At 43.8% G+C, this 50,924-nt stretch overlaps 2 protein-coding genes across 6 annotated transcripts; both read right to left on the bottom strand.

The window, feature by feature from the left end:
• Window positions 1-1,075: 1,075 nt before the first annotated feature.
• LOC124278277 (sulfotransferase 1B1-like) lies at window positions 1,076-18,751 on the bottom strand. Of its 2 annotated transcripts, none has more exons than XM_046714004.1 (6): window positions 18,661-18,751; window positions 6,520-6,694; window positions 4,711-5,031; window positions 3,560-3,663; window positions 2,429-2,567; window positions 1,076-1,769 (listed from the first exon to the last, which is right to left on the bottom strand). In XM_046714004.1, exons 2-6 carry the CDS (start codon window positions 6,677-6,679, stop codon window positions 1,657-1,659), a joined length of 837 nt encoding a protein of 278 aa, XP_046569960.1. In that variant the 5' UTR covers window positions 6,680-6,694; window positions 18,661-18,751; the 3' UTR covers window positions 1,076-1,656. The 2 variants fall into 2 exon arrangements, with proteins under 2 accessions (XP_046569960.1, XP_046569959.1); XM_046714003.1 differs by lacking the exon at window positions 18,661-18,751 and adding an exon at window positions 14,233-14,320.
• A 2,709-nt stretch (window positions 18,752-21,460) lies between these two features.
• On the bottom strand, window positions 21,461-41,952 carry LOC124278276 (sulfotransferase 1C2A-like). 4 transcript variants are annotated; one of them, XM_046714001.1, is made up of 8 exons: window positions 41,860-41,952; window positions 39,478-39,563; window positions 37,116-37,195; window positions 35,022-35,217; window positions 32,645-32,968; window positions 32,083-32,186; window positions 31,317-31,479; window positions 21,461-21,921 (listed from the first exon to the last, which is right to left on the bottom strand). In XM_046714001.1, the coding sequence occupies exons 4-8, from the start codon at window positions 35,179-35,181 to the stop codon at window positions 21,803-21,805; spliced, it is 870 nt and encodes a 289-aa protein (XP_046569957.1). In that variant the 5' UTR covers window positions 35,182-35,217; window positions 37,116-37,195; window positions 39,478-39,563; window positions 41,860-41,952; the 3' UTR covers window positions 21,461-21,802. The 4 variants fall into 4 exon arrangements, with proteins under 4 accessions (XP_046569957.1, XP_046569955.1, XP_046569958.1 ...); XM_046713999.1 differs by lacking the exon at window positions 39,478-39,563; XM_046714002.1 differs by lacking the exons at window positions 39,478-39,563; window positions 41,860-41,952 and adding an exon at window positions 38,770-39,431.
• Window positions 41,953-50,924: the final 8,972 nt, after the last annotated feature.

Here is a 50,924-nt window from a genome sequence, read left to right as displayed (position 1 = left end):
GGATGTCAATCCACCACGCTATGATCTTTCACATAAAATATGATGTCAGTTGCATAAAAGATTTGGGCTCGTTTGCTAGCCTTGAATACAGAATCATTGCACAGTGGTTTGTACTCAAGTATCTGATTATGTTAATACCTCAGTCTTTATGCTGAACAAACGTTAAGGGTGGAACTCAATATACGGATCGGATAGTGAAAGAGTGAGTTCAGTTTTACGCCGCACTCAGCAATATACACCAGCTATGTGGCGGCGGTCTGTAAATAATCGAGTCTGGACCAGACGATCCAGTGATCAACAGCATGAGTATCGATCTACTCCATGGGGGGATACGGTGACATGTGTCAACCAAGTCAGCGAAAATGATCACCCGGTCCCGTTAGTCGCCTCTTACGACAAGCATGGGTTACTGAAGATCAATTCTAACCCGGACCTTCACGGGTGGCACATACAAGATAACATTGATACAGAGCACCACGCGCCAGCGTTTCAGATGTAGGCCAGGTTTCACGCTGGCAACAACTTGGTAACGTCTTAGAGATTGCGATATGCTCGCATCGGTTATGTGACATAGACCTCCATAGAACTGGCAAAAATAGTTCTCCCACCCCCAACAATATTATGATAATTGTTCATATCAGCTGATAAGCTTCAAATTGCCAATGTGCCAGTTTCATGTAAATCAAAAGTGATAGCGACTCAAATAGAAAGTGGGTTCGAAATAGCATTTTCGGTGACACATGCTGAAAATGGTTCCCTATCAGGTATGGTAAATGATCAGGCGTAAAAGAATTTTACTTCAGCAACCCATACTTGTCGAAAAAGCGACTAACAGGATTGGGCGGTCAGGCTCGCTTACTAACATACGCTGTCATCGTAACCCAAATGCGTAGATCGATGCTCATGATGTTAATCACTGGTTTGTCTGGTGCAAACTCGATGCATGTCGCGTGTCCCTATTGTCTAGGTCGGTGCTCATGATGTCATTCACTAGACTTGTCCAGACTCGATTATTCACAAACCGCCAGTATTAGGCTGAGCTCAGAGTTAAAACAAACAACATTAAATGTGAATGTCAAAGGAAACAGTGTTTATTAAGATGTGCCAAACTTAACTGTATTCGGCATGGTGCAGAAGTTCGGCTTGCTCCGCATGATTAGGATAATATGAAGCTATCACATCCATTGCATTCCGGTATATAGGGATCATATCATCAGAGTTTAACATTAGGATGTGTCGAACATAATATCCACTTGGGTAACTGAATTGTAATTTTGTAATAATATTGTACAACAATTCGGTTTGTTCTGCACGTTTCATAGTATTCGCATTTGAGGAGAAAAACTTCAATATCACGTTCGTATTCTATCTTTGAAAAAATAAGCTCATCTCAAACTTAATGTCATGATATTCTTAGCTGTCATTTGCATCAACAGATGGAAATGGTAATATTATACTTCCCCAACCCATGCTTGACGTAATGTTGAGAAGACTAACAGGATCGGGCGGTCAGGCTTGCTGACTTGGTGGATGCATGGCGCCGTATCCCGATTGCCTAGATGGATGCTCATGATCATTATAAGATGCATATGATTGCTGTACCACTAGAAGAGGTTTGGAGAAAGGAGACACGGCTACGGATGATTCTCTGTGAAGCTACAGTGTGTATCTGAACTGGAGCGGACAGTCGGACATCTTCTCCTGGTAGAGCTGATCAAACCACTCACTCTGGGCCACAGTGAAGCAGTTCTTCCAGTCACCCACTTCACCTGCAACAATAATTCGAACCTGCTGTCTTGATATATTCAGCGAAGTTTCAAATGAAGGCATTTTTAACGAACTGGCGGATATATGGATCTGTTTTGTTTTGTTTTGCTGTCAACACGTTGAAATGTTTATAAGGAACTTGGGTTTCAACGAACTGATATTAGTGGTCTCTCCCTATATCTCTCATTCCCTTTCCCTCTCTCTCCCTATCTCTCTCATTCCCTCTCCCTATCTCTCTCAATCCATCTCCCTCTCTCCCTATCACTCTCTCCCTCACTCACTCCTATCTATCACTCTCTCCCCCTCTCTTCCTATCTATCACTCTCTCCCTCTCTCTTCCTATCTATCTCTCTCGCCCTCTCACTTCCCCTATCTCTCTCCCTCTCTATACCCCCTTCGTGACTCCCCCTCTCCCTTCCTATCTCTCTCGCTCTCCTTATCTCTCCCTCTGACTATCCCTATCTTTCTCTCCCTATCTCTCTTTCTCTCTTCCTTATCTCTCTCCCTCTGCCCCTCTCTCTCTCTTTCTTTCTCTCTCTCTATCTCTCTCTCTCTCTCTCTCTCACGTAAATACAACGTTTATTCAGTGTTATCTGTTTTCTGTACTTTATAAACAAAATGATTAACAGTTACTTTCACCTATGATTAAAGATCAAACCACCTTTTCTGAACACCGCACTGTGAGACTTGATATCTTTCATCTTGCTAAAGCTGCAGATGTTGACTACCTCCTCCAGGAACTCATCACTCCTTTTGACATCTAGAAAGCTGCACAACCTCCTCAACTGTTCCACGGGATCCTTTCACAGAATAAAGTCAATGAAAAGAACATTTGCATTGCGTTCAACAAGCATGCGTTTGACTAACATACTTCCATGTTGAGGAAATAGAACTTTGCATCCCTTAATGCAAGAGGGGAACTGAGCCGAGTGTCTGTTACGAGAAAGTGACGCGTGTATTCAAAGCGCTGTGAGCATATATTGCTGGAATATTGCTAAAAGCGGCGGAAAACATAGTCACACACTCATTTTAGTCTATGCTCATTTTCACGCACATTGTACATGAGATCAGCTTGCGCTGGTCGTCGCGAGGGGCCGCGAGAAATGATCCCCTCACACTGTACGTGTTGGGGATTTTCTAACGCTTCAACAATTAACTCGGTAATTCAAGATCCAAATAATGCTGTGTGTCTCATAAGCATTTCCTCGATGGTCTACTATCACTAAATAACAACTATAATTCCTAATTTCGACAATATTTTGGCCTATATTATACATATTGGGCAATATGCACTCATTTTAGCCTTAGAGCGTCCGCCCGGAGAGCGGAAGGTCGCGGGTTCGATCCCCAACCGCGTCACACAAAAAGACGTTAAAGATGGTACTTGTTGGTCCCTGCCTGGCGCTCGGCATTACTGGGTACAACAAGAACTGGTCGGCTTGGAGTCAGTATAATGTGTCTGAGTGGGGTATCTCATCACGTGCAAGTTAGATTTGAAACATACTCAAAAAATGCTTCCGTCGCCAACACCATTGAAAAACGAAAGTGGACCAAATCTATGACATTGAAAAGCTAAAAGGATTATATTTACACAATAGAAATATACAGCACAGTGCTAAAGTTTGTCGCATGCTTGCCATGTAATGTATAAAAAGGCAAAGAGGAAGTAAGGTGTCATCCAATCCTTAATTAATATAACATTAGTGCTACAGCACATGGAAAGACATTAATCGGAATCTGGTAATGCGAAACTGCTTTTCATCCACCTCTAGATAAAAGTATGTGCACATACCTCTTTTAAATCTTCATAAAACACTGTCAAAATAGGCCATTCTGGATAGGTTTTCTTCACCTTCTCCCACGATAACACATGGTCAATCCAAGAGCCATGACAAACTGTAACATAGCGTATATTGATATACCGACGTGGTTAGCATACAGGTGGGAAGATGCTAAGCAACTGCGCCACACGTGTCTCCGAAGGTCAACTGCTTAGCATTGGATTGGACACATCGGGAGCACCCGAAGTAGTTTCTTCTTTTATAATCAATCACGAGGCATCATTCATTTTACTGCTGGTAGAATGATCTGAACGAATCTCATGGAAGCGGGAGACGTTTACAAACACTTTGATCAAACAAAATATTTACGCTCATCCGTTCGGTGGGTTAGTTTGGTGTATAAAGCGTTCGCTCGTCATACCAAACACCTGGGTTCGATTCCCCAAATATGTACAATTTGTAGGGCCTATTTCCACCGCCGTGATATTGCTGGAAAATATCTAACAGCGGGGTAAAACCACACTCGCTCACTCACTCTTAATGTTCATATATCAAACTTGCTTTGCAGTCTTTGGTAGAAATATATAGAGCTATCACAGACGTTATTTGCCAAGAATAGTTTCAGATAGATGGCGCTTTCAATGAGCATGCGCCAGACCAATTTCGCGACTTTCAATTATGTTTCTTGTAGAAAGTTACACATACGAACAAGTTCCTATACAGGGTCCCGATCAACAAAGCGGTCGTAGCAATATGACATTCTTAAGCCTACGGTAAACTGTAGAGTTGCGACAGGTCGTAACATTACGAGTGATTTTGGATCAAGTTCCTATACAGGGTCCTGGGCCCTGTTTCACAAAGCCATCGTAGCACTACGACTGTCGTATTGTAACACAGATATACGACAGTCGTAGGTCTACGATTGCTTGGTGAAACGGCGCGCCGTTTCTATATGACATTTGTAAAGCATTTTGGTAAACTAAAGTTACGACAGGTCGTAATGCTACGAAAGCTTTGTGGACCGGGACCCAGGGCCTAGATTTTCGAAACGTTCGTAGTACTACGAGCCCGTTCTTAACACATTATCCATGATCAAAGTTAAACAATTTAGGGCTACGAAAGTTTCGAAATTCTAGGCCCAGGAAAATAAAGTTACACCTACATTTCCCTAGAGCACACGGCTTCACGAAGTTCTCCCACTTCCCTGTGTACTTCATGAAAGGCAGCTTAGTCATGAACGGGTAATACGAGGCCATCACGTCTTTCGGGTTCCGGTATATGGTGATCATTTTCGGCTTCTTTTGGATAATAGCAGGAGACAGTTTGGACAGAGGGGCATTGGAAGCCAGGATCCTCGGGGAAGGTAAGTCCGCATACTTCTCCTCCGGCGCACACTCCATCATCATTTCATTCATTACGACATCATCTTCAACCACACGTCCACGTAACACCTGGCGGGTCAGCTCCCACAGCCAATGGTTCCCTGAGGGAAATACTTCTGTTTAATATACCATAATATGCGCATGACGGACAGCAAAGTGACGAACATCAAGTCATAACCATACGATCGCAGTCTTGGATTAATTCGTGGACTAGAACTGATGATTCATATTTTCACCAAAGGGCCTGTTTTCTGTGTTTATCCTCAGTAGAGCACTTCCCATACCTGATTTATAATCAACGGGCTATAAACCAAAGTTACTAAACTCACACGGCTCGTGGCTGAAATACTGTTAAACTTCATTACACGAAGGTCACTGACAGTTACACGTTGACAAATGGCCCACTGACTTGGTTGAGACATGCCATCGTATCCCAATGTGTAGATTTACACTTATGATGGAATTAACGTAGTTTGTCGTTATATACGTAGTGAGTGAGTGAGTGAGTGAGTGAGTGAGTGAGTGAGTGAGTGAGTTTAGTTTCACGCCTCTTTTAGCAAAATTCCAGCAATATTACGGTGGAGGACACTAGAAATGGTCTTCACACATTGTACCCATGTGGGGAATCGAACCCGTGTCTTCGGCGTGACGAACAAACGCTCTAACCACTAGGCTACCCCACCGCCCCCTATCATTGCAGCATGTATTATAGTTTAAAATTCTGGCCATAACAACATTTGTTAAACTCAAAATCACGAAACAACAATAATACCGTATTTCCTCTAATAAGCGCCGGGCCTGGTACTCCGTTGAAACAATAAGGAAAAACGGTACTTACACCTTTTTATAAATTCGCGCTGACTGTTGTAAAGCACAGTTTGTTTTTGATTTGTTTTTTTAATTATTGTTCCCAATGTGATGAGTACAAGCATATAGAGGAATATGTGTACATAGCAGCTAGTGGGCTCAGTAGCGATATAGTACACTAAGTACATTAACTATCAATATCAGTAACTTTTGGAATTGTTTTTTTTCAAAGAGCAAGTGTAAATATACCTCTTAGCAGATAAGATTATGAGGTTCAGTAATGGGTTCTTACCTAAAAAGCCAAACCAGATCAAAGTTTTTGTCAAATTAAATGTTTGGATACGTTTCGTAATCCACTGTTCAAGTTTCTTACAGAAAGTTTTGGTTTCATCACATTCCCAGTATACATGGCATAAGGTTTCAACAGAATCATTACACAAAAAACATATTGTATTGTCCACCAGATTCATTCTAAAAAGTCCTTTTTTGGTACAAACAATTCCGTGCAGAAATTTATATTGAAAATTTAACAGTTTCACATCTCTTAAATTCTGTCTATAAATATCAAAATTATAATGCCAATTAAAATCAAAGTGTAAAGCACAGTTTAAGGACTGCTTCCTTCGATGTATCAAGTCCCCACTCACTGATGTTTATTTGAGCACACATCATTGAATGTATCTTTTAAAGGTATGTCTTGTGTTCACCTTAACGCTCTTACGTATGATTGTACGAATTAATTTGACTAATCATAAAATAGATTACTTGAAATGTGTACTCACCTGATTTCGGGTATCCAAGTATCAGCACGTCATCTTCTCGTATTTTGACAGATGTCAGCCCGGTGATTGCCCTTGTGTTGAAAACAGGAAAAATGTGGTCATTGTGCAGAATGCATGTCATAGTGTCCCCGCCATCATCATCAACCTTGATCTCAGTCATCCTTTACAGCTGCAACTACAAACGGGTGGCATCAAGTGAGTGAGTGAGTTGGAAATGGGCGTCACACTCTGTACTCATGTGGTGAATCGAAACTGGGACTTCGGCGTGAAGACCGAACGCTTTAATTACTAGGTCAGTAGCATAAAGTGTTTTATGTTGTAAACACATATATATTCACGACCTTAATACGGATTGGTAAACTAACCGTTCTGGTTTATTTATATAAATCTCGGTTACAATATACAGATGTAAAGAGCCACGTATACACAGTCAACACATGACGAGAGCGTTGTTCCACAAAACACGTTGGGAGAGCAAAGAAACCTGAGAGCAATGGAAATAAATTAAGAATTTAGCAAAACCTTTTGAAGCAACAATAAAATCATGGACTGAATTCAATAGGTTTATATACTAAGCAGCAAATGAAACGTCAGTTTGGAATTTTCCTTCGCAGAAACGGATGACTGTAAACTCGTTTCATGTTTTGATTGTATATCTTTTACAACATATCCAACTTTTCCTGAGCAAAGACATTCTTTCCCAAACTCAGAATTGAACCCAGGAAATGGTCTCAAAAACGCAACCTGATCTCGGAGATGGTACGGTGTTCTCCATGTTTTTCATGCTGCACGTGCTGTTCACAAGGACCAGCCCTATGAAATGCACCCCCAAACCTGGTTGAAACATTCACATTACAACGTCAGCAGGATGCCGCGACTCACGACAGCTCAGAGGAACCAGGCACTAGGAAGACTTGAAGCTGGCCACACTGCACAAGCCGTTGCCAAACACTTCCAGGTCAACGTTCGGACCATCGACAGGCTGCAGCAACGTTTCAGGGCCACCAACACCACAAATGATCGCCCCCGTATTTTGAATTCGTACTGACGTTCTTTTGCTGCTGAGTTTATTTGTTGAAGAGTCATTTGGATTTTGTTTTTGAACAGAATTAAAATAATATCCTTTCACATAGAAATACTTGTGATTTTACTTTGATTATAACTGGAACACATGAAGAAAAGACGAAGCGATGCCCACAAGATGTGTTGATATGGCCGACTGAGATATGGCGTGCTGCAAGCGGGAAGATAAGTTATTGACGTCGCAAGAGCAATGGGATACAGCCGTCGTACTGTGTATGACTTGCGAGGTCGTCTACAACAAACTGGCACCACTTCTGATCGCCCAAGGTCGGGTCGTCCACGTGTGACGTCACGAGCAGAAGACCGTCAAATCATCCTACGTCACCTACGTGACAGATTTCTGCCCGCTACACGAACCAGGGCTGAGATGTTTAGAGGTCGACTGTCCTCACTGACCATTCGAAATCGGTTGCGGGCTGCCAATCTCTATTCTCGACGTCCATATCGTGGGCCAATATTGACGCCGTTTCATCAACGTCAACGTCTGCTGTGGGCCCAACGTCACCTCCGATGGACCCAGAGAGACTGGAATCGAGTCGTCTTTAGCGATGAATCCAGGTTTACCTTCAGATTCGCGGACGGCAGGCATAGAGTCTGGAGACGACGTCGTGAACGGTATGCCCAATGTTGTGTACAGGAAGTCGACAGATTCGGGGGCGGAAGTTGCATGGTGTGGGGTGCTTTCTGTGGGAACAACCGTTCCCAACTTCTGGTCATCCGTGGAAACCTCACACCTGCTGCTTACCGCGACCAGGTGCTCACCCCTGAACTCGTTCCGTTCATGGCGGCTCATGGCCCAGATCTACAGTTCCAGCATGATAATGCTCGGCCGCATACCGCGATGTTGACACGAAATTTCCTTCAAAACGCTGGAATCAACGTCAGAAACTGGCCATCGAGGTCCCCTGACCTTAATCCAATAGAGCACGTTTGGGATGCACTTGGGAGAAAGCTTCGTGGTCTTAGGAACCAACCTCAGAATTTGCAGGAACTTGGCGCTGCCTTGCAAGAGCAATGGCGCAGAATCCCCAACCACGTGTTCACAAGTATCAGGCAGTCGATGAGGAGACGGTGTTTGGCAGTGGTGAATGCGCGGGGCGGCCATACACGATATTGAACTGAGAAACTTCGCATTTTCATGCTTGTGACTTGACATTCTGTATACCCATGTTTTGGAACGGCGGTGTAGCCTAATGGAACTGATTATGGCACTGTCAGTGTATCGAGTACATCACACAGATCTCAGCAATGAAATAATAACCATTTAACCATCTTACCATCTTGTTCCTTTATAGTGCCCTGAAGAAAGAATGTGAAGTTTCTTTTTTGACTCAGTATATTTTGAAGTCGTCTAGAGCCGTGCTCCGTAATTTATCGTTAGTTCGACTTCCACATGTAAAGGTCACATTAATGGTTACAAAGTGACGTTACACATTGATAGGTCAACATCCCACAAAGGTAAAACAACATACGTCTGCAGATGTTCCGAGATGACTCCGCTCACTCAGTCAGCAGACTGAAGTGCACATCAGCATGATCAGTTTGCAGCGTAGCATCAAGGTATTGCTCTTAGACAATGTAATGAGTGAGTTAAAGTTAAAAGTCACAGTGGCAGTATTTCAGCCATATCGTGACTAAAAATAGTTACAAATTCAAAATAAATGCATAAATTTAAAAAACCTGTCGACGAAGGACAGAAAAATCAACTAGAATATCACAGTATCAAAAATTGAAACTAGCATACGTCTCAAAATTGAACTTCAAATTAGGACAACATAATATAAAAACGGTCGCCATCAACTGAAGGGAGATGAGCATAATAAAGTACTGTCGGAAATAGAAAAAAAAATGTTTTTTTCGCATTGATATCTACAATCTATGTAGATAGTTGATACGTGTAGGTGTGAAATATCTGACAGTGTTAAACTTAGTTTCGGCCTAACTACAGTTTCAGTGGTAGGGAGATAGGAAACGTAGAAAAAGGACTTTACTGAGGAGAAATTGGTGGAGAAGTCCAAAGCGACTTATTTGGAACAGACCATGGCTTTATGCAATTAGTGTGCGATGATATTATATTACAAAGGATAATATTTAAATGTCCATTTTAAAATGAAGCTTAGCTTCATTATAAATGATAGCTGACGTAAAAAATATAAGTTTAATACTGAAACTATGAAGGATGTAGCTACCATGGAGTCTCACAATCACTATAAACAGAAACAGGTAGGAGGGGCTGTCTCAAAAGCAAATCAAGGACGGGTGTGGCAGACGGTGGTTGTGTTCGGGCTGGGGGATAGAGATATAAGCTGAGATAAGATAAACCTTTAGGGAATTAAACTGGGAAGAAAACGGCATGTCATAACAATTTACAAATAATATCAAGTCCTGTCGATCTTCGGGTGGTCATGCCACCTATTTACAAATTGAGACCTATAAACGATGGCTGATTTAAGCTTTTCCATGGGTATCATACCCTTTTACGTATCTCAACATAAACTTTATGATCAATAGATGAGACATATTCAACACACATGAAAAAAACAAAATATCTTTGAGATGACCCCTTGTGCTTGTAGGCAGGACGTGCATTTCATGCCAGGTGAGTCGACGGTTCGTCATCATACCTGCCTGAGCGACCTAATTGCCATCTATAGTGTGATCTATTGTTTCGAGCAGCTATTCGTATTTTTTCTACGTTTTGCTCGATTTTACGAGTAAACATGCTTTTCTGGATATACTATTACGCATCCCAATGAATGCCCAGTTAGGCCGATGAGGGTTATTTCGATATATGCTATTTATAAATTTGTCAAGTGTAGGGATACAGTCTTTTTCTATTTCCGACAGTACTTTAGAGACCATGGGGACTTACAGTACTTTTTCTACCTGCATGGACCCCAGCTGGATTTACACTCTCCCTTCAGCCGCTGGCGATTGTACTGAAGGTGCAGCCATCACTCAAAACAACAAACATACTACGATTAAAAATTGTGGTAGATCAAACTTTTCATCGAATGCTTTGGAACTTACGTATCAGCCAATGCAGTAATAACGTTAGATATCATTACGTCACAACAACATAAGGCGACAATACTTATGCGGTGTGTTTCCGACGTGGAAGCCGGCATAAGTGCTCAGTACTCGAACATACCAGTACATAAATATAATCCCACCTGTTGTTTTTTTATCAGCAGTATCAGCTGGCATTCTCGATCTATAGATCCTAATAGTCACGTTCTGTGCATTTTGATAGGCATGCATGTATCTTTTATTGATAAACCACATTAACAGTAATCTTAATAGGTTTTGGCATATCTTGTTTTAAATTACTAGTATTCGGATTGGCCGTCCTGCTGTCGCTAAATAAAATGACGCTCAAAAGAAAGTGGACAGGCACATTTTCGCTTAATAGCAGAAACATAACAAAACTTTTAAACATAATTTTACACGTGTATTGAGCCATAATGTCAGACACAGGTTCTCACAACCAAATGAAACTATTAGCGCGGTGTGAGGTGAAATTGGGTTTAACGTCGCGCTGGAGAATATTTCGCTCATATGACGACATGCATGCGTGTGTATGTGTAGGTGCGGCTGCTTGTACAAGCCCAGACTGAAGCTGTTTTTATAGTGCTAGCCCACATTATACTGACTCCGAGCCGACCATTCCTTGTTGTACCCATTAATGCTGAACGCCAGGCAGGGACCAACAAGTACCATATTTTAACGTCTTTTGGTATGACGCGGTCGGGGATCGAACCCGCGATCTTCCGCTCTCCGGGCGGACGCTCTTACCACTACACCACGGAGGCGGTCTATTAGCGTGAGTATTGTTGCAGTGACGTAAGCCAAACATGCATGGGGTCCAAATGACGCATTTCATTATTGCAGATGAAAAGTTCAATCTCGATCAACAGACACCCGAAAGTCATAACAGCAGGTATCACACTCAGCATCTTGTATGGCCTCCGTAGGCATCGATGCAAGCCTGTACTCGTCTACGCATGGAAAACGTAAGTCGCCTGATTTGGAATTCTTGCCCATTCGTAGTGGAGAGTCTGTTCAAGCTGTCGGACGTTGACTGGCGGCTGTTGTCGACGTCGGAGTTGTCGTCCGAGATGGTCCCAGAGATGTTCTATCAGGTTGAGGTCGGATGAACGAGAGGGCCGTGGCAAAACGTCAACAATATGGCGTTGGAGAAAGTCCGGGTTGGGGACTGGGGTTATCGAGTTGGAGAAGAATTCCTTTATGTTGTCTCACAAAAGGCAGTACCTCAGGTCGCCACTACCCATCATAGTATCGTTGGGCATTCAGATTGCCCTGAATTGTCACCGCAAATTGCTCCCCAAACCATAACACCATCGCCGCCAAAGGGGTGAACATCGTGTATGCAGTTTGGTGCCAACCCCGACGCCGATACACCATCATTCCACCGTCAGCATGAAAGAGACTGCATCTGCTCTCGTCACTAAAGAGGACACGTGTCCAGTCACGACGTTGCCACCGACGCACCTTCCTTGTAAACGGTTCCTACGATGTAGAGGGGTCAAGGACCCGGAAGGGTCGATAGGCCCGGACCAGTAGCACAGAGTCGTCTCATCACTGTGACCCTGCTGATGTGGTGACCCAGTGCTGACGCTGCTGATGACGTTACAGTCAACATCCGATTGCGCAAATGGATAACCCGGAGGTAACGGTCTTCTCGTGGTGTAGTTGACGTCCACTTCCGGGTAGGTCAGATGTCTGGCCTGTCTGTTGAACACGTCTTAACAGTCGGTTTACGGTTTGGCTTGTGCACCGGAAGGTCCTGGCGATATGGCTGTTGGGAGCCCCCATCTGTGACATTCCAATGGCCCTCTCTCGTTGAACAATTCTACTAACACAGATTTCGTCGGCATACCTTTCTTTTCGTTGCGCGGTTATGTTTTCGTAACGATCATCTTTTTTTAGCGATGAAAATGAAATCCGAACTCAGCTCTTAAACTGTCTGCCTCCTTTCATCTAAGTGATCTTTTTTTAACATTCAAGACCTTTGAAGATGCGGGTTAGAATTTGTATTCAGCAACCCATATTTGTCGTAAGAGGCGACTAATGGCATCGGGTGGTCAGGCTCGCTGACTTGGTTGACATATGTCATCGTATCCCAATTGCGCAGAACGATGCTCAAAATGTTGATCACTGGAGTGTCTGGTCCATACTCGATTGTTTACAGACCGCCGACATATAGCTGGAATATTGCTGAGTGCAACGTTACACAACAAACAAACAAAAATGTTTACCTAACTGTACATGTAGTCTGCAAGACGAGAGTTGGCATGCGTGTACGTTAGGTGTAGATATATTCTGGAATATTCTTCTTTTCCTCTGTTTGAGGGAACGTGACAGTTTTATCAAAGAGGAAATAACTGTCAGAACAATCTCAAAACATTTATGGAACAGAATACGTTTTTTTATGTCATGTGGCAATAGACCGACCCATAAGCCCCGCCAACAAGGCTTCGTCTTCATTTTTTACATTAATACCAAGTGTTTGTCATACATATATATTTTTGTGTTCTGCATTTAAACATATTGATCTGCTATGCCAATTATCAATAAATAATTGATTAGAATTGTTATTAATAACATGAGCAGATAATATATTTCATTACCTTTTCCACGTTTACTAAATATATCCTGTCATCATTTCCAGAACATTGCTAAACATGACAATTTTTAACAGTCGTGTTATTTTACTAAAATTTATTAACCATTACTATTCTTCTAACATACTTTCTTCTTCTTTCTAACCTTGAAGGGCCGGAGGGACAGCCTAGTGGTTAAAGCGTTTGCTCGTCACGCTGAAGACCCGGGTTCGATTCCCCACATGGGTACAGCATATTGACGCCAGTATAGGCACTAATATTATTGCTGAGTGCGGCGTAAAACTAAACTCACTCACTAATATGACACTGGGCAGTAAAAGATGTTTTAGATAGAAAAATCATATCTATTTAAAGAATTATTACACGTCGAATATTTTGCAATATTAATTAAGACTTTATATTGTGATTTTAAAACTTACAAACAAATCCAAACATCTGACAAAATTCAGAGTATCTTAGAGATAAGTCAATAATTTCCACCACATTGTACTTGAATTGAATAACTGTGCTGTTTCGAATTTACCCTAACCGAAATCAGATCGCTGTCAGACTTGATTACATTGTTGTGATCACGTCTCTCTCGCCTGTCTCGCATTATGACCTACTTGCTCAATGACCGATGGCTAGGGGGTGGGGCAGGGTGTGGGGGTGATAATAATGTTTACAGAGAAGCATGTACAATGTAAATTACCCACCTAAAATGACTCCCCCCAGTACATGTGTACAAACTTGATGACCCCCGACCTCCCCAGAACAATACAGGTGACCCCACCCCCTTGAAATCATCATCACCAACACCACCCTCCCGCCCCCCTCCATAAATTATGAACGGTCGCTAGTGACAATATGCGTTTAGCAATATAGTACTGTAGTAACAAGTATTGTCAGTGTTTATAAAACATACAAATTCTTAACTTGCTATTTGTTGTTATCTAGTAACAAATATGCATATGAGCAAAATGTGGAACTTTTTACAAAGTCTCACCTTCGAGTAGACGCTGGTTTCGTGAAAGATGGCGCCAACATTAAACTGGTCGTGAGGCCTTGGATCGCGTTCCTTGATCTGCCTAATGGTGCGGTCCCAGTGGCGACCTCGGGAGCTCGACCGACTCGACCTCGCAAACTACTCGACCGGTCTCGACCTGGGGGGTATCTCGACCCCACAACGACCTCAAAACGACCTCATAACGACCTCGTAGGGACCTTTACGACCTTAGTACGATTTTAGTTCGACTTCAGTCGACCTATCTCGACTTAGGTCAGAAGACCTATACTCGACAAGCTAGACCTCTATATCGACCTAATTTCGAATTAATTTCGTCCTAAGTTTACCGGCCCGACCTCACCGCGACCTGTGTTCAACCGTAGCGACTGGTTCTCGACGGAAATTCCATTTTTCTGCCGAGTAGACCCTTGGTTTCCAAATTGTACAAATTACAGGGTGCATTTTCACCAGGTACCCATTCAATTAGAGGACTGCAAAGTAGTAACATCACCATCAGAAACCTTGACGTAAACCTGGTGAGCCCCGAGAAGCGAAGACTGCTTACCATTTGGGTGCAGATAGCCTGGCACCTGCTTGAACTGGTGGATGACCTGGAGAATGCCAACCCTACTCCACAGCCAAAGCTTCAGCCGTAAGCACATCAATCCTATCCTTGACGCCTTCAAAGCGTAGTATCGGTCAGATGAGTGGGATCAGAGTAGATGGAATACTGTAGCCCGTGCTTTCAAGGAAAGGTGGCAATTTCCATATTGCACCGGTGCGTTTGATGGCAAGAACATACGCATCATGAAGCCTCCCAAAAGCGGGTCCCTCTTCTACCACTACAAGAACTTCTTCTCTATCGTCTTGCTGGCACTCGCGGACGCCGACTACAAGTTCCCGTGGGTCAACGTCGGGGCCAAGGGATCAGCATCAGACGCTGATGGTCTTCAACCATTCACGAGATCGGATGGAGGGCGATGACCTTGTATTCCCCGTATGGTGTGCCATACTTCATCATCGGAGACGATGCCTTTCCACTCCGCCCCTGGATGATGAAGTCCTTTTCCATGCGTCAGATGGACCCCGATCAGCAGATCTTCAACTGCAGGTAATTATTCTTTTCCATAAATACCTAAATCAAATTATAACTTAGTATCTTTGGGTGTATGCAATATTATATCAAAGGTTTTGAATTTTGAATGCATTTGACTTAAAAATGTTAAATTTGTGACATTTGCAGGCTGTCTCGGGCCAGACGAGTGGTGGAGAATACCTTCGGGATTCTGGCTATGAGCTTCCAGATCTTCTTCGGCTCCCTAAAAAGCACTACAGACAGAGCTAAACAGATAACCCAGGCCTGAGTCACTTTACACAACATGCTGAGAACGAGGAACTGGAACATTCAGATGAACCTCATAGACAGGGGAATGGGGACTGTTCACTCAGCCCAGGCGAGTGGCGCTCCTGCACACAGCTGCTTGATGGGGATAACCGGGGTGCGAGGAACGTTACCCCATTAGATGGCGCCAACTAAAGAAACTATTTGAAGGACTACTTCATGGGCCCAGGAGCTGTTCATTGGCAAGAGAAGATGATATCCAAATGACTTTAAAGTGTACTCTATTATTTAGGACTACTTCATTTTACAAAGGAACTCTTTTTTTTTTACACTATTTACAATTGGTAAATGCGAAAAAACCACAATGAAAACTAACTACATACATGAAGAACAAAATAAACTTTATTACAATCGTACAAGATGTATTTACATTTACACTTAGCAATGGATGGAAAACACAAAACAAATATCAGATAAAAAAGCTTTTAAATCTTGTATTGGAAACTCATTTAAATAATCTGAAGGTAACATTTCACATCAGTATAAAGTGCTCATGACAATATATGAGTATCAAGTTCTACTTCTCAGTTTCACTGTCCTTGCTGAGAGTCCTGAACATGTGACTGATCCTCTGAGGTGTGTGTAGGGTCCAAGAGACCGCTTGGCAGGTACAGAGATGTACCTGCTGCAGCACTGGAGTCAAAGTTGTGGAAGATACCAGCCTGATTCGCTGCTTTGCGACGTGTTGGAGAGGGTGGTGTGCGCATGGTGGACCTCTGGGTGGCAGCAGGTTGGTGTGGAGATGATGTGCTACCACTGGCTGCCGTTTGGCTTTTATGAAGCATTTGGGAAGATGGTTACCATTTATGCGGTCGACGCGGACTCGATTAGGTCGAGTTGAGGTCGAGATAGGTTGACTTCAGGTCGAGTCGGTCGACTCCAGGTTGAGTCCAAATCGAGTCCAGTTCGAGTTGGTCGACTCAAGGTCGAGTCGAGGTCGAGTCGAGGTCGAGTACAGATCGACTCTAAGACGAACACAGATCGGCATGTCAGGCCAGCTCGACCTTCAACTCGACCAACTGGAACTAATGTCGACCTAAACTCGACCTTTCTTCGACCTACCTCGACCTATTCTCGACCTGGTCTCGACCCCATCTCGGACCGAAGGTCGATGAGGAAGTCGGGGAAAATTTTTGACATGTCAAAAAACTTTCAAAAACTTGGTAGACCTGATTCGATCTGACTCGACCTGACTCGACCTAACTCGTTCTTAAACTCGACCAACTCGACCCCCAACTCTACCTTCAGGTCGAGAAGGTCGAGTAGCGTGAGGTCGGTACTGGGACCGCACCATTAAATGTTTTTCCCGACCATATGGGTTTCGTTAGAGGAGCACATTAAATCCTAACATTAGGTAATGGATATTGCGAGTGAGAATGGGATAATTCGTAGCCACATCACTTCAGGGGTATCGTTTGACCTCAGATGTACCCGACTGGCAAATCCACAAAGCGTGACAGGCCTTCTGATTGGCTGAAATCGCCTCAGTTCGGGCTCGTCCTTGGATTCATACACGTGTCATGGTATAGAATTGTGTTATGAGGTCGCATGTCGATTCAGACCTCTGCAACTATATACAAGTATAGGATAGCGTGTGGTCTGAAAATACACCGCCTTTTCATAGAGGCGGTGGGTAGTCTCGGATAGTTTATAGTTGTTTATAACAGGGTCTTTCAGACATATATATACGAAAAACAGACCACAACCTGATTTCCATGTGTACATTCTGTAACGTTTAATGTGGTGCGGTAGCAATCATTCTCCCACCTACCAATGGCGTAACATGTATTATGTGGGGCCCGCGGGGTAGCTTGGTGGTTTAGGCGTTTTATCTTACCTTCATGTAAAATACTGTAATTTCATTGGTGAATGACGGTTTAACAAGTTTCCGTGTCATCCACCCAGGAGGGTGACAACTGGGAAAAATATTACCCACTGCCACGGTAACCACCAAGCTCTCCGCCGAGAAGCTGAAGAGCTAACAATCGTATTTGTTTTGTGTTCAGTTTGTACAGATTTATTTTACCGACTTTCACTACTTTATTTAAGATATTTTATACATTGAGTGGTTTGCACACTCAGCTTAAACTTAATTAATAATTTTTATAGCAGTTTTATGCTTGTCAGAATATGTTTCACTGATGTTAAAAATCCAGTCGAGAGGCAGACGCCATTTTGTTTGCATGTCATATAGTCGGTAGCGATCTTTAACATAAAATAAAATGATATTTTGTACATTTAATATGGCGGTAAGATAAATACGTTGTATGCTTCTCCCTCGGGTAATACGGTCTGGTGTACGTCTCTTTGTAGCAGTGTCACCCGAGCCGGTAGAAGAATTGACAGTGCATTTGTCGTCTCATCAATAAAAACGTGACTATAGTGATATCCGATAGCATCCCTTTTATCACAACAGGCGTCTCATATACTGATATTTTTTTCCAAATTTCAGCTATAACGTTTCTGGCATGACGTAAATAGGACATGGGTTGTGAAACGTTGAATGTAGTTGTTAGCAAAGTGTGTCTTTCTCCACTGCTTGTTTGTTTAGTGTTCAACGCCGCTATCAGCAATAATATAGCTATACGGGCGGCGGTTTGTAAATGTACGAGTTTGGACCATGCAATCAAGTGATCAACATCGACCTGCGCAGTTGAGATACGATGACATGTGTCAACCAGGTCAGTGAGCCTGACCACCAACGTTAATCGCCTCATACAAGCATGGATTGTGAAGAGTGAGTGAGTGAGTTAATATTTAACGTCACATCGGCAATATCTCAGCCATATCGTGACGAAGGGTTGTGAAGACAAATTCTAGTCCGGACATTTCAACAAACAGCAAATGCCCCAGAGTGCAAATTACAAATGGAGACGCAATAGCATGCACACCAGGTCAGTTGATTCAGTTGTCTACGATGTCACACCGTGCTCATGTAGAGTCATAACTTCAATGAGAAACTGAGGTGAAACAATGAAAAATCTATTTACATCGCAAAATAATTTAAACATTGCTTATTCACTTGCCTGTGTATGACGTCCGTCAAATCTTGATTCACTGGAAGTAGGGTCTTTGGACGAGGTCACCAAACTAGGTAACGTACAATTTAAAAACGACGAGTCGTGCGGAGTCTGTGCTAGCGGTGCTTTGTGAGATTGTTACCTGTGAAATATTCTCGGTTGATATTTCCCATATCAAAAACACTGATGAATTATCTATATCATAATGTGATCAGTGATAATTAACTGGGTAGTGTGAAATTCCCAGTGAAACACCTGTTGACGAGATCCATTAATGGATGCAAGATAGCGACGATACGTTACTTTGTCATTTGTGTTTGTTGTGTAACGCCGTGCTCAGCAATATCCCAGCAATAGTATAGTCTGGACCAAACAATCCAGTGATTGATAACACGAGCATCGGTGTACGTAATTAAGATACTGACGTAGCTTGGGGAACGTATTTACAGGTTTGATCGTGGTCATACCTGTGCCGTCACAACGATAAGATAGTAGGGTGGGTTAACTTGGTAGAGCTGACTACTCGGCTGTCACCTTAAAACAGAGATGACCCGTGAAGTTCCGGGTTGGAATATTGGCCTTCAGTAACCCATGCTTGTCGTAAGAGGCGACTAACGGGATCGGGAGGTCAGGCACGCTGACTTGGTTGACACATAGGATCGTTTCCCAATTGCGCAGATCGATGCTCATGCTGTTGATCAGTGGATTGTCTGGTCCAGACTCGATTATGTACAGACCGCCGCCATATAGCTGGAATATTGCTGAGTGTGGCGTAAAACTAAACTCACTCACTCAGTTAAAACAGAGAAAGGGCTGCTGAGCCCCTTTAAGTCTGTATGCGTGACAGAGTGAAGGATCTGTATTTGGACTCCATATATATAGAGATTCAGGCCTTCTGTTGAAGTTAAATAGTAACCTAATTGTATCAAATGTCTGGTGCATCAATTTCATGTATACATGTTTTATGGAGTGCACTCGGCAACTTAATACCATTGTTATCACTTTACATATCTGACGTAATCTGTTAACGCCCGACCATATGCATGAACAGCAGTTTACAGCCTGAGGCATAACTCAAGCAGTGACAGCTTGTGGTTTGTTTTGCTGTTGTTGTTGTTTTTTGTTTGTTTTGGGGGTTAAAAATATTAAAGTATGACCACAATAATCATGTATTAATTATGGAGACTTTAGGAGCATGACAATACGATGACGTGCATCGACCAGCGAGCCTCAGTGTCACAATAAAACACTTCCTGCCTTATAGCCTCTATTCGTGAAGTAAACTTAAATATATCAATCAGCTTGTTGAGCCTGACTTGGCTGGTGCGATCCCGCTACACGCGTCTTACGACAAGCACGAGTTTCTTAACGTCAATTCTAACTCGAGAGATTTGTCAGACTGAGTGAGTGAGTATGGGTTTACGCAGCTTTTAGCAAAAGTCCAGCAATATCACAGTGGGGATACCAGAAATGGGCTTCACACATTGTACCCACGTGGAGAATCGAACCCGGATCCTCGGCGTGACGAGCGAACGCTTTAACCACTAGGCTAACCCCACCACCGCCAGATTGTTTCTGACGTGCATTCTGTAGTGAAGATCCTCATTTTTATCCATATTTAATGAATTTGCTTCATTGCGTGTACATTGCTGTTTATCACATGTGAATTGCCGTCAGTACGTACGTGCAAGGAATTTCGGATGTTTATAATATGCATTTGTGCCTGACAAACACTGTTTAGAAGTACGCATTAAAGGCACACTACCTTGTATATTTTCGATTCATCTCTGCAACTGACCGAATGATCTATGATATACAAGCTCGTTTCTTATAACTAGAATCATCATCCGTTGTTCGTGAACATCTGTCAAGTTTGACATGAAGCCGCCTGAAGTTCGTCTTTAATAATAGTTATCAATATAGTGTAATGATCTTTTATATTTTGATCTCCAACTGACTTCAATCGATCTGTAAGCTGAGAGTGGGGTGACACACACTAGACGTATAGGCCAACACAATGTGATACTAACTAGTCACTCTAGCGAGCTGTGTTCTAATAGGCAGTGTCCCGTGTACCATACAAGCTCATTGTACCCATGTGGGGAATCAAACTCGGGTCTTCGGCGTGACGAGCGAACGCTTTAACCACTAGGCTACCCCACCGCCCCTTTATTTATTTGCTGCGTGCGAAGGTTGGTGATTTTTCAGCCGGACTTTTTGACAACAGTGAGTATACTTCCAAGTGGAGCGTTTTGTAAACTGTGGCATGACTACGTCCATTTGAGTGCATATCTCGTTTCTACTTTACTTTTCCGGCTATCCATCTATCAGACAGGTAGAGTAATTGTTCATAACTTTAATATTCCATGAATTAATACTATCCATACTAAAATAGTGCTCAAGCGATACTATACACAGCAAAATATTACATTAAAAGTCAGAAAGCAAAAATGAAGTGATAAAATATACTGAGCCATGTCGCATACATACAGACTAGGGATGTCATGATACATAAGTTTCATGAATCGATACGTATCACGATACCCATGTCACGATTCGATACGTATCACGATACCTACTTTCGCGGCATTATTGCGTAAATTTAGTTACATTTTGAGCATTAATATTTCATATTTTATAGATCAACATTTTTTATTCTCAGAGTGAAAAATAATCATTTATAACTCTCATAAGATCAAAAACATGATACAATTGCAAAATGTAAACGATACATAAACATATCTAAACCGATACTTTCAAAACTAAATATCGATACAGTTTTGAATGTATCGATAATTGTATCGATGTATCGTTGCATCCCTAATACAGACGCATCCTTTCCGGGAACAAACGGCGAAACAAGTTAACGAATCGCCTAAACATTGCATAAAATACAAAACGACTGTTTTGTGCTTTGGCGTGTATTGAAGCCAATGGTGGTCACACTCAATATCGATTTAACATTTGATGACATTTTTGCAGAAAAAACACCTGTTGATTTGTGTAAAAGTTTAGACTAGTTTACTATCAATATGTACCAAACGAGTAACACGAGCGATCTATAGCAACGATGATCTCATGAAATTTATATGAGGCTTATTTACGCCTGTGCCTATTGCTGTGATAAGACTTTGCTGCTCTGTGTGTTTTAGTCTTCCAGCGTATATCTGAACTTGAGTTTTGATCCCTCCATCTTGTCGACGTACACCCTGTCAAACCACTCACTCATTGACACGGTGAACCAATTCTTCCAGTCACCGACCTGACCTGAAATGACACAAGTATATATATATGACCTAAGAATAACCTTGACCTTGAATATAATGAAACAACAGCAGTAACTTGACATGTGTGCCTTTTAAAGACATACATCTGACCTTAAAATAACCTTGACCTACAATACAACGAAAGATCATCTGTGACCTGACCAACATGCATTCAAATGACATAAACCTTGCCTTAAACTAACCTTGACCTTCAATACAGTGAAAGACCAGCAGTAACTTGAACTGCGCGCATTCAAACGGTATAAGTCTAGCAATAACCTTGACATTGATATAAATACAATTCGAATGTTACAAATCAGTTTACTTGTGATCGTAAACCTATCCCGAGTATCCGTTATTACTATATTTCACATCAGCTGTCAGCAATCTTTGCCTAGATGTCAATCTATTATTCCGTTTGGCCATAACCTTTTGCGTTTCATATATGAATAGATATAGAGGGAGTGTAGCTGAAAAGCTTAATGTGTCGTGTTTTGTACAGTAAACGTTGTTTTGAGATTCGTGACCATTTGTTTCACCAAAGGCTGGTAGTCATTTCATGTTTGGCAAGGTTGCCCATACGCATGTTATTAATTACAACTAGAACAAAGGTCGAATCCATGACACAGGCCACCTGCGCATTCGTTTCCATAGTCATGAAAGTATGTCGGTAGGCCTCAATGTAAAAAGGGTAGTGGCAGTATTTCAGCCACATTGTGGATATGCTGCAGCCATTGTCTTAGTTCAAAGTACATCAGTACATTGGTTTTGGAAGTTTGCAATGCATGCAGCGACTACTGATGGCATAAGCAGTGCATAAAGCGTAGCAAGACATCCAGTGACCACTGGCAGGATTAGCAGTGCATGCAGCGACCACTGCTGGCATTAGCAGTGCATGCAAGGACGACCACTGGTGGCATGAGCAGTACATGCAGCGACCACTGGTGGCATAAGCAGTACATGCAGCGATCACTGGTGGCAAAGCAGTGCTTGCCGCGACCACTGGTGGAATAAGCAGTGCTTGCCTGTACCAGTGGTGGCATAAGCAGTACATGCAGCGACCACTGGTTGCATAAGCAGTACATGCAGCGGCCACTGGTTGCATAAGTAGTACATGCAGCGACCACTGGTGGCATAAGCAGTGCTTGCCTCTACCACTGGTGGCATAAGCAGAACATGCAGCGACCACTGGTGGCATAAGCAGTACATGCAGCGGCCACTGGTGGCATAAGAGGTGCTTGCAGCGGCCACTGGTGGCATAAGCAGTACATGCAGCGACCACTGGTGGCATAAGCAGTACATGCAGCGGCCACTGGTGGCATAAGCAGTACATGCCGCGACCACTGTTGGCATACGCAGTACATGCAGCGACCACTGGTGGCATTAGCAGTACATGCCGCGACCACTGTTGGCATAAGCAGTACATGCCGCGACCACTGGTGGCATAAGCAGTACATGCCGCGACAACTGGTGGCATTAGCAGTACAGGCAGCGACCACTATTGGCATTAGCAGTACATGCCGCGACCACTGGTGGCATTAGCAGTACATGCCACGACAACTGTTGGCATAAGTAGTACATGCAGCGACCACTGGTGGTATAAGCAGTACATGCAGCGACCACTGGTGGCATTAGCAGTACATGCCGCGACCACTGGTGGCATTAGCAGTACATGCAGCGACCACTGTTGGCATAAGCAGTACATGCAGCGACCACTGGTGGCATTAGCAGTACATGCCGAGACCACTGTTGGCATAAGCAGTACATGCAGCGACCACTGGTGGCATTAGCAGTACATGCCGCTACCACTATTGGCATAAGCAGTACATGCCGCTACCACTGTTGGCATAAGCAGTACATGCCGCGACCACTGGTGGCATTAGCAGTACATGTAGCGACCACTGGTGGCATTAGCAGAACATGCCGCGACCACTGGTGGCATTAGCAGTACATGCCGCGACCACAGTTGGCATAAACAGTACATGCAGCGACCACTGGTGGCATACGCAGTACATGCCGCGACCGCTGTTGGCATATGCAGTATAGCAGCGACAACTGGTGGCATTAGCAGTACATGCCGCGACCACTGGTGGCATTAGCAGTACATGTTATTAATTACAACTAGAACAAAGGTCGAATCCATGACACAGGCCACCTGCGCATTCGTTTCCATAGTCATGAAAGTATGTCGGTAGGCCTCAATGTAAAAAGGGTAGTGGCAGTATTTCAGCCACATTGTGGATATGCTGCAGCCATTGTCTTAGTTCAAAGTACATCAGTACATTGGTTTTGGAAGTTTGCAATGCATGCAGCGACTACTGATGGCATAAGCAGTGCATAAAGCGTAGCAAGACATCCAGTGACCACTGGCAGGATTAGCAGTGCATGCAGCGACCACTGCTGGCATTAGCAGTGCATGCAAGGACGACCACTGGTGGCATGAGCAGTACATGCAGCGACCACTGTTGGCATAAGCAGTACATGGAGCGACCACTGGTGGCATTAGCAGTACATGGAGCGACCACTGGTGGAATACGCAGTACATGCAGCGACCAGTGGTGGCATAAGCAGTACATGCAGCGAGCATTGGTGGCATAAGCAGTACATGCAGCGACCTCTGGTTGCATAAGCAGTGCATGCAGCGACCACTGGTGGCATAAGCAGTGCTTTCCCCTACCGTTGGTGGCATAAGCAGTGCTGGCCCCGACCACTGGTGGCATAAGCAGTGCTTGCCACGACCACTGGTGGCATAAGCAGTGCTTTCCCCTACCGTTGGTGGCATAAACAGTGCTGGCCCCGACCACTGGTGGAGTGAGCAGTAAATGCAGCGACCACTGGTGGCATTAGCAGTACATGCAGCGACCACTGGTGGCATAAGCAGTACATGCAGCGACCACTGGTGACATAAACAGTACATGGAGCGACCACAGGTGGTATTAGCAGTGCATGCAGCGACCACTGGTGGCATTAGCAGTGCATACAGCGTGACAGTGCATGCAGCGACCACTGGTGGCATAAGTAGTGCTTCCCGCGACAACTGGTGGCATAAGGAGTGCTTGCCGCGACCACTGGTGGCACAAGGAGTGCATACAGCGTGACAGCACATGCAGCGACTACTGGTGGCATAGGCAGTGCTTGCCGCGACCACTAGTGGCATAAGCAGTACATGCTGCGATCACTGATGGCATAGGCAGTGCTTACCCCTACCGTTGGTGGCATAAGCAGTGCTGGCCCCGACCACTGGTGGCATAAGCAGTGCTTGCCGCGACCACTGGTGGCATAAGCACTGCTTTCCCCTACCGTTGGTGGAGTAAGCAGTGCTGGCCCCGACCACTGGTGGCATAAGTAGTGCTTGTCCCTAACACTGGTGGCATAAGCAGTAGATGCAGCGACCGCTGGTGGTATAAACAGTACATGGAGCGACCACTGGTGGCATTAGCAGTGCATGCAGCGACCACTGGTGGCATAAGCAGTGCTTACCGCGACCACAGGTGGCATAAGCAGTGCATGCAGCGACTACTGGTGGCATAAGCAGTACATGCAGCGACCGCTTGTGCCATAAGCAGTACAAGCACCGACCACTGGTTGCATAAGCAGTACATGCAGCGACCAGTGGTTGCATAAGCAGTACATGCATCGACCACTGGTGGCATTAGCAGTGGATACAGCGTGACAGTACCTGCAGCGACCACTGGTGGCATAAGCAGTGCTTGCCGCGACCACTAGTGGCATAAGCAGTGCATGCCGCGACCACTGGTGGCATAAGCAGTGCTTTCCCCTACCGTTGGTGGCATAAGCAGTGCTGGCCCCGACCACTGGTGGCATAAGCAGTACATGCAGCGACCACTGGTGGCATTAGCAGTACATGCAGCGACCACTGGTGGCATAAGCAGTACATGCAGCGACCGCTTGTGGCATAAGCAGTACATGCACCGACCACTGGTGGCATTAGCAGTACATGCAGCGACCACTGGTTGCATTAGCAGTGCATACAGCGTGACAGTGCATGCAGCGACTACTGGTGGAATAAGTAGTGCTTCCCGCGACCACTGGTGGCATAAGCAGTGCTTGCCGCGACCACTGGTGGCATAAGCAGTACATGGAGCGACCACTGGTGGCATTAGCAGTGCATGCAGCGACCACTGTTGGCATTAGCAGTGCATACAGCGTGACAGTACCTGCAGCGACCACTGGTGGCAAAGCAGTGCTTGCCGCGACCACTGGTGGCATAAGCAGTGCTTGCCGCGACCACTGGTGGCATAAGCAGTGCATGCAGCGACCACTGGTGGCATTAGCAGTGCATACAGCGTGCAGCGACCACTGGTGGCATAAGCAGTGCTTGCCGCGACCACTAGTGGCATAAGCAGTACATGCAGCGACCACTGGTGGCATAAGCAGTGCTTTCCCCTACCGTTGGTGGCATAAGCAGTGCTGGCCCCGACCACTGGTGGCATAAGCAGTGCTTGCCGCGACCACTTGTGGCATAAGCAGTGCTTTCCCCTACCGTTGGTGGAGTAAGCAGTGCTGGCCCCGACCACTGGTGGCATAAGTAGTGCTTGTCCCTAACACTGGTGGCATAAGCAGTAGATGCAGCGACCGCTGGTGGCATAAACAGTACATGGAGCGACCACTGGTGGCATTAGCAGTGCATGCAGCGACCACTGGTGGCATAAGCAGTGCTTACCGCGACCACAGGTGGCATTAGCAGTACATGCAGCGACCGCTGGTGGCATAAACAGTACATGGAGCGACCACTGCTGGCATAAGCAGTACATGCAGCGACTAGTGGTTGCATAAGCACTACATGCAGCGACCACTGGTGGCATAAGCAGTGCTGGTCCCGACCTCTGGTGGCATAAGCAGTGCTTGCCGCGACCACTGGTCGCATAAGCAGTGCTTTCCCCTACCGTTGGTGGGATAAACAGTGCTGGCCCCGACCACTGGTGGCATAAGCAGTACATGCAGCGACCACTGATGGCATTAGCAATACATGCAGCGACCACTGGTGGCAAAAGCAGTACATGCAGCGACCACTGGTGACATAAACTGTACATGGAGCGACCACTGGTGGTATTAGCAGTGCATGCAGCGACCACTGGTGGCATAAGTAGTGCTTCCCGCGACCACTGGTGGTATAAGCAGTGCTTGCCGCGACCACTGGTGGCATAAGCAGTACATGGAGCGACCACTGGTGGCATTAGCAGTGCATGCAGCGACCACTGTTGGCATTAGCAGTGCATACAGCGTGACAGTACCTGCAGCGACCACTGGTGGCAAAGCAGTGCTTGCCGCGACCACTGGTGGCATAAGCAGTGCTTGCCGCGACCACTGGTGGCATTAGCAGTGCATACACCACTGGTGGTGACAGTACATGCAGCGACCACTGGTGGCATAAGCAGTGCATGCCGCGACCACTGGTGGCATAAGCAGTACATGCAGCGACCACTGGTGGCATAAGCAGTGCTTTCCGCGACCGTTGGTGGCATAAGCAGTGCTGGCCGCGACCACTGGTGGCATAAGCAGTGCTTGCCGCGACCACTGGTGGCATAAGCAGTGCTTTCCCCTACAGCGACCACTGGTGGCATAAGCAGTGCTGGCCCGCGACCACTGGTGGCATAAGTAGTGCATGCAGCGACCACTGGTGGCATAAGCAGTACATGCAGCGACCACTGGTGGCATAAGCAGTACATGCAGCGACCACTGGTGGCATTAGCAGTGCATGCAGCGACCACTGGTGGCATAAGCAGTGCATACCGCGACCACTGGTGGCATTAGCAGTACATGCAGCGACCACTGGTGGCATAAGCAGTACATGCAGCGACCACTGGTGGCATAAGCAGTACATGCAGCGACCACTGGTGGCATAAGCAGTACATGCAGCGACCACTGGTGGCATAAGCAGTGCATGCCGCGACCACTGGTGGCATAAGCAGCTTGCCGCGACCACTGGTCGCATAAGCAAGCGACCACTGGTGGCATAAGCAGTACAGCGACCACTGGTGGCATAAGCAGTGCATGCAGCGACCACTGGTGGCATAAGCAGTACATGCAGCGACCACTGGTGGCATTAGCAGTACATGCAGCGACCACTGGTGGCATAAGCAGTACATGCAGCGACCACTGGTGGCATAAACAGTACATGGAGCGACCACTGGTGGCATTAGCAGTACATGCAGCGACCACTGGTGGCATAAGCAGTGCTTGCCGCGACCACTGGTGGCATAAGCAGTGCTTGCCGCGACCACTGGTGGCATAAGCAGTACATGGAGCGACCACTGGTGGCATTAGCAGTGCATGCAGCGACCACTGTTGGCATTAGCAGTGCATACAGCGTGACAGTACCTGCAGCGACCACTGGTGGCAAAGCAGTGCTTGCCGCGACCACTGGTGGCATAAGCAGTGCTTGCCGCGACCACTGGTGGCATTAGCAGTGCATACAGCGTGACAGTACATGCAGCGACCACTGGTGGCATAAGCAGTGCTTGCCGCGACCACTAGTGGCATAAGCAGTACATGCAGCGACCATTGGTGGCATAAGCAGTGCTTTCCCCTACCGTTGGTGGCATAAGCAGTGCTGGCCCCGACCACTGGTGGCATAAGCAGTGCTTGCCGCGACCACTGGTGGCATAAGCAGTGCTTTCCCCTACCGTTGGTGGCATAAGCAGTGCTGGCCCCGACCACTGGTGGCATAAGCAGTGCTTGTGTGGCTAACACTGGTGGCATAAGCGGTAGATGCAGCGACCGCTGGTGGCATAAACAGTACATGGAGCGACCACTGGTGGCATTAGCAGTGCATGCAGCGACCACTGGTGGCATAAGCAGTGCTTACCGCGACCACAGGTGGCATTAGCAGTACATGCAGCGACCGCTGGTGGCATAAGCAGTACATGGAGCGACCACTGGTGGCATAAGCAGTGCATGCAGCGACGCGACCACTGGTTGCATAAGCAGTACATGCAGCGACCACTGGTGGCAGCGACCACCAGCAGTGCTGGTCCCGACCACTGGTGGCATAAGCAGTGCTTGCCGCGACCACTGGTGGCATAAGCAGTGCTTTCCCCTACCGTTGGTGGGATAAGCAGTGCTGGCCCCGACCACTGGTGGCATAAGCAGTACATGCAGCGACCACTGATGGCATTAGCAATACATGCAGCGACCACTGGTGGCAAAAGCAGTACATGCAGCGACCACTGGTGACATAAACAGTACATGGAGCGACCACTGGTGGTATTAGCAGTGCATGCAGCGACCACTGGTGGCATTAGCAGCATGTGCGCGACATGCAGCGACCACTGGTGGCATAAGTAGTGCTTCCCGCGACCACTGGTGGCATAAGCAGTGCTTGCCGCGACCACTGGTGGCATAAGCAGTACATGGAGCGACCACTGGTGGCATTAGCAGTGCATGCAGCGACCACTGTTGGCATTAGCAGTGCATACAGCGTGACAGTACCTGCAGCGACCACTGGTGGCAAAGCAGTGCTTGCCGCGACCACTGGTGGCATAAGCAGTGCTTGCCGCGACCACTGGTGGCATTAGCAGTGCATACAGCGTGACAGTACATGCAGCGACCACTGGTGGCATAAGCAGTGCTTGCCGCGACCACTAGTGGCATAAGCAGTACATGCAGCGACCATTGGTGGCATAAGCAGTGCTTTCCCCTACCGTTGGTGGCATAAGCAGTGCTGGCCCCGACCACTGGTGGCATAAGTAGTGCTTGTCCCTAACACTGGTGGCATAAGCAGTGCATACAGCGTGACAGTACATGCAGCGACCACTGGTGGCATAAGCAGTGCTGGCCCCGACCACTGGTGGCATAAGCAGTGCTTGCCGCGACCACTGGTGGCATAAGCAGTGCTTTCCCCTACCGTTGGTGGCATAAGCAGTGCTGGCCCCGACCACTGGTGGCATAAGTAGTGCTTGTCCCTAACACTGGTGGCATAAGCAGTAGATGCAGCGACCGCTGGTGGCATAAACAGTACATGCAGCGACCACTGGTGGCATTAGCAGTGCATGCAGCGACCACTGGTGGCATAAGCAGTGCTTACCGCGACCACAGGTGGCATTAGCAGTACATGCAGCGACCGCTGGTGGCATAAACAGTACATGGAGCGACCACTGCTGGCATAAGCAGTACATGCAGCGACTAGTGGTTGCATAAGCAGTACATGCAGCGACCACTGGTGGCATTAGCAGTGCATACAGCGTGACAGTACATGCAGCGACCACTGGTGGCATAAGCAGTGCTGGTCCCGACCTCTGGTGGCATAAGCAGTGCTTGCCGCGACCACTGGTCGCATAAGCAGTGCTTTCCCCTACCGTTGGTGGGATAAACAGTGCTGGCCCCGACCACTGGTGGCATAAGCAGTACATGCAGCGACCACTGATGGCATTAGCAATACATGCAGCGACCACTGGTGGCAAAAGCAGTACATGCAGCGACCACTGGTGACATAAACTGTACATGGAGCGACCACTGGTGGTATTAGCAGTGCATGCAGCGACCACTGGTGGCATTAGCAGTGCATACAGCGTGACAGTGCATGCAGCGACCACTGGTGGCATAAGTAGTGCTTCCCGCGACCACTGGTGGCATAAACAGTGCTTGCCGCGACCACTGGTGGCATAATCAGTGCATACAGCGTGACAGTACATGCAGCGACCACTGGTGGCATAAGCAGTGCTTGCCGCGACCACTAGTGGCATAAGCAGTACATGCAGCGACCACTGCTGGCATAAGCAGTGCTTTCCCCTACCGTTGGTGGCATAAGCAGTGCTGGCCCCGACCACTGGTGGCATAAGCAGTGCTTGCCGCGACCACTGGTGGCATAAGCATTACATGCAGCGACCACTGGTGGCATAAGCAGTGCATGCAGCGACCACTGGTGGCATAAGCAGTGCTTGCCGCGACCACTGGTGGCATAAGCAGTGCATGCAGCGACCATGGGTGGCATAAGCAGTACATGCACCGACCACTGGTGGCATTAGCAGTGCATGCAGCGACCACTGTTGGCATTAGCAGTGCTTGCATCATGACAGTTCACGCAGCGACAATGCACAATGACACAATTTGCAGCATAGGTGAAATGGGCAGACTTTCATCACTCATCTCAATTTTAAACTGAATAATTGATACTTGGTAATATTTGAGTTAAAGCAACGAATGTGATTTGACATGGGAGAAATGTCAAAATTGTCGAGGTTGAAGATAGTACCACCCTTGCGAAATTAAACAGACAACGATTCAATGGTGAAGATGATCTGAGAATAGACCCCCAAGATAAGTGACACAGACAGGCAGTACCTTTGTCTACATACTTTAGTTTTCAGGGATTCTGCAAGCAATGAGTTGTTTTGGGGATGCAGAAATTGTCTCCAGATGTTGCAAAGAACCAACCTTTCCTGTACATTACTGGCAGGCCGTCGGGAGAGGTGTCGTACTGCCCTTTGTGTTCTCTCATCCTGCTGAAACTGCAGCTGTCACAGACCCTGTGCAGGAAATCGGATGGATAGTTCTTTCCCAGGAAGTCGGAGATCTTCCGCACCTCCTTGTACGGGTCCTGCAACACATAAACGGTTATCACATAACAAAAAAACGACTTCAAGGTTTTGCCTTGGAACACAAAACATAAAGAGGGGTTTCGGTTTCTGTCCAAACATATGATCAAATTTATTTTCCCATGTTTAAAGAATATTTCCGGGATACTGAAAGTGTATTCCCTGAGACCCATTGATCCCCAGTAAAGTGGTTGAACTGTTCTATGCAGCCTATTGCTTAATTTACAGTTACTAACCTATTGCAAAAATATTTGTTTTCATTTGATTTGGTTTGTTTTATACCTAAATCGCGATACCCACCTAACTCGTCTAATAACCTCTTTCAACAATATTGCCGACACGATGTAAAATTTCAACACTGTAACTCACGTAATGACCCTTCCCTCAATCATAATCCACCGGGGTGGTGGGGTAGCCTAGTGGTTAAAGCGTTCGCTCGTCACGCCGAAGATCCGGGTTCTGTCTCCACATGGGTACAATGTGTGAAGCAAATTTCTGGTGTCCCCCGTCGTACTATTGCTGGGATATTGCTAAAAGCAGTGTAAAACTAAAACCATCCACTCACAATCAACCTATAGTACTTCTGAATTTGTTGGTGACCCTACCTCTTTAATGTCTTCATACATAACAGACAGAACTGGGACGTCCGGGTTGTTCTGTATCGCCTTCTCCCATTCACGCATGTAGTCAAACCACGACCCGTAGTCCACTGTTGGTATAGAACAGATACAGATATCGGTTACGCACGTCTGTCACTTTAGGAAGAGCACGTTTTGAAGGCCATGAGATGAACTGAGGTTCACGTCAGGTTTAAGATTACAGCACTTACATAGCTTACGCGTGTGCGTGCGTGTGTGCGTGTGTGTGTGCGTGCGTGCGTGCGTGCGTGCGCGTGTGTGTAGCAGCGTTTGTTATTTCGGACGCATTACATCAACATTACGATTCCTGTAGATATGGGGCGGTGGGGTAGCCAAGTGGTTAAAGCTTTCGCCCGTCATGCCGAAGACCCGGGTTCGATTCCCCACATGGTACAATGTGTGAAGCCCATTTCTGGTGTCCCCTGCCGTGAAATTGCTGGAATATTGCTAAAAGCTGCGTAAAACCAAACTCACTCACTCACTCATACATTAACTATAGAATGGGTGAGACGTTGGATAGAATAATTACCTCTTCCGTCTAATACTAAGGGGAGATAATTCTTCCATTTCCCACTATAGTTGTACAGGTCCGCTAATCCCGTATGGTGATGGTAGTAAGAAACGAACAGATCCTTAGGGTTTCTTGATAGAAATATTAACTTGCTCTTCTTCTGAGTGACTTCCGGGGGTAGCTGCGTGAACAACAAGTGCGAATTGAGAACCCTAGGAGAGGGAAGTTGGTCGAAATGATCCTGATCAAATAGTTCCATCATCCCGTCATCCTTCTCAGCGGGTTCCACTTCCGTCGTTCCTGCCTGGAGCATGCGCACAATCTCCCAAACCCAGTGAGTACCTGAAACAGCGTTTTGCATTATGGTGCAATATTAAGGTACCTCTCACCACTACCACGTAGGCAGAATCAGGTGAATTATTCGTCTCCACATCTTCGTCTAGGTATCATTATTTGGAAGTCAATCGGTATTTAACTCATGATTATAACTTTAAAGGAGATCCTAAAGGACGAAACACCAGTGACGATCCATCCTCGATAATCTCCAGGGTATGCGTTCCGATAAAATCTCCACTAGTATCCTAGATGCATCTACGGCTCGGCCCGATAATTGTATTACCTCCCTTTGCTTGCTCCTAAGGTTTGCTCGCTGTGCGACTCAGATTTAGGGCGGAAATCATACAAACAAATTGACAGGTCTGAAACCTTCAAAAAATGTATTCAAGAACTCCTTCTACCTCTTTCCGGGTACCTCTGCAACAATTGTGGTGCAAAGTTTAATTGTATGATAGAAGCCTCGTGATTGGTACGCTCAACTTCCTAGCGTGGACACCTGATTGGATAAGCCGTAGAAGCATCCAAGGTACGAGTGAAGATTTATCGGAACGTATACCCTGGAGATTTCCGAGGATAGTGAAGATCGGGGTCAGAAATTTTCTTAAGGAATTCATAATTTTCGTAACGGAATCGGGTGCTCGGACTTACTTGGTTGATGCATGTCATCGCATCCAAACTACATAGGTCGATACTCATGGCGTCAGTTACTGGATTGCCTGGTCCAGGTTGGAATATTTACAGACCATACAGCTGAAATATTTCTGGAGTGTTGCGTTAACAAACAAACGCGGCCTATAATGATGCCATCTCGTCAAATGTGTAATCCCCGTTTGCAACCGGTCACCGAAAATAGGAATGTGATGTGTTTAGGACATGTTTAGGTGTGCGGTGTGCGTGCTTGCGTGCGTGCGTGTGTGTGTGTGTGTGTGAGTGTGAATGTGAGTGTGATTTTAGGGGTGGGTGTCAATCAGTATGTTCTGCGGAGGAAGGGGGGATAATCAATTCAAGTCAAAACATTGATTACCAAACAGTTTAGTTTCCTGTTGACTGGGTTCCGTCCTATTACGCAACTTAGTACAATAGCCAGTCCAGAATTTTGAGTCAAATTCATGTAACTAAATACATAAATATTAATCAGTATTATTTAATACATCTAATCACTTGTATAATGCAACACTACGCTCCTTTTAATCCTTGCAAACATGTCTTGCAGCGTGCTCTGTCGTACAGCGAGCACTGACAAACAGAAACCTGGAAATCGTGGAAATCTCAAAACGAGGCTCTGCCGCTAGAAACGTTTGGCGGTCTGGTGCGGACTTAATATTATAACAATCACATTATGCCGTACAGAACTGCAATGAATAGGCGCAGAAAAAACTCATAACAGGTGTAACCAGTGAGCCAGATGCACTGTGAATCATTTTACGACCTCATCAAACAGGGGCAGTCTGTGATGTCTTAGTTAAGGTCATGCTGCCTACACCTCGCCATAAAATATAGAAATAGAAATACGATGTTATTAAAGCTTAAAATTAAAATTCATTTGTAAATATCATTTTTATATGAAACAAGAAATTGGAATTCAGTGTAACCATAGTTATTTGTGATGTCTATTTTCACTTTCACACGAGACAATTCGGATCGGCTGAAAAGTAGGTCTTTGTCTGATAGGTTAATGAGACTCATGTTTCGGATTGTGTAATCATGTACTAGGGGGGGGTCATAAATAATGTACATATTAATATTGTCATACTAACGAATTACGCTTAAAAATTAGGGGTGGGGGGGAGGGGCAATGGTTTTGTACATAACATGCGGGGATGGGGGTGGGTTGTGTGTGTGTCATACATTATACATGCTCCTCCATAAAGATCATCATCACCCCAACCCAACCCTAGCCATATATTATGAACGGTTCCTTAAACTTTCGCTCACCGTCATCAGCCGGATAGCACGTCCAGTTTGATAACCTACGGGTTAGGCACGCCTTCCAGTCTAACTGTGAGAGTTCATCACTTATTTATCACGGATAGCAAAAGTTACTTCAAAAGAGACATACCTGACTTTGGGTAAGCACACACTATGACGTCATCACGGCGCATCTTGAACGTGTTCATGCTCATGAATGCTTCAGGGGGAAAGGATGGATAAAGACGACCTTGGATTTGTAGAAAGGTCAAAGTGTCTCCGCCAGCGTCTGGTATTTTGACAGAGGTCATGGCTTTTTGGGTTAGTGGTTTTCAATCACGCTGTGGCTATATCAAAACGGAAATACATCAGGTATATATCACATCACATCATTAATTACATCACATTAACTCAGCAAGGAATTTAGCAGGTGCGACGGAAATTCTTCTGGATCATTACATATATAAATCTGACCTTTTGTAATATCATAATACACATTTTACTTCTAGTTCATATTGTCTTACAAAATTGGAATTTGATCTCAAAGCCGGTGTGTGAATGAATAAATTTTTCGCTGCTTTTAGTTATGTGCTTTTAGTAATGTCAATAAAAGTGGGTTCCACACATTGTTTCCTTGTTGGGATCCTGCGTTATGAGGGCGATTTACCTCTAATCTACCACACCACCCCGATGTATATTCTCGATATTTAAGCGAAGTGTGTTTAACCACAGGCAAACTGTAGCGCAAAATACGACTGCGCATCAGAAAGAAAAATGACGAGTCTTTCTATATGCGAGCGAAGCGAACAAAGGTTGGCAACGTACGTCCCTCGCTTCGGTTCGAAAAATATTTTTAATATCAAATTAAAATATCGCCACCATTTCAGCTCTCAGATTTCCAACCTCATATTTAATAATTACTCACGTACAATATTTTTAATTCAACATTTTAAGCGCCACTCGTGGCATGTCAAATCGTTCTTAGCCTCCATTACCCCTGCCGGCTTCTGGGTCAACGGAGTGAAGGAACAAGAATAAGCAGAAATTAAAAAGAAATATCATATTGCCTAATTTTACCATTAACCTGTTAGAGATTGTTTTTCTTATCTTCCATCGTTATTGCTGGAATTTTCGTAACATTTGGTCTACAAAAAATACATCTGGCGTAGTGGGCGAATGAAGCAAGGGGGGTAACTCCGCAAGTATTCCATATGACGGACACGTCATTCAACAAGTTTATTTAGATTTAAGTCCCCTGTTCCTTCACTCCGTTGAACCGGAAGCTGGCAGGGGTAATGGAGGCGAAGAACGATTTGATATTCTACGAGTGGAGCTTAAAATGTTGAATTAAATATGGTGTCGTCTCAGGACGCCGACCTTTCGATTTTCCACTAGTCTCAGGAAGCCAACCTGCGGTTTCCTTTGAAGGTTAGGTTCTGATTAGGCGTAATTAGGGTTGCGGATAATCTACTCTAGATGTTTTGATAAGGTGAACTCGTCGTACTAGGTAAACATATCGCAGTGGAACGATATGGAACCACCACAACTCAGATGGGATAAGAACCAACAACCACCTGGAAGGGTGGCATTTACGTCTGAAGAGATACGTCGGCAAGGCTCACCCAAACATCTTCGAGATCGTGCCGTTCGTGTCACGAGAACAGACGAACACGGAAAACAATTTGGTCCAGTACGCTGCTGGCCAGAAGCGTCCGTCCAAGAACAACAAATACAGGGACTTGGAGCGACGTTGATCCTTCATTGTCGTCGTACTCCTTTATTAATTGGCAAAAAGAAACTAGTCTCAGGACGCCGATATTTTTTTCCACTGAACCGTGAAGTTTGGTCGGAAGGTCGGCGTTATGAGCCTGAACCTTAAATATATTATACGTGAGTAGTTATTAAATATGAGGTTAGAAATCTGAGAGCACAACCCTGTGAGGTAATGGGTGTCTACCTTTGATGGTGGCGATATTTTTATTTTGATATTAAAAATATTTTTCGAACCGAAGCGAGAGAAGTACGTTGCCAAACTTTGCTCGCTTCGCTCGCATGTATGTAGAATGGTCACTTTCTTTTTGTTGCGCAACCCTATTTGCGCTACAATTTGCCTGTGGTTTAACGCTGCTTTGATTAGAAGTTTAGTCGCCGGAGAATCAATGGAGATCAATACCTGTTAGAAAGTTGGTGACACAAATGATCAGGAATGTAGTGCTAAAAATTTAAAAACGTCACCAGGACTAACCTGGGATTCGAACCCACGATCTTCGAATAGTGGCAGCAGTACGCGTTACTAGCTGGCACTGCGAATTTCCACGCCTTACCCTAATAAACGAAATACATTTTTGCCAGTATAGAAATATAAAGTCAATTGAATTAATGTGCGTTTGACATCAATGGACAAATGTCTTATCCATACAAAAGTGAGTGAGTGAGTGAGTTGGGTTTAAAGCCAATTGAATTAATGTGCATTTGACATCAATGGACAAATGACTTATCCATACAAAAGTGAGTGAGAGAGTGAGTGAGTGAGTTGGGTTTAAGGCAACTGAATTAATGTGCATTTGACATCAATGGACAAATGACTCATGATACAAAAGTGCGTGGGTGAGTGAGTGAGTTGGTTTAAAGCCAATTGAATTAATGTGCATTTGACATCAATGGACAAATGACTTATCCATACAAACGTGAGTGAGAGAGTGCATGAGTGAGTTGGGTTTAAAACCAATTGAATTAATGTGCATTTGACATCAATGGACAAATGACTCAACGATGGAAAACTGAGTGAGTGAGTTGCGTTTGAAGCCAATTGAATTTATGTGTATTTGACATTTTGACGTTTAGTTTTACATCCACTGAGTAATATTCCAGCTATATGACGGCGGTCTGTAAATAATCGAGTCTGGGTAAGACAATACAGTGATCGACAGCATGAGCATCGATCTATGCAACTGGGATACGATGACATGTGTCAACTAAGTCAGCAAGCCTGACGACCCGGTCCCGTTAGTCGCCTCTTACGACAAGCATTACGGGTGACGAAGACCAATTCTAACCCGGGCCCTTACGGGCCCATACAAAAGTGGACTAAAGCCACTTTGGACAGCACACCAGCTATGCTACACCGTGTCATCTGGATGTGGGTGCAAAGCCCGAAGTGATACAAGTCACAGATGTTTATCTCTCGGTTCTCAGAAACCAAGCAATACAAACGGCGAATCGGGATTCATAGGGTTCTGGTGTGCCCAAGGGAGGTAATAGAAATGACATCATCAACATATCATGAGCAAGCAGCTGTGTATGTGATATTCGCAACATTACAGAGCGAAAGCGACATAAACATGATAGAACAATTATCTTTATGTGGAATGATAAACGAACAAATCGAAAATAATAAAAGTTCCTATTTCCTGCTAATTTGTTTGTTTCCTATCTGTACTGCTGAACATCTGATACGAACATATATACATATATTTGTGGAAATACTAACATTGTCGTCAAAAGCAGCAATTTCCCGGCAGTGTACGCGTGAAATTGAAACCTATCGAAAATGATAAAAGTTCCTATTTCCTACTAATTTGTTTGTTTCCTATCTGTACTGCTGAACATCTGATACGAACATATATACATATATTTGTGGATATACTAACATTGTCGTCAAAAGTAGCAATTTCCCGGCAGTGTACGCGTGAAATTGAAACCTATCGAAAGGGTGACTGACTGAGTTTGGTTTTACGCCGCTTTTAGCAATATTCCAGCAAAATCACGGCGGGGGACACCAGAAATGGGCTTCACACGTTGTAGCCATGTGGGGAATCGAACCCGGGTCTTCGGCGTGACGAGTGAAAGCTTTAACCACTAGCCTAACCCACCGCACCCTATCGAAAGATATTCATTACCCGTTAAATAATACATCTGTTGCTCCGGAATGAATTCAAGGCAACTCACAAGGGAATAGATGGAGTAAAGAGGGAAAGTGAAATGGTAACGTGAAAGGAAGGAAGAAGGAAGAAAATGGTAAAGAGAGGTAGAATATATAGGAAACGGATGGAATGGCGATGGGAGGTACATGTGTTAAAGGAAGGAAGAAAATGGACGAGAGGGGGAGGGCTTTAGGAAACAGAGGGGATAGACATGAGGGTCGGTGTGAAAGGAAGGAAAAAATGAAAGAAAGATGGAAGGGATAAATGAAATGGAGGGGATGTAGACCCGAGGGTCGGGTGTGACAGGAAGGAAAAAATGGAAGAGAGGGAGTAAGTGAGTTTAGTTTTACGCGCACTCTGCAATATTCCAGCCATATGGCGGCGGAAGAGAGGGATGTGGTATAGGAAACGGGTGGAATCTAGAGGGAAGGGGAAGGGTGTCAAAGGAAGGAAGAGGGGGAGACGAGAAAAGGGAAGGACATTTGATGTAAGTGAAAGGAAAAGAGAGGACTGGGAGTAGGAAGGGAGAGAAAGAGGGAGGGGAAGATACGAAGAGGGAACGGGAGACAAAAGAGGGATGGCAAAGAGAATAGGGTGGATGAGGAACGCTGAGGGATAGAAAAAATGAGCTAGAATTTGCAGGACAATGACATATAACTGTAGATCACGGCAGAGGACACCTACCTGTTTCCTTGCTGTCTCTGTTATGCATTCACATCCCTCTGCCATGCTCCCCCATGTGCTATTTGCCAATGCTGATCCGGCAAACACTTAAGTATGGACGAAAACTCAGAAAGGAGATTTAACAAGTCACGTCAGAAGAGAACCCTACTTGTTTTAATGAAAACCCATTCCGGAAATAATTCGCCATTATTCTTCCCATACTTAACGTGAACGCAAAATGGAACGGCGTCTTTCACTAATCAATTTTCTAGTCATGTATTGAATTTCCGTCCGAACCATCTGTGTGGTTAAATGAAATGAACGGTTTGGAGAGATTGTGCTAATGCGTGATTATGCACTGCTAAGACGCGACCACCAGCTCGGAACCGTTGTCCTGCAAATCCTTGTTGGCTTTAGCGCCAGTATGTGAAGAAAGGAGGGGCAGTATGGAGGCCAATATATATGATGCCGTTTCCAATCAAAGGTTCTCCTTCTCAGGGGATCATGTATGTATGTACGTTGTTCGTCAGCTGAAAGGGAGAATGGTAAAGTCCTCGGTGGATAACATGTATGGAAGTGGAGACGAAGATGTCCGCCTTCGAAGAGAGAAACATGGGTAAGATTTGTGTTAATCTGCAGCAGTCATGGTGAATTATCCGGAAATCCGTTAATCCGGGCAGTACGTTCCCAGTATTTTATTTTAGGGACAGTGATGTTTGAATTGTGGTCATGTCCATTGACCTCCAAATATACATTATGGACGGATTATCGGGGACCGGTTCGAGGTGTTATTGTATTTGTATATTTTTGTGTAAAACGTGTCTATACGATGTTTGTAGGTGCGTGTTATATAATTTAAGTGCATTGATTTAAAGCCTGTGGATAAAATGATGTTTCATACATGTCCATGAAAAGATTCGAAACAGGTGTCGCGAGTGGACGCGTTATAAACAAGACTTCCTACAGGCCGATATTTACTTAGTGAGTAACTTTAAGCTAAATGTTAACATTATCTCAGCATTAGCGTGGATGAAATTATATCTCGATGAGAACGTGATAACACTTTGAACCCACTTTGATGATCAGACCTTTCATAGAGAGCGACCCGTGAAGATCCGCGTTAGAATTGATCTTCAGTAACCCATGCTTGTCGTAAGAGGCGACTAACGGGATTGGGTGGTCAGGCTCGCTGACTTGGTTGACACATCTCATCGTGTCCCAATTTCGTAGATCGATGCTCATGCTGCTGATCACTGAATTGTCTGGTCCAGACTCGATTATTTACAGACCGCCGCCATATAGCTGGAATATTGCTTAGTGCGGTGTTGAACAACAAAACCATCCAACACCGTAAAGAGCGCTTGACCAACCAACTGATGACAAAGTCTACTCAGAAACGTACCCTCTGTGTAGGTTTCCTTGATATGCAGATGTAAGTTCACGTTGACATTTAGGTTCTCCGTGACATGTACGTGTTCTGTGACCTGTTCGTTCTCCTTGACATATAGGTTCTCCGTAAACATTACAAGCACCCACCGTTACCAGTCTCAATGAATAGCACTGAATAGCACATACTGAATAGCACGACACAATGCAGCTATCAGTGTAAAACTGCAATGGGCGGCTTGGTGTATTTATATCGGGATCACCTATATATGACTGTGTGTTGTCGGGTACGCGGGTACGCTGGTTGCACGGCCAAGATTCATCCCCTCGTAGCTGTTATAGATCACTTACAGTACAGCTAGTATATTCATTCTACTACTACTACAACTACAACTACTACAACTACAACTACAACTACAACTACAACTACAACTACAACTACACTACAACTACTACAACTACAACTACAACTACAACTACAACTACTACAACTATAACTAAAACTACTACAACAACTACAACTACTACTACTACTACTACTACTACCAACCGCCTCCGTGGTGTAGTGGGTAGAGCGAAAGAGAGCGGAAGGCGTCATACCAAAAGACGCTAAAATAGGGTATTTGTTGGTCCCTGCCGTGTGCTCGGGATTAATGGGTATAACAAGGACTGGTCGGCTCGGAGTCAGTATAATCTGTCTGAGTGGGGTATTCATGCTTCACTGCGGCATGGTATCTCAGTGGGCTAGCACTATAAAACCAGCTTAATTCTGGGCTAGTACACGCTGCCACATGTACACACGCATGCACGTCGTCGTAGGATCGAGATATTCTCAAGTAGGACGTTAAATCCCATTTCACCTTACTACTACTACTACTACTACTACTACTACTACTACTACTACTACTACTTAGCCACTATCCGTATTTAGTAATCTCAGTTCCAGTTTCATTGTACCTGTACCCCTCATTGAGCTGAGTTGCAGCAAAAGTAGGAAATTGTTGAAATGATATTTACCTCACAGCTGTCTGTCTGTCTGTCTGTCCTGATATGCATAATATGGTAAGGAATAGAGCCGTACCAACGACAACAAACTCAACTCACCCTCTCCTCTCGCAGCTATTTCATAATGTATCGAGGTCTATCTGCGTATATATATAGAAAACTTTTGCAGGGGCATTTTGACCTCGTCTGTACATCACATTCTGTTGTTTCATAATGTCGCGCTTTACTCTATTGGTTTCGTTTCATTCTCAACCAGTGTGCGAAATAGTTTACAAATTTAGTTTGCCAGCCGGGCTAGCTACTCCTGAATGTTACACACAAAATAATTCATTGCCCACAAAATAATTCACTAGCCCCAAATGTGGATGTAGAAAATGATCAAAAGATTACAAAAAGTTAAAATACCATCATTTGTCAGGCCATAATCTTGCATGATTTAAAAGTGTATTATAACTTAACAAGTCGGAGAGAGTGACGTATTAAAAAAATGACCCCATGAAAGTTCGCTAGCCAGTCGGGCCAGTGACTTGGAGATTTACTGGCCCGATTGGATTTTTACTAGCCACGGTCAAGCGTGTTGCTAATCATGATTCCGTATTAAATGATAAATACTTTTTCGAATTACCAAAACTGTTATTGCTATATAAATTATTTTTGTAAACATGTACAAAGTATACGTTTAATTTAAATACATTATAATTACATCTCAGAATCTATTATTAAGCTATATGTGTCAATTCATATCTTATCATTCTTGGAGACATATTGAAAGCCAAATTTAACGAATTCTGAAAGGATTTTATGTTTAATATAACATTATTCTTGATGTGAGTGTGTAAATAGTATTATTTGAAACACTATCCCTGAATACGCGAAGGGTATTACATAAAGTCATAACAAAGTGGAATCAGGACGAAATACAGATCCTAAAAATCTAAATATTTAAAATGGCCATTTTAATCTTCCCTTCTGTTTTCTGCATGTGCACAAACCAACGCTTTCACCTCAATACTTGAATCACTGAATGAGACACAATAACATCTTATAGGCAGAGAGAAAAAGGGGGGCTGTAATCAACGCGTATGGCCGTTGGGTTTTGATCGACAGACAAATCAAAATGCATAAATCCATATATATTTTGTTGTTTTTCATTTATATAAAGTTCTTCTGTTGATGGAAGAACATTCATGTCGTCGTCGTGATAATGTAGTTTACTAAACGAATGAAATCATTTCAATCTCAACTTCAATCTCTCTTTATTCTGGTGTATGTATGCCATCGACCCGTAGTACAATATTACTTCATACGGCCAACAAACGGCTTGTACGCAGCTCATTCGCATAAAATAGACACATAGCTAGATTTCGTAACGCAGTGGAATTGTCTACAGACATCAAAGTATTAAATTTGCATAATGATGGATATGTATGATAATGATAGTTCACAGGAATATAAGATGTACGTAGATGATCATAGGCTGAACATATTAGGAGAAAATGAAGTTCATTTTCAATGTAAGCACCTGAACACATATGATATAATCTGAGATTCCTTGGCTTATTGATATATCTACCCGTCTCTATATTTAATTGACGATAGCTGCAACGAGCAATGCGGAATTGTTTCACATTTATACAACTTAAATATGTCTCAGGGGCAAATACATGTTTATACAGTTATCATAGTTCTAAAATACGTCATATTTTCCTCAATCTTATATTAATAATTGTGACTTTATAAAATAGGACTAAACAGCACATTTTGGATATTTTATTCAATAACGAGAATACTAAACGCTGTCTCAGTTAGTGTTGATCTTCATTTTCCAAGTTGTAAGATAATTAGCATTATGTGTTAAGCTTTAAGACTACATGCATGGTCCGGCCCAAGTCTATAATCTGTCAGTATCGATATACGCTCGTCTTCATTCCCAAGTTTTTTTTGATAAGCCTTTTGTACTAACTGTTAAGACGACATGTCCGGAGAGAGAAGTAAACATTACTCTATGATAACACGCTCTCCGAGAAAACTGTTAGATAATTTTGGTCATTTCTGCACTCTCAAGTAATCTTAAGATTTAGATAGTCAGCAGTGTAGATTAGCAGCATTTGTAAGTATTGTTTAAAGAAGTGACCATTGAACGCGCGACCATATCACGAACTCTGAGAGCATCGGTGGTATATATAACGGCCTTTATTCGGGGTATTTCACTCATGAAATGCACCGAATATAGACTGGCCACTAATTGATGCTTCTCTTGGTTATTTGAAGGTAAGCCATGTTCAATTCATTCATTGTATGTTCTTAAATTATGTTCATATTTTCTCTGTTTTCTATTACGTTCCATACTGTTAGTTTATGCCAATATCATCATTTAAACTAAGCAGTATTGAATAAGTACAACAAGGAATATCTGTATCATAGTTGTGTCAGACCATGTAGAACCAATCTAACAATCTTACATCAAAACAGTTTACAGTATAATGTAGTAACGTTAAGACATAATATAGGTTCAGTAAATCACAATTACATATGATCGGGCTCGTGGAAGCAAAGCAATTCTTGCGCACGTGTTGTATATTTTATTGCGTGTTTGCAATGAAAGTGAATGTATTTCTAAATGATTATTATATGTGTTTAACTCAAATGTTCCATGCTACCTTTCATCAACCAATGTTTAAACAATGTACATATTATGTGAAGTTACAATACGGTACACGCAAAACTACTGAGCGCACATAAACCTAGTTGTTTCATTCTGTTGCTCCCATATTGCTACGTTCTCAGTACTGTAATTTTTTAAGTATGTATATGTCAGTGTAGAGACTGCGATCAATATTTTATTGCGTGTTTGCCATGAAAGTGAATGTCACTGAATGTATTTCTAAATGATTATTATATGTGTTTAACTCAAATGTTCCATGCTACCTTTCATCAACTAATGTTTACACAATGTACATATTATGTGAGGTTACAATACGGTACACGCAAAACTACTGAGCGCACATAAACCTTGTTGTTTCATTCTGTTGCTCACATATATTGCTGAGTGTGACCTGAGTGTGTGTTGGATGAATGACTGGAGCATGCACTGAACTGTTTTGACATGGTGGATGTAGAGGACCTAGTGACTGTTTCAGGCGTGTCTGACAGAACTGATACAGAGGAACTGTCAATTTCTGAAGTGGTTGCAAGGACTCTTTTAGTGTTTAAGTGGACATCTTTATCTTTTGGATTCAGCAGTCTCATGTACACACCCTTTTTGGAGTTCCTTATAAGACACCTAGCACCTTGAAGTTTTGTTTTGGACAGTTCAGGAGCAGGTTCAAGTAAAAGGATAGCATCTCTTTTGTTTCTAGAGATAAGAACAGGAACATCTACCTGGTGTTGGGCGGGAACAACCACTTGATGCTAACACCTAGCAAACCCTGCACTTGATTCAACCAAAGCAACAGTTATTAGACCTTCATGAATGTAAAGACATTTAGTAGAGAGACAGACTACTGCTTTGCTAGCCTCTAAAAGGTCCATGCCGAGGATGAGAGAGTGATGAAGAGAGGAGAGAACATGAAACGTTTCAGACAGAAGAACATTGCCAACGTTAATTTCAAGGGAAATGGAGCCTAATACTGAATGAAGTTCACCTTCTACTCCTGTTATTTGACTAAGATGGGACTTAGATAACCGTTTCGGCCCAAGTCTATAATCTGTCAGTATCGATATACGCTCGTCTTCATTCCCAAGTTTTCTTGATAAGCCTTATGTACTAACTGTTAAGACGACATGTCCGGAGAGAGAAGTAAACATTACTCTATGATAACACGCTCTCCGAGAAAACTGTTAGATAATTTTGGTCATTTCTGCAGTCTCAAGTCTTTCAAAGCTACGAGGTAATCTTAAGATTAAGATAGTCAGCAGTGTAGATTAGCAGCATTTGTAAGTATTGTTTAAAGAAGTGACCATTGAACGCGCGACCATATCACGAACTCTGAGAGCATCGGTGGTATATATAACGGCCTTTATTCGGGGTATTTCACTCATGAAATGCACCGAATATAGACTGGCCACTAATTGATGCTTCTCTTGGTTATTTGAAGGTAAGCCATGTTCAATTCATTCATTGTATGTTCTTAAATTATGTTCATATTTTCTCTGTTTTCTATTACGTTCCATACTGTTAGTTTATGCCAATATCATCATTTAAACTAAGCAGTATTGAATAAGTACAACAAGGAATATCTGTATCATAGTTGTGTCAGACCATGTAGAACCAATCTAACAATCTTACATCAAAACAGTTTACAGTATAATGTAGTAACGTTAAGACATAATATAGGTTCAGTAAATCACAATTACATATGATCGGGCTCGTGGAAGCAAAGCAATTCTTGCGCACGTGTTGTATATTTTATTGCGTGTTTGCAATGAAAGTGAATGTATTTCTAAATGATTATTATATGTGTTTAACTCAAATGTTCCATGCTACCTTTCATCAACCAATGTTTAAACAATGTACATATTATGTGAAGTTACAATACGGTACACGCAAAACTACTGAGCGCACATAAACCTAGTTGTTTCATTCTGTTGCTCACATATTGCTACGTTCTCAGTACTGTAATTTTTTAAGTATGTATATGTCAGTGTAGAGACTGCGATCGGAGTCTCTACCAGTAGAGACTCGGATTCTCTACTGGTTGAATCTCCGATCCTACTAGTAGAGATTGTAATCGTAGTCTCTACTGGTTGAATCGGAGATTCTACCAGTACATTTTCCAATTCAACTGGTAGAAACTCCGATCCTACTAGTTGAGGCTGCAATCGTTTTCAACTGGTCGACACTCCGAGTGATCTGTGGGTAAACAACAAAGACACTTTTTCTGAACAGTACTATGCATTTTATTCAGATATAACACTAGACTGTTTCCACTTCTACAGATATATTAAGGACTAAAAATACAAATGTGACTTGAGAGATCATATTACAATATATACATATATTACAAAACTGATTCCAAGCAAGATCAATTGCATAATCAGTGTTTGCCCTATGCATAAAAATTTAGGAGTCATCATGACTCCCTGGTGTCATGAGAGGGAGTCATGGACATGTTTTTGGGAGTCAACTTCTTTCATCAAGAGATCAACTGTTATTGTTTAAGAACAACAGGTCCAAGTAAGGCAGGTCAGGTATTTAATCAGCACTGGGCAGTTAACTGGCAACCATTAAACTTTATTTTGGCACACGTTAGTTGTTGATGGGTGGCACTTGGTTGAGCATTTCATTCCTTGTTTTTTGCACCTACATCTGTTCGTTACACAGCTCCCCTTGCAAGAACATACAGTTGATCATTGTATCCTACTTGCTGTCCAACCGTTGTTCATTCTTGAAGCCTGGGTGAGACTGATTTCGTCAAGACTGTGGACATCCTTATGCTCCAATGATGGAAAAAAACCATTACGCATGTCAACCAGCTCTTCCGGACCAAAGGTGTTTCTCAGACGACCATGTGCTGTATATAACTTGTATGTTGCACCTTTCCCTGCACCTTGAACATGTAGGACCTTGCATGGCAGAAGTCGAGGGTCGGTGTTTGTGCGATCCACTTCGTGAATGCGTATTCCAACAGTGTCCCCTTCATTGAAAGAAGTACTTTTCAACTTGGCATCATAATTAACTTGCTGCCTGTTGGCTGCTTTCAAATAGTTGTCTGTTGCAATTTTCCGTACCTTACTGTGTGGTGTGTCAGGTTCCAGTGGAACTGCTTGAGTGATATCCCAAACGATGAACAGGCTAACAGAAAGTGGTTCATCAATTGGGTTACCTCCAGCTGGAATGAAGTCCGGATCCTCCACAGTTGTTATCTGGAATACTCCCTGATGTTGGGAATCAACTGTTTCACCATGTACTGTGGTCCTCCCAAACACTTTGGTTCCAGTTCCAACTATTTTTGTACCATCCAGAAGCTGGTACTCCTGGCAAGAATCACTTGGCTGGGATGTGGTCTGGATGTCTGCAGAATCACTTGTAGTCTGGTTTGTCAGTAGGTTGATGGGATCTTCAACTTGTCTCTCCAACTGGATGAAAAGATCTGTTAAATCATCCTCATCTTGAATGCCCTGCTCATCCAGTATTTCCAGTACAGCACAGTCAGTTCGAGGAGGCTGTCCGAAGTAGAGGTGTTGAGCTAGTAGAAGTGTTGATGGCATATGTGACACGAAGAAGACCCTGGACCCAGCCTCTGTCCGGGTTTTCCTCCATCCACTTGTCGAGTTTAAGCTACCGATCTCCATTCCCCCCTCTCCACACAGCCCTGTGATTGAGGATGACGAGGTCGCCCATGAAGGATGATCATACCTGGAAGAGTACCAGATAAGTTTTATTAAAATGAAAAATATGGAACATCAATAAGAGTTATTATTACACACACTTAGAAAGTGGACAAATGTGACATGTGTTCAATCAATAAGAGTTGCATTTTAAAATACTGCTAAACCACATATAAAATCATGAACACTTACCAGGCCAGTCCTTGCAGAGGTCATTGATGACAGCAGACACAAATTCACGCCCATTATCTGACTGCAGAATCCGAGGACAGCCAAACAAGCAGAAGGTCTCGACTAGCTTCTCTGCAACTTAACCAGACCGCTTGGATGTCAAAGGGTGTGTCCAGCTGAACTTGCTAAAGTGGTCACGCATATGGAGGATCCACTTGAAGTCACTATCCGGTCTGCTGGTCATGTCGATTAAGTCAATCTGGACACGGGTCAGGAATCCAAGGGAAATGGTGGGCTTCCCCGATGCAGTTTTCTTGAGAGGGATGCGTGTAGAACACTCATGGCAAGTGCTGAGGAAAGGTTTTACCAAGTCATTCCTAATCCATGAGTAGTTAGCCTTGATCTCATCCCATGTTTTTGCACGTCGTGAGTGACCAACTCTTGTGTGACAGCTGCAAAGAAAAACAAGAATGGAACTAATGTCATTTTCTATTTCATTCAACTCAACATTAAAAAGCATAATATATAAATCAAATAATTAATACAAATTATAATGAATACTGTAAATATATAACATACCGTTTAACTGTGTCAAATATCTCCTCCTTGGTGATGACTGGGCATGATGTTTTCTTACAATAGAGAATCCTCCTAGACCCTATCTTTTGTAGCTTGAAGTGCTTAGCACACCAGTACTTGTAATGGCTGCCTACTGCACACTTTACACCCTTATCCAACTGCAGAGCTTCCACAGCTTTGTCATATGTTTCTTGTGTGATGCAAAATGTTTCTTGTTTCTTCTTGTCAAGCTGTGCAATGTGGTCATCCAGCAGTTTGTAAAACTCGGCCTTCTATTCCTCCATTGTCGACTGGTGTGTGGTGATCTCTATGGTCTCAACTGATTACTGGTTCATGCTCAAATCTATTCACCTTATATCACCATAAACAATGTGAGCAACACCTCTGACATCTGACGTACCTGTAGCCCAGTATCCATACACTTAGTTAAAACAACAAAATGATTTCACCTATGACTAATTGATCCATGAGAGTAAGGGGTGAACAAAGCAAAGATAAGCTGGATTAATAGTTTGAGATTAACAGATTAAGACTGACTGAAACTGAGTAAACGATTATATTAATTAACTTAAGATTGGTTTGTTTAAACATATTATATTTCTAAAGAAAACTGAATTGGTGAACAAGCATGTTGGCTTATTGTAAAACTGCTCCAGGAAATACAGAATTGGTTTGTTGTTATAAGTTATAGGTGTCTTGACATGTCGGCATTTTGGGAGGATAGGTCATTACCCCATCTGCCACATCCCCACCTGGTCATTTCCCCACCTCTTTGGAAAGCAGTGTTTTTATAACAATTACTGATCATAAGTTTTGAAATACATCTGAATGAACTTCCTACTTTTAACTGAGACTTTGATAACAAACATTTAACACCTCACTGTAAACAATATCAAAATAAAAAATATAAATGGTTTGTACCACTGTATTTACATCATGAGACCAAGCTGCCAAATTTGGACTCCACTCAAAAACAAAAACAACATACCTTACTCCAAAACAGACTTAACAAATAAAGTTAACAAGATAACAATAAATAAGTTCAATTATAACTGGCAAATAATAGGAAAACATTATCCCCACTTATTATACTTGCTTGCATAAGCTTGCACTTGCTTGCATAGGTTATTCCATATAATCGTAGTCTCTACCAGTAGAGACTCAGATCGAAATCTCTACTGGTAGAATCTCCGAATCTTCTACCAGATTGCAGTCTCTACCCTGACATATATATTCAATAACATGCCGTTCGGCATATGATCTTTAGTAATTCGCGACAGTCTACATATTCAGATGTGGTCATATGATTCAACTAGCAGACTGAACATTTATATTATTTGTGTATTCTGCTTATTCTGCTTAGCCTGTATTCTGTTGGGATGTAGCACAGTAACGCCTATCATTTACGACTTCCATAGAAGATTATTTTAGAAATTGATAGAACATGTACTACGTGTCTTACTGAACAGTTACCTCATCATTCTCTATGTCAGCTGCGTGTACATGTTGAAGTGATGTAACAACCTGACATGATTTTCATATTATGTATTAATTGTGTTTGAAATAATGCTGATGTTTTATATAATTTGACTCATGATGCACGGAATTGGCCTCTAATCGATGGTGTGTGTTGGGAGTTGTATGCATTCATGGCAACATGTTGGATGTACAACCCTAAGTGACCTTGGCGGGAGTTGGATGAATGTGTGTTGGATGAATGACTGGAGCATGCATTGAACTGTTTTGACATGGTGGATGTAGAGGACCTAGTGACTGTGTCAGGCGTGTCTGACAGAACTGATACAGAGGAACTGTCAATTTCTGAAGTGGTTGCAAGGACTCTTTTAGTGTTTAAGTGGACATCTTTATCTGTTGGATTCAGCAGTCTCATGTACACACCCTTTTTGGAGTTCCTTATAAGACACCTAGCACCTTGAAGTTTTGTTTTGGTCAGTTCAGGGACAGGTTCAAGTAAAAGGATAGCATCTCTTTTGTTT

The sequence above is a fragment of the Haliotis rubra genome, unplaced genomic scaffold (genome assembly GCF_003918875.1).
Source record: "Haliotis rubra isolate DU_JTF1 unplaced genomic scaffold, ASM391887v1 Scf234, whole genome shotgun sequence".
NCBI lineage: Eukaryota > Metazoa > Mollusca > Gastropoda > Lepetellida > Haliotidae > Haliotis > Haliotis rubra.
The sequence above is the reverse complement of the archived record's forward strand: the minus strand, read 5'-3'. Positions and strand labels throughout refer to the sequence as shown.

Bases quoted from the DNA above. Each gene is read 5' to 3' on its own strand.
- LOC124278277 (XM_046714004.1), bottom strand. From the start codon at position 6,679: ATGACTGAGATCAAGGTTGATGATGATGGCGGGGACACTATGACATGC. The intron at 3,664-4,710 runs GTAGGTGTAACT...GCTATGTTACAG, and splicing joins GCCGTGTGCTCTAGGGAAAT to TTTGTCATGGCTCTTGGATT. The intron at 2,568-3,559 runs GTATGTGCACAT...ATTCTGTGAAAG, and splicing joins TTTATGAAGATTTAAAAGAG to GATCCCGTGGAACAGTTGAG.
- LOC124278276 (XM_046714001.1), bottom strand. From the start codon at position 35,181: ATGACCTCTGTCAAAATACCAGACGCTGGCGGAGACACTTTGACCTTT. The intron at 32,969-35,021 runs GTATGTCTCTTT...ACGCTGTTTCAG, and splicing joins GTGTGCTTACCCAAAGTCAG to GTACTCACTGGGTTTGGGAG. The intron at 32,187-32,644 runs GTAATTATTCTA...CTATACCAACAG, and splicing joins CTTAGTATTAGACGGAAGAG to TGGACTACGGGTCGTGGTTT.